The sequence below is a fragment of the Pungitius pungitius genome, chromosome 3 (assembly GCF_949316345.1).
Source record: "Pungitius pungitius chromosome 3, fPunPun2.1, whole genome shotgun sequence".
Classification (NCBI taxonomy): Eukaryota; Metazoa; Chordata; class Actinopteri; order Perciformes; family Gasterosteidae; genus Pungitius; species Pungitius pungitius.
In genome coordinates, this window is record NC_084902.1 from 25400729 (window position 1) to 25472817 (window position 72089).

The 72089-nt window shown below is 46.9% G+C and overlaps 1 protein-coding gene across 3 annotated transcripts; it reads left to right on the top strand.

The window, feature by feature from the left end:
* Window positions 1–7255: 7255 nt before the first annotated feature.
* Window positions 7256–44564, top strand: LOC119215704 (E3 ubiquitin-protein ligase Midline-1-like). 3 transcript variants are annotated; one of them, XM_037468099.2, is made up of 10 exons: window positions 7256–7402; window positions 26684–27471; window positions 34061–34156; window positions 36777–36884; window positions 38314–38462; window positions 38804–38931; window positions 39942–40085; window positions 42000–42161; window positions 42239–42446; window positions 42523–44564. In XM_037468099.2, the coding sequence occupies exons 2-10, from the start codon at window positions 26752–26754 to the stop codon at window positions 42869–42871; spliced, it is 2064 nt and encodes a 687-aa protein (XP_037323996.1). In that variant the 5' UTR covers window positions 7256–7402; window positions 26684–26751; the 3' UTR covers window positions 42872–44564. The 3 variants fall into 3 exon arrangements, with proteins under 3 accessions (XP_037323996.1, XP_037323987.1, XP_037324004.1); XM_037468090.2 differs by lacking the exon at window positions 7256–7402 and adding an exon at window positions 18210–18437; XM_037468107.2 differs by lacking the exon at window positions 7256–7402 and adding an exon at window positions 18638–18714.
* The last annotated feature ends 27525 nt before the right edge of the window (window positions 44565–72089 follow it).

Consider the following 72089-nt stretch of genomic DNA (forward strand, 5'->3'; position numbering starts at 1 on the left):
AAGTGTATGTAAACTTTTGACCACAACTGTATATCTTCAAGAACTATGGTGGGTTGGATCACTGGTGGGTGGTTTCATTCCGTAATGTTTTTTTACTTCTTCTTTACGTGACACAGATTGTGTGTTTGGCACGACGTGCTCCGTGCTGTGGGTCCACATGCTTCAGAGGAGAAGTGGGCCAATAGCGGGACAAACAGATGTTTTAGCCTCTTTACAAACTGATTTTAAAATCAGATCCATATTTAATAAAGTTGTGCATTTGCTTCCTGACCGGGAGCATGCACACATGCAGAAGTGCACTTGTGTGTGTGTGTTGGTATCTGTGTGCCGTCCTCATTAGAGGTGAAGGCAGCATATTGCACCGACATGCCTGGAGTGCAGCGTGTTTGGGTGAACCATCTGCAGAAAACATTTCTATATCGGGGGCAACATCACAAACTACAAGCAGAGGGGAGAGAAGTCATTTCGGGAAGGTTTGACTAAATTGCACTTTGAATGACCTGCCACACAAGGATTCAGGATCCCACAGCTCAAGGCTGAGGTTTCATTGTTTACCGACTTCAAGCTTTGGGGAAAAGCACCAAGGGTAATGGGCAGGAAAGGTTTGGTGTGTACTACTATTATAAGTATCCGTCTGTATATTACCTCGCTTTGTCTTCCCACAACAATCATGCTACTTCTTTACAAGTTGTGGTTTTCTTCATTTGGGGGGCAGCATTAACTTTAACAGGCCAAATGCCAAATTGCAGACCGTAAACAGCACAGGACCAAAGGAGATTAACCACCTCATAAAGTCCAACGAGTTGGAACAAAGTAGGTAAGGCGCCATACAACTGAACTTTATATTTCCAAGCACAGGAGTGAAGATAGGTGGAAAGTCTAGGCAGAGAATAATGTGACAGCGAGGCTCGCTTTATATCTCCGTAAGTGCAAGGTTTGCACATGAATAGACGTGGACCTCCATTTATTCGAAGTGCGGAGCAATGGGGAATGAAAAAAAAAAAAAAACATTTCTCCCAGGCATCAATGTGCAGAAAGTGAACTACAGTCTCTAACTTATTCATTGGACCGTTAACATTCACACTTTCTAAGCGACGGCATCTTCTTCCATCCAACACTAACTTCTATACGGTGTTCCCCCTTTTGACTGTAAACAGGGCGACGCCCCACGTTTCGCACCGCGGCTGATGTCAAATAAGCAACAAAACAGAATCGCTGTACGACATTTATGAGTTTGTTCAATGCTAGCGCCGCAAAGAAATAAATAAATAGAAGCTCCGAAAAAGTGTTTAAGTTTTCATGTGGCCTTTGAGAGCTTTTCATTCCCTCTCCACGCGTGACTTTTTTTTTTCTTTTTTTTCTTCTTCTTCTTCTTCTTCAGACAGCCGTTAATGCTTCCTGAGAGCTGCAGGCTACATTGTTTCCGAGGACATTGCTTGGCGAAAGTGAAAATATAGACTTATACAGATGTAGAAATACAGTACGAGAATCAGAGAACATGAAATATATATGACGGGGAGTGGATGCAGCGGTTGGCTTTTCATTCCAGAAGCTCTCAACATGATCTCAATTGGGAATTTAGAGGTGGACGATAAAGCAAATATAGAAATGCTATTTTGTGCTGCGGCAGAACAGAACACATTAAAGTTTTGTTGACTTCGAACAGAAACAAAGGGTTGAAGCTTGAGTACAGTCAAAACCATATGACATTTAACGACTGTTATATAATCAATAAATATCGTATGATAAATATTAAAGTTACTACTCTGTGAAGATCTTTGAGTTCTCTGTGGTCAAAAGCGGTAGTTTTTCCTGGTTCTTCTTCTCGCCGCGACCGACCAACGCGCTAGTATCAGGCCACAGTAGATACAACATGTGATGGTGCGCGATGGAAAAACAGATGTTGGTCTGCAGCGAGGTCGGGGAACCAGTAATCCTCTCGGTGTGTGTGTGTGTGTGTGTGTGTGTGAGAGTGAGAACAGGGACCACACGTGTGCCTCTGGAAACTCATGCAGGCCGGGAAAAAAAGATGATGAAATGTACAGCCATGAACCACAAGAGCAGAAATAAAATAGTGTGCGTTTGTGTTAATAACTGGCCGCACCTGAACAAAGCACCAAGCCGCCCACACACACACGCTCCTGCCGAGGGGAACCGTCCAGACGCCGACCTTGAAATGGTGACTGCTTGTCATTGTGTCTGCATTTTATATAGTCATGTTTTTAGTATAAAAAACATCACTTTCAACAAAGTCAGCAAAATATGCGGCCTTCAAAAAAACAAGTACTCTCGTTTTAAACAGTATATATAGTTCTAAAATGAACCAGTTCTGAATTACCCACACATTTCATACAGTATATCATGAGCAGTTTCCTTTAGTCTAGGTCGTGTTCTTGCTAATTAACCTCGTTACACTTTGAACTGTCCTATGGGACCCCAGAGCCATCCACGACGCAGGCAGCTAATCACCCTCAGCTTTCACAGACAAATCCCAAGGAGGAGCGGCCCTGTCGGGGAGGGACGCCGCGAGTCGAACGCTGACATTTGAGAAGCATGAGCAGACTCCCGGAGGACCGTTGTGCCCCACCAGCGCGTTTGTGGGGAAAACAAACGGGGTGTCTGTTCGCCGCCTCTTGCATAACAATTATTCTTACAGTGAATTCCTAGAAGAAGGCGTTTTGTCGGCGCTCCACTCATATTCCACGTCCCTCATGCTCTGTTTACTTTGTATTTAACGTTCATGAATAATTACAGGCGAGAAGCAAGATATGACTTTTCTAAATGCAAATCCGGTTGGGTGCCGTGAGGGGGATTGTGCCCAGCCACTCACAGTGAGGAAAACAAAGAGCAACAAAGGGCGGAGGACTCACCCGTTTTATTAATTGTCCTGGTCCTCCAGCCGTTGCCCTTTAGAAAAGCCGGTGGACTTAATTAAATGACCACGCACGCCCCGAGGAGCGAGCCCTCTAAAGCAGAAGTGTCCATTCCCTTATCCTGACGAGAATGGGAGCTGCGGGGGATGCTTGTAGGTCTTTAAGTGTCCTCTGAGTCCCACACTTACTATTATAATATCTGGATTTAGTCTCTCTTCTCCCCCCCCCCCCCCCCACAGGCTACCCGCCTCATGTGTGGGGGGGTGAGCGTCTGTGTCCCCGCGCATGGGACTCAGAAACAGCAGTGCGCGGTGACAGCCGGGGCTGATGGGAGCCATGCCGGCGCCCGATGCTTTCGGCCCTGCCACCAGCCAAACTATGCGAGTCTCGCCGGCTGCCTTTTAGCTGGGCTCTAGTGGGGCGGTCACAGGCGGGCCCGTGGGCCAGGGCACTCGGGGGCCTCAGAAGCCCGGCGCGGACCATTAAGCGGGGGTGACAGGCTCGCCCATCCCCCTACACGTGTTTGCGAAGCCCCGAGGCCTTCAAAACCCCTCGCAGTCCCGCAGGACCGCCTCCCGCATCCCGAGTGGAACGCCATGTGGTACCACACGGAGAAGCGGGCGGAGGAGAGCCAGAGTGCATCGGAACACCAGCAGAGAGCTACATGGACTCTCCTTGAATGAGCACACAACCCGGGGTTAGCTAGATAAGGGCATACACAATGAATGGGAAACAATTCAAAAACAGAGATGTTCTTTCATGTAGTCGGAAGAGCCAGGGCTGAAGCTTTGTGTAGAATATACTCAAACAAGCTGCTCCATGATGACTCTACGTGAGGCTTCAATATCAAAACCTGGATTTGATTGCATCTCAGTGATCCACACAGATCTGCACCAACTAACCAATGCTAACGACAAACGTGATGGGGTCTACTCCCTGGGACGGCTTTAAGGAGAAAGCGGGAAATTGTGAAGGATGATTTTTTAAAAAGGGACTAGTCTTAGTTATTACAAAATGTTATGGAAAGTAAAATAAACCTACTGCTCTAATGAGAGCAAATAGGTCACCCATGCATGGTTACACAGACTGCAGCCATTTAAATATCAGTCTGTCTCATTATTTCTATCATAATGTTATATTATGATGAGTCCCTGAGGACGTTGCGTCATCCCTCCGCTGCCATTCCCTACTGCTGCGGGTTTCTCAGGAGTTATTTAAGGAGACCCCTTGTGGGAACAGAGAGCGCGGGAGCCCGAGCTGTCGACCGTGGTCCACCTGCCTCTGTTGAAACGCGTTATGCAAAAAGGTCTTCTTCGTTTCCACGATTCTCTCAGAAAAGTACGTCGACAAAACGTTTCATTTCCTTTCGGACTTCCTTTGTGGCTCACGACGGGACTGTAGCCAACGCGCTCCGGGCTAGGACGCGTTTTCGGCTCAGCTGTATGTGAAATATTGATTGAAGGGCAGTGGCGCCATGCTCTCTCTCCATATTAAAATACATATTACAGGAACAAATCCGTATGTATTTTCCTTCATGCCCTGAAGATAGTAAAAGGAACACATCTCTCCAGTGTAGCGCTCATTGCTTTTATCTCGGCTGTAAGGAAGTGAACATCAGACGCAATCCTCTTAGTTATAAAAAGGGTGAAAACTATCATGGACGAAACTTTGTGTCTTTGCTACCGTACAGATGGGCTAAATGGGTCAACAGACGGCGGATGTGTGTCAGTGATTCCCTTCTGGTACGGGGGTAACCTCCGAGAAGAACGAAGCCGCTGACGCGCGCTCAACAGCGGCCTTGACCTGTTTGTTTCTCTTTCCGACTGTACACAGTGTGTGTGCGCACTGAAATAAACGACTCACTTGGGAACCCATTGATTCCCTTCATTATTCACTTTGATGTCCCAGGCCTTTGGAGGTTGTGGGCCAGACTCAGTTGCCTCGTGTGCATCCTTTCATTTATAGCCCATTTCATATTTGGCCATTCCGGTTCCTCTTCATACCTCTACATTAGCTGGAGGTTTTTCTTTCCTCGCCATTTCCACCGGTACTGGATGTGCGACCGTCCGACACAGCTGGCACCCTGGCCCGCTTCACCTCTTCGTCAGACGCAATGCGAGACACAGGGGTTTTCGTGATGGGTTCTGCCCCAAAAAAGCACGCGAGCATTGGAAAAAAGCTCCAAACGGTTGGCATGGGTCCTTGAGCTTTGGAGAGCAACAGAGACAGCTGCATCCCACACAAACCCTCTAGATCTTTGAAATGCCTTGGAACGTCTCATGAGACCTACGCTGTACTTTGTCTAATCCAACCAGAAGGCCATTTCTCCGGGTTCTCCATTCTGCAGAAAGACTCAAATGGATCGCACGTGCGTAACCCAACCGAGACGACACACACATGGCGAACCTCCTGGGTGGATTGTAAGTGTATCCTTCTTCATCCCACCACTTCCCTAGAAAGCCGGCACAGCTCGAGATTATCTCCCACATGGCCACATGGGCATGAGGGAGACAAGATACCGACATGAATATCTGCGTCCTCTGTAATCTTCATGGGGAATGAAATAGTTGTCTCTTAAAAGCATAGCGACTTCAATATTCACTTTAATCCCCCCCCCCACCCTTGAACTGAAGCAGATTATTAGGCATGCAAGGCCTCCTTTGGGAGGTCTTATGCTCCCCGGTGGAGGTCGACTGAGCTGCTGATCATGTAGTTAGGGACTGTTGGAGCAGCCCAGGTCATCCAGATCTAAGACTCAAGGACGAGGGGAGGGGGTACGGACACATGCATTCGTTTATCCAGACATGTTTGTGCCGGCTGTCTAACGACCGAGGGCACGTGTAGAGCCAAAAATAAAACATCTGCCTCAGACTGGAGAGAAATGTTTTGAAGCTTTGATTCCTACTAAAATAATCTGGATGCTGGGTGAAGCGGAGTCGGGGGAAGTGCCACAGTTGAGTGAGATAGTCTGAGACACCTGTCAATCAAACCAACATGCCCACACTTTGCTATTTGACCGTTGCTATGCAATTCACTGAATACACAATTTGACGAGAAGTTACATCCGTTGACAATATGTTATGTAGAGTGTTATGTATATTGTCTGGGGGCCCAAAATGAAAGATCAAAGACATGCAAACGCCAAAGACAATCGATAGTACACGGCAGGCAGGGGCTTCTGTCTCTACCCACTCAGTATACGACCACCTGTTACATGATGATGGCCACTCGCGTCAACGGATGAAAATGCGTCAGTAACTTATAAAAAGAAAAAAAACATTGTCAAGATCATGTGTCAAATTTACCATTTTGCATCTGTACAGGTGGGAAAAGAAAGTGATGTTGTAACACATATCTTGACCACAGGGGGCTGAAGTGCACAACTACCCGTGTTGTTATGAATACCACTTTGAGAATGTTTTCATTTACACAACTTGCTAACACACAAATCATTTAGAAACATTGTAAATGATATTTAATTATTCATCCAGAAATCATCTGCTTTGAAATGCTCAGCTAATTACAAGACTCAATGATGATTCGCAATCGTTTCATTTTCAGACTGATCATAATGAAGCACCAGCTTTTTGTAATGTAAACCGTAAATTGTTTTAATTTCAGCCCAAAATGTTCAAAGCCAACTTTGAGTATAAAAACCGCCTACTGATCCCCCTGCTGTGCTTCTATTCTCCACTAAAAGTTCAAATCAACTCAAGGCAGGACATTTTTTTTTTTTACAAACATTACTAAAAACGAAGGCGTTTTACATAAGCTCTCTGAGGAAGAGAAAAATATTGGTCCATGGAGTGCACCATTTTGTGTAATCAGCAAATGGTTGTACAGCAAGAGTCCTTCATTTCTTTGAACTGAGGCAATGTGATTGTGTCAGCAGTCCGGGACTCTCATTATCCTCTTAACTGAGATATGAAGTTGCAGCCAAAGGCTTTTGGAAACTGGACACAGGCCCCTGACATAGAGATCCATCTACATTTTTCCCCAGGAGACTTGTCTTACTTCTCGGGGAGGTGTGATAGACACGCCGAGATGCTGGCTATCGTCTACTGTCTCACCGTCCATCTGGTCTGGATCAAACTCGAGAAAAAGGGTCCAAGGAAGCTCAGTAATATAAGCATGAGCATTCCAAACCGCCGGACTAAGCACTCGCAGGCTTGTTCCCTTTAGCCCGCTTCCCGCTTGACTGAGCCTGAACACATGACAAGTAAAACCCGAAGGCAGAGGGGGGGGGGGGGAGATGTGGTTGAACAGGAGGAGGAGGAGGAGGAGGGGAAATGCAAGAAAAGAGCCAAAGTGTTTTGATTTGCGAGTACACTGGGTGTGTGGATGCACGTATCCGCGTCCCTCCCTCACCTTTCTTTTCCATCTCTCTGACTCTCCTGCCTTTCCCCCCCCCCCTTCACTTTCACCTCCTCGCTCTGTCTTCAAGGTTATCTACTATTGTTTTGTGAGCCTGGACCCACTGCACGCTTCTCTCCTTTTCTTTTCGGGAGGACCATGTGAGGCTCCTGAATGTAAGTGCCTCCTTTGTTGCTTAATTCACTTTCATTGGGACCATTCCTTTAGAAGCAATAGGTTTTTCGGGTCTCCTTTTTTTCCCTCTTCTTTTCTTCCTCGCAGCACATGCACAATGGAATGTCATACATCGGAGGGGTGGAGTGGGTCGGGACGGGGTGGGGGGGGGGGGGGGTTTGGGTGGGGCTGGATTGCTCCATGTGGTTTAGGCGTGGGAGTTGGATGCACGTGCCTGCTGCTGTCATTGTGTCAGCGCGGCTTCGTCTGGAGTTTTGTTCTTCATTGACTTTTGGCGAGCTTTATATTTGGTCCTCCGAGTGCATAATGAAAGGTCTACGAGGTTATATATGCAATTTTGAACAAATGAGAAGAGAACAAAAAACCAAAATCATTTTTCATACTTTAACCGTAAAAATACCAAAGCTTGCCTTTTAGTTATTACAAAAAGTCTAAAGTAAGAATTTTAATGTTTTTTTTTAATACCTTTATTTAAATGTGCACAATTTTGACTAAAATAAAACTCTTTGTCGACACACAATCCCCTGCAGGTTCAGTGGATGTAGTTGCTGGGTAGTTTTGGGGTCATATAATATTACTGCATGTATCATTGTTGCTTCAACAGTTACCCAATACTCTGTGTACATGAGCCGATTGAAACATTTGCTTGTTTTGACTCAGGACTCTGTTGTAGAAGCCAATCGTTCTCATTTGTAGCGGGTATAATAGACTTCGTTTGCAGGTTTTGTTAGTTATAAATGGTGAGGATGCAGCTTACATTTCAGTCAAAAGGAAACATAAGATACATGCACTTTATTTAAAGACTTCATTTCTGCAAATACCTAAAAGGACGCTTTGTTCTATAAGCTGTCAAAGATGCTAAATGATTTCAATGCATAAGTGTACTCAAATATTCTAAAAAGCAGGCGCTCGACTGACTGAGGGGTTTAACGCTCATTATATCGTACAACAGTGATTTTGTGTTTTTTTGCGGAGTTCCTCAGCTTCCAAGCGGAAATCTCCTCATTCAAGTTACGCCCTTTGCTTCGTACTGCTTGGTTTTACTGTGGACATATTTTTCGGACTGTAGCGATGTTTTCTTTGGTTTGTTAAAGGACGGCACACAAACACACGCAGCTATACATATTGAATGATGACATGAAAAGCACAATGTGCGGTGGCAGTCAGTGAGCTGTATTGTCTGGCTGATTGAGCAACATGAATCTTACTTAAGTGCAAGATAAATTAAACATAGCTTTGAGAACTAAAGATTAGCATGTAACAAAATGTATTGTACCCAGAAAGCCAGAAATACAGGCGTATATCTTAGAAAGGGGGTCTTTTTTTTTTTGTACGTTTAAATAGATTAGATGAGGTTTTCAGAGTCCCGTTTGATTTAAAGAGGAATAAATGATTCACATCTATCAGAGCAGCAATAACGGACGTACTCGCGATGCACAACTGGCCTCCATTCCCCATCGGGGGGGTTCCACGCACTCCATCGCCTTATCAGTGCTGACATGTGGAGAGCGAGGTGCTGCTGAATGCAGCAGGATGTGACAGTTGCGTACCTGGAGCCCCCCGGCGCTGAGCTAAAAATGAAGTGAGAACGGTGCATGCAGTATGGAGGAGACTTTCTGCTTGGTCCCAGTGAGAAGGGAAGGTTGTTGGAGAGGGCCAAAGCTGGCTGGCTGGACGGTAAATTAAAAGCACGAGTCCCAGTGTCGTTTAAGACGCATCAAGTACTGCTAAGGTTTGCTACCTGGTTATTTGCATTTCTATTTTCTTGCCAGAATGAATGAGAACAAACTACCTCCAGTTTGCCTGGAGATTATTTTCTCGCTGCCATTCTTGGAACCCAGCGGCGTCTCGAGGTAGGAGCTTGTTGGCGTCAGCGACGGCCAAACGCGTCCAATCTTTTTCATGCCCGGCCAAACCCCCCCCCCCACACATTCCAGCTCCAAAATCCCATCCCTCTGCTAAGGACCCGAGAGCTTGGCTTTCACTTTTCAACTGCTCGGCAGCAGAACTCTGGCTCCTCGCCGCCTCCTCGTCTTTTACCGAAGCTCAACCAGAAAACGGGTTTGAATCGAGAAGGAAGGACTCGGAGGAGGCTTCGGGGAGCCTTAAATACACAAAGGAGCATTACATTTGCCCCCTTTTTTCATCCGTCCTCGGCGGGGGGGGGGGACTGTGTGAATGGGCCGGTTTGTCCTCCGGGTGACCAAACACGGCACTTGAATGTTTATCTACACAATGGCAAAGCTTCAGAGAGCCAAATACACTTGGTGATGAGATGGACCGTGAATATAGTCAGGCGCCCACCCCGCTCTGTTGGGTCTGTGCTAAACACACAGCTCGGGCTCCGGCTGTGTGGGGGCGACTCAACTTGTCTTGATGCGCAGTGTGCTTGGGACAATGGTACAGTGTTAGTATTGTCAGACGTGCTGGGAACATCAGAAACAGATGACAAGCTTGAAAAGAACGAAATTTCTCACCCACGATGGGCACCGACGAGTGTATTAAATAGGTTGTGGTTGTACTAGATCGATTAATACCACCAGAGACAGGGTTCGTGTGATAAAGTGATCACCCAGGAGTGTGCACAAGCATGTCATGTTTGTTTTTTTGTTTTGCATTGCAAAATGGAAAAATGATTATCCCAGTGTAACTTTTTTTGTAGTTTTCTTTGTTGGAGCCTCCTGCATTGGCGCCAATGATGAGCCAACTCAACCAACACGAGTCAGATGATTCCAACCCCTCTGTGCCCTTGGTTTACGTGTCCCTGTCCTCAGAATCAACTTTCAGAGTGACTTAGTGTCCCACTGATCGACGCTGTGGCTCGCTTACGTTAATTGGCGCTCTGATTAGCTGAAGCTCAGAGTCTGGCCAATAAGCAGAATTTGATCGATCCGTGCTGGTTGAGGGTGGTTTCTAAAGGCGCGAGAGTCATGTTCTATGTTGAACATGACTCTCGCGTCTTTAGAAACCACCCTCAAAGATGCTCGAATGGGCCCTTTCATCTTTGGATCATATCTTAGATCTTAGATCATACACTGCCATGTTATTTCTGGAAAAGATGCTCCCTAATCACAAGGGGAGCAGCTCCTTCACACATCCAAAAAGTGTGACACACCCCCCCCCCGTAGTGATCCCAGTCAGTGTGTGTAATTGAAACCGAGGCAACCAATGTAGTGATGACAGCCGAAAGATTTTATAGTCCAAACACAAATCCTGTGTGGAGGCTTGTAAAATGTATGGACGGGCTGGTGTATTAAAAATAATCGGATTTGCGTGCTGTCTGAACAAAGCTCAGTGGTCCAAACGTCTGTTAACTGTGGGGTTGATCACTTTTCGTCCACCAGAGTGTTGACGGATAACCACAGAAGGAATGTGTCATGTCAACAGGATCACAGTCACTTGGGAACCGCACTGTTTTGGAAAACTTTTGTTTTGGAAAACAAGATCCAGTGCTCAGTATCTCGGAGGATAAATTCCACTATAACGTCACGGATCGTGTTGCATCGACCGATAGATTATTGTGTGTTGTAGATATACCTATTTACTTACAAAGTGTATTGAATACTTCTGGAATTGGGTTAAGGCACAAGTTTATAATTTACTTGAGCTCTAATGTATTTATACTTCCCATTTCTCTGGACTGCTGAGTATCTGCATACATCTGAAATTGCATTGCTATGAGCGCTCACAGAGCCGTAAAAATAAAATCTGCCGCCTGCCCAATAGCAACTTCAGCTGTCATGGCGTAACACCGGTATGAACGGTACGTAAGGAGATCTTACACAGGTACGCCGTGCAGCCCTAATTGAAAACATATGTCATTTAAGTAAATGTCACGTGGTTAGAAAAGAAAAGGAACCAATCCTGGGGCAACTTGCCTCCCCACTAAGGGCACCCTGGGGTGCCACGGTATCCACGCCCAACACCTCCCGGTGTTTGAGCCCCATTCATGCAGTGTTGGCCCCGACCACGTGCGTTAAAAAGGCCTTAAATGAGGGTCAAATACTTACTATTTATATTTTTTTGCCCCGTGGTTAATAATGGATTCCTTTGTGCAAACAGATGACGGGTAATGGGACGCGTGAAAATGTGTGCGCCATGGGAGGGCAACGCAATATCGCTAATGGTTTTATGGATCCCTGTTTGTTTGTTTGTTTGTTTGTGAGAGCAGTAACTAAACACGCACACACACACACACACACACACACGCACACAGTCCCTCAACGTCTCTTTCCAACTCTGGAAAAGTATTGATTGAACCTCTGAGGTCAGTGTGTGTATTTGCGTGTGTGTGTGTGTGTGTGTGAGAACTTGTCTGGCAGGACGGCTCCAGTCGCGCAGAGAGGGCGAGCAAACACGTCGGAGGCAAATGTCAGTCGCCTTTAAGAAGTCTTTGTCCCCTGGAAAGCACCTCCGGGGGGTGTAGGAGGGTGAAAAGGTGCCAACTCTATACGTCGACTGCAGTTTGATAAAAAAAAAAAGGTGAGACAAACACCTTTATTTGCACCTGGATCTCAGGGAGCAGGCACCGGCTCAAACAGGTGATTTAGTTGATTCATAGTTCACGGCATTAACGATCCAACTGAGAGCATCATTTATTCCATTTATAATTTATGACTATCTGTAGTCACACAGTATGTGGTCCTCTTAACTCCCCCCCCCCCTTTCATACAAAATGCATGTGCACTGATTAACGTTCCCTCTTTCGATTCCTCTCACTGGCTTTCTGCTTCATCTCGGATTCATTTTTTTCATTTTTCTTCATTACTTTCTACTAAACGCATGTTTGCGTACGTGCGCTCTCCCGGTTGCAGGTGCTGACAGGCTCGTATATATCAGAATATTCTGTCACTGCCAGCTGGATGAGAGTACAGCGTTGCATTAAAGCACACACACACACACACGCATGCTGTGAACACAGAGCTGCGCGACACTGCAGGGAGGAGAGCAGGGGAGGCCAGGAGAGCCTGGCTCTCACTTCTAACTTATTCATGCTTCACGCCGTCATTCAGCACACCTGGGGGAAAAAGTCAATCTTAATCACCGCGGGGAGGCTCATCGAAAACAGCGGTGGATGACTTTAGAATAACTTCCCGGCGGTAAGGGTTCGCTGTTTTCTCCTCTGCGGCTCCGAATGACTGAGTGGCACCAAGCGAAGAGCAGTAACCGTGTCACCCAGCAGCTTTTTGGCTCGGCGGATTGAATGAGTGGACCCTGGTGGGGAAGGGAGTGATCCCAAAAGTGGGGCTGATCGGTCACGTGGCTCATGAGGTTGTCCCCGTGGCCCGTCACATTTTAAAAAGCACATCAAAAAGAGGCTGCGCTCTGTGTGGACTGTAGATCAAAGCTGTACACATAATGCTGATATTCAAATTCTAATCCAACAGAACGCCGCACGTCCTTTCCTCTCGCTGTCTGTTCCTTCCGATTAAACAGTATCTGCGCAGAGTGCCAGTGTTTCCTGTGCACTGAGCCAGGGATGGGTACAAACAATGGATTTATTTTTCAGTGCACACACAGTACAGACGGCTAGCCAGAGCGCGAGGATGATTGTCGAGTTTAACAAATGTGTGTCGGATTAGAATCTGTGAGCTTTTGTTTCCAGTTGAGGCTTATGTCCTTCAGATGTTTAATATTAGGACCGTATTCATACTCAGAGGCTATTCTCCTCCACCAACCAACCACGTTTGCTGTCCTTTAAGAACTGACCACGTGCCGACCTCCATTTGTTTTTTTTTATACAAAATGAGTAGTTACACAACGTCCAGGGACAAATGGCGATTATTAATTGAGGGCAAAACACAAGCGGAGCATTGTGGCGAGACACGTCCGCGCACTAATTGGAAGGCTTCACGTTGGACATAATTAGGGCATGAATATGACTGAAATGTGTAGAATACGAGCTGAACATACCAGCCTTCTTCTCCTGTGAATTCCACGTCAACGGACTCTGCTTCGTCACACCCTTATTACATGACGGCGCCATACCGCACTTTACGCCGCGCGACAATTCCAACGGATAACGACACGACGGCGGAAGAAGCAAATTGGCTCCGAGACAAACTCGGCTGAGCGTGAGAGCCGGCTGAAGCCGCCCGCGCTGTGCGTGATATTTAGCGACCTATACGAGGATGTGGATGTGCCACCGACTTGCGCTAACCCTTCGAGAAGTCATTCCCGATGTTGATTAACTCGGATTTGTCATGGTTTAGCACGTCAGATGAGTGCCACGTCTTTCAAATGAGCTTTAATGAGAATGCGCGTCTCTTTGAGTCGGTAGAATCCTCGGTGATTCATTAAGACGGTCTCATCATGGCGCTTCAGTGTGCGTCTCAATCTGGTCACAACGTTTTTTAATCTCCGTCGGCCTCGATACGCGGCTTCGGGCGGTTGGATACATGATGGGGCAGCTGCGCGTTGTAAATAAATATAGGCAAACATTTGCATTCTCCTCTGTTGCTTTGCAATGGGTTTCCTTGGGGTGAGTACCCTTGAGCTGTTGCTCCTGGGGAATGTGTCAGATTTAGACAACAGATGTGTGTGTGTGTGTGTCTTAGTGCATGCATCCACCGGACTCTAAGTATATATCTGGAACCTGATGGGGATTGCCCTCTCTTTCTCTCTGCATTATCCTGAATGATGTTTTTAATCATCATTCAGGATAAGAGCCAGAAGACTCCAGATGTTCCAAACTAACCGCTGGTTCAGAGTTTGCCATTTCTCACTTGCCTGCACGTTGCATGTTACTCACAAAACGCCATTGGAAATAAAAAACAAAAAACAATTCCATCAATTGGCAGGTCTGGTCGACTCTCTGACTCACAAAAAAAAACATTTATAGTCATGCGTCTCCTCTCCTTAGATAATCCAATCCTGTGTCGTCGCTCTCGTCAGGTCCCCCAGGGGATGTTTGTCAGGTTTGACAGCTCACACACACACACACACACACACACACACACAGACGCTCTGTTGAGTGACCCAATGAGTGGTTTCTCAGGGAGCATTAAAGGGCTAGTTCACTGTGACAACATGATGGTGCACTCGGGTTCAATTGTCCTTTTCCCCTTTTTGATATTAAGATCCAGCACTTGCCAAACGACATCTATCTCAGAGGAAATTGTGCAGCTAGATGGTGCGTTTATCACCTAGACTTCTTTATCGCCCCGCGCATCCTTGCATATCTCCTAATCCGTCTGCCTCGCTCCCTCTCCTCCTCTCTAAAAACTTATTGGGGGGGAGGGGTGATATCTTTGTGGTAATTTATCTCTGATTAAAATCTGTTGCTTCTCCAAGACAACTTGACAGAGACGCAAAGCTCCGGGACACAAAACCCCAAAATTCGCACTAATCCAAAACTGTGCTGTCGGCTGGTACCAGCTGTGCACCCCCCCCAACTGATTGAAGCCAGGACTTCGCCGCCTGCATGTGAACTCACTTAGAATGCCAGAGGTCAGCTTGAGGTGAAATGTCTTTTGTCTCAGCTGTTACTACCTAAAAAGCTTTAAAAAAAAAGAAAGAAAGAAAGGTCACCAATGAGTCTTTCACGAGGCAGCAAAGGGCCGACACTCGGGCATGCATATCTACTTTAGAATCTAAGATAGTGATCGGTGACCATGGGGGGGGGGGGGGGGTTATGATGTGTATCCAAGTCATAAAGTATCCTGACAGGGCACACGTGTGTGTGTGTGTGTGTGTGTGCAGCATATGGGGCGGTTGAGATCAAAAGGACGCTGGCGATTTGTCCTTTCGCGTTTATTTCGAAGCCATTTGAAAGATTAGTGTTCAGTGGTCACGTGTCCATCTGCACATATGTGCGATGTAAATCCCACAAATCCCACACGGACTACCCACCGCGTTGGTGCCCTCCGGAAAGGTCTCGGTCGTAACCCCGGCGGCCTTTTATCCCTTTAATGGTCTCGACCCGAGAGAGGAGACAGCACCCGGCCACATTCCGCTCATTCCTGCTTGTTAAAAAATAAGACCTCTCTAAACTCAGTGCAAGCAAGCTTTCCTCATGCCTATTCTTTGGAGGGTTGGAAATTAAAAGACAGTCTGAGCTGAGTCTGAGCGAGAGCTTTAAAGAATTCCTTATATAATATATAATTGAATAGTGGTTTATCTTACTTTGCCCCCGCTCTGTTACGCCTCCTTGCTCTGAAGGAGAATCATCATTTTTTTATGTTGTACAAAAATCTTCAAAATGTACCCAATTAGGCTTAAACTCAATACCGTTCATCTCTGTTTGCACAATGTCATCTGGAGCACAATCAAAATATCACCAGGGGCATGACAGGAACGCACAGTTCAAGGTGAGAAATCGCAGCTACTGCATCTGCTGCTTTGGGACTCGAACGAACCAAGGTGCTTTTGTGTCTGTGTGACTTCATTCTCCAAAGGGAAAATAACTGGATCGGTCTCATTATCTCTATAAACCTCGTAGCTGTACTCTCCAAATCTATTCCCTTGCAGATAGGTCATTTTAGTTTTGTATTTAAGTTTCTAACTTGAATAGGTGGCACCCTTAGATGGTGATTGGCTCATTTAAAGTAACGACATTGGAGCTTTACGCAGGGACAGCATTCAGTTTCAACAGTTTCTGTGCCTCTCACAACCAGAGGAGGCAACATTTGGGTCTGCCTTTACACACCAACGGGCCAGCTGTGTGAAGCGCAGTGAGTCAGCAGGGTTTTAAGATGTCCTCATACCAGAGATTCAGTAGTCATTACCAGCGACTCTTGATACCCAATTCCATCCCATGATTAAAAACTAGAAGCCTTAAATCCTGCATACTTGGACAGACACTCCCTTACCGGCAGATGTATCACCCCAGATGATACGTTTCGGGGATAAATGTGCAGTTTGTTGCCAAAAACTAAATTGGACACGATAAGATATAATGTCGTTATTACTGAGCACCTCTTGAATGCATCATAATGCAAACTTCACACGCTAGCTTTAAGCTGAATTTTTATCCAATCATGAAAACTACCCATGGGGTTGGTTTTGTTAATTATTAATTAAATAGAATGAATCGTTTGAATCTTTTTTCTTTTTACTAAAATTGCAAGTGTCATTTTGCTGTAGCTATGAGACATGCTTTCCAAGTTACATGAATTAAAAAACGAGGAGAAAAATGCATTAAGGTCCATGCACCATGTGTGTGGACGCCTGTATTTTGTACTTATGGGACCAGCAGTGTGAGTTAGAAAGGTCTGTCTCTTGCCGGGAACTGACTCGAGATGGAAACTGTTTCCCTGTTCTTTGCCAGAAGAACATTCTTTGGCGCCCGCCTCACCCCGACTGATCCCACTCCAATCGCCAGAAAAGCCAGCCACAATTCTAACAGAAATACACACACACGTCTATCCAATGCCGTAAACAAGCTGTATAGTTAATGAAATGTGTCGTAGACAGTGGACACACACAATAGACCTTGGAACCACATAACCCACCTCTATGATTTTTCATCCTTCAGGGAATATTTATGAATTCACTAAACAAACTATTTGCGAAGTCCATCTGACCCTAACCCTTACAGGGAGTCGGTAACATTTCATGTAATTGGGAACAGTTGGGAACAGATGCTTGGCATTTCTGTGAAGCATTCACGCCTTCTGGAACGTACCAGACCCAAACAAACATCCAAAATTTCATTCCAATGGGCCATTACTGCCTCGGGGATCCTGCAGTCCAAGACGCAGGTTGGAAATAACCAATGGCTCTCTGCAAAGCAAAAAAAACAACACTCAACAATAGCACCCAGTCCCCCAGGCTAACGTGTTATGGATCATTTGGGTTCTAGTGACCAATGGGCAGCCAGATTACAAAGCCTCCACATTGCACGGACGGTCAATTTCACAACAGTGAATTCAGGCTGATTCGTTTTTTTTGGCTTCACGCTTTGCTTCCGTTATGCGCAATTGGCAAGACTAAGACTCCCACCCGAAGGGAGTCGAACATGACCGGGAGGCACTGTTCCCAACGAGGCAGCTGATGCCTGCTGAGGATTTCTGATGGTTTTTTTACTGCTATTTGTCCATTTCTACCAGTCACATCATATAACTGAACATAGAGTAACGATTGTGAGGTCGTGTTTTATTTTAAATTAACCACGTAAGCCAATTTTCCTGAAGGCAAAAACCCGTCGCGGTCTCTGAAGATGCCGACCCGAAAAGCACTAGCAGTCCACGTAACTGAAAACAGCCTGGCAGTGCGATGCTATGCGACAGCAGGGCAAAGTTCAACCAAAGGAGATTGCACCAAAAGCGGAAACAGGACACGCTTGAATGCGTCGGTCGGAGCGGTCTTCGTCTGAAGTGAATGGCAGACGCAGCAGATGCAGGGCGTAAAGCGTAATGCGGTGCGTCTGCACTTTAGACGGTCGTCATGTGTTCAAACAAACAGCTCATCAAACATGGGGTAAAAAAATTGTTTTAAAAGTGTGGAAGATCACAGTAACTTCCTGCGTAAGTACACGCCGGCGCACGTCCACATCGGTTGGCGTGCCAGCGAGATTAGAAGCGTGGACGGAGCGGCGCGTGGAAACAGACGGAATGTCTGCATGACGCATCCGACATGCACACGGACGGCCCAGGCTCCACCCCCACTGCTGCAGTGATTGGCCTACTTAGAAGCTGGGCAGCCCACTGGCAGATTTGAATACAGGGGGAAACAGAGAGGGAGGAATGGGGGGGGGGGGCGGAGCATTAGTTTCTCTCTGCTCTCTCTCTCTCTGTCTGCCGGGTCAGGATGGAAAGGCTTACACAGGCACAAGGGGGGGGGCGGGGGGTGGGAAACATGTCATGAGAGGTGATGACACAGCCACGGAGACATATCCACATCCTCACTGACTCCCAAGTTCACTGCCCGCCGCCGCTGCCTCTGCTGCTGCCGCTGCGTCCCAGAGAGGAGAGACAGCGAGAGCAAGAGACAGCCTCCATTCCCTGGCTGCCTCCATCTCTTCCTTTCTTTTTTTCCACTTTATGTGCGGATGATGGGATTTTAATCATGTGGAAGGTAAGAGAGAAGGTGAAAGAGGAGGAGTGAGGGGGCTTGTTTTGTTATGCCCACTGTATAATAAAATGGGGGGGGGGGGCTTGTAGGAGTTTGTGTTCCTCTTAGTTGACTTAAGTGTGCGAGGCCCTGGGGGATTCCAGCATGCTTCCCCCCTCCCCCCTCCCCACCAGCCCGGCTCTGATTGTGTTTTTCCGGGGGAAATGAGGAGTGGAGTGAAGTGTCGAGTGGCAGCATTGCTGGAATGGTAATGACAGAGCAGCGGCTTTCGGGACAGCCGGTGAGTTCTGTGGAGCCGTCTGCCTCGCGGCCCGGAGAGAAGCTGGAGTAGAAGCACTTGCTGAAATCGCCCTTTTGTGCCGCAGGAGTTTGTTCGTACCACGTGGTGAAATATGATTCGTGCCGTAAGTCTCGGTGTTCTGAGCAAAGTTTTACAAAAACTTAAAATGTTGTCTTTTTGCTGTGCCGACGTCAACCTTTGCTGGACAAAGTATTGACAGACACTTTTGAATACTGACCCAAATAACACATTCAATTCTGTGTGTGTGTGTGTGTGTGTGTGTGTGCAGTTAAGCTGCGAGTGAGGGTCTGTTTTCTTGTGACCCAAATTCAAAGAGCCACTGTGTTGTGGTGGTGGCTTGAAGCACCAGATATGTAAGGACAGGGGACGGCGCCTTGAGGGATGCTTAAAATATGGGTTTACTAGAGTGGTGAGTGGGTGTGTAAATAGGAAGTCTGAACAAATACATTTAACAGCCAACGTATTCATCCGTGTGGCGCCTGCTTCGTATGTATCACATCTTTACAATAATTACTGACCTCGCAGCATCCCCTGTGTGTGCTGAGGCGTGTTCAGTACGGTGCATACAGTATCTCTACATGCGTGTGCACGTCCCGTGGGCTCTGAAGCGTGTGAGCGACAGCTGGCCGCCACGGGCTCAGTGCTGCAACTGATCCGTCTCACCTGCTGCTAGGGTCACAGGGACCAAGGGAGACCCGGGTTCAGGGTTCAGAGTTTACGATGCGAGTTAAAGCAACGCCAAGGCGTGCAACTTTGACCCGAAGCAAAACAGAAGCATTGAATAGAAGCTTCCCTGGATGTTAGTCTGGGTAACGGAACAAGTGTGAGTTTAAAATGATCTTATTTGATCCACAGTGACTGAGTATTATGCTTTGTTTAAGAGTTTCACGTTTTCCCTGACAAAGAGTAGAAAAGACAAAAATGCCTTCGCCTCATGTTTGGTTTGTAGTTGTCGGGAGGAAGAGCCATTTAGCATTGTCGCTTTTCCTGTTTCCCCCGGCACCTTTCAGTGGCATTGTCAGCCAGGAAAGCATCTCAGCTATCAGGTGTGGTTTTTTTTTCTTTTCTCCCAGACCCGAAGAGTAACTGTGGGAACCGTGTAGACAAACATAGCAGAGGATGTATTGTCATCTCTCTTCCGGAATGGGGCACTTGGGGCAGCTGCTTTGTTTGGACCTGACGAGAGGGAAAGGTGCGCTCATGTTGTTGCTTTACGACACAAGGAGAGGACATAATTGCATCGGTCATCTAAAGGTCGCCACCCCCCCCCCCCTCCCTAAACATCCTGCTACTTCGCCTGTGAGTAGCTTGCATGATGCAAGGTGGAGGTATAACTCATGACTCTTATCTCTCCCTAAGTGGTTCATTTAGTCTTCAAAGCATCAGCAGCCTCCCAGATGACTGAGGGGCGGAACTCTAGTTGCGGAAATCTATTTGCTATCTAAACATGCAAAAAAATAAAGACTGGAATTATTTTATTTTTTTTATCTTTCACTCGTCCTCCCCCTATTTCCACTCCAGGCTGTTTTATTCACCCCAGTGCATTCTTTAATCACCAACCCGAATGAGAGGAGTGGCAGCAAAGTAGGATCAAATAATGATTTCTGGTTTCATGTGGGTTTGTGTATCTGGTTTGAGTGCTAAGTCAACGCATTATACAACCGGGTAAGCCTCCATTCCCGGAACTTTCTTGCACTTGATGTTCTGCAAAACCAAAGCTCACCTACTCTAGAAGGAAAAAAAAAAACACAATCATTGCCAGTTGAATCCTTCGGGAGCGAAATAATCAGATTCTTTGAGAGCGCCGCCCCGATAAACAACCTTTTTCCCCAGGTGTCAGATGCGCCTTGATTTTGATTATTTTCCTTTCAGGGGGTCGTGTGTTTGAAGATGTGCCGCGGGCCACTTGTTATGCGTGGATGGTTTTGGTCAACGTGCTGCATGCCGAAAGATCGCATCCTTTTTTGGAATATCTGCCACTCCAAGGACCTCTCACTTTTTTATTTCCCCTTCTTTTTGACATTCCTTCCCTTCGGAGTAGATGTAAACACAGATTGTGTCATCGCTCTGAAAATTCATCCTTCAGCTCAAAGAAATGCCCGGCCTCTGTAATTGTAAGCATATTCCACAGCTGTCCACATGTTGGGAGGTGTGAAGCAGGGTCATTGTAGGCATGCAGAAGTTAAATCAAAGTCACATGTGTAAAGAAACTTTTTTTTTTTCTTTTTGGGAGGGCGCGGGGGGGTGAACTCTAATCTAATTTCTTGATTACAATACAAACCAAATCATTTCCTCTCAAGTAATTGAGACTTAAAAGACTCTTTTGCTTCAAACACGTTACAACATCTGCCAATATTGCCTACTAATATTTGAAATATTATAGCTGCCCTGGGATATTTGATTTATTTAAATAACATTAATTTAATGATTAGGGCTATTTTTGCAGGGTACATTCCAAATTAGAAAATATGCCTTTCTTACACGACTCCCATTGCATTCTTGCTTTCCATTTCTCCCCCTAGCGATTGGTTTTATACATCAGTTTACATCATCTGCTAGCTCTCTGGGGCCCGCTTTAATGCTGAAAACATTTCAAATTGCCATGATAATTTAGCACTTTGGGGAACATGCACTCTTTAATCACTTTTATCTGCGCCGGGGGGGATCCTAAGCACATCTTTTACAGGCAAAATGAATGCGTTGTAGAATAATTGTGATCATGGAGGGAGGCATTAACTATATTTGTAGCGTCTTAAAAGAAAATAGAAGCTTATTAGTTAATACTCCATCATCCTATGCAGCACCCTATTCATAACGTAACTTCAAAACAAGACTTACACTAGAGGGGCATCTTGCTCTAAAGAAGTAACCTTAAGTGTGTCATGTTAAGTTCTTGACATCTGTCACTGTTTACTGTTGCAGTGCAGAGAATCCCACCACCACGCTAATTTAACCAAGCAAACACTGTGTGTCTGGGTTTCTGTGTGTGTGTGTTGTGGGTGCAGAGGTCATTCGCCCTGATCAAATGCGTCCTTGACAGCATTACCGGGCCGCTTTCCATCCTCTGCAATCTGTGGCCCCCAAACATCGCATCTCATTTCACTTGTGGCGCTGCACCCAATCTGGGTCACACAAGCACAAATACAGATGGACCCCGCCACACACACACACACACACACCATCACAAATGTCACCCTTAATCATAATCACTAATAGCCCCGGCATCCGGGACAATGCCACCGGCCAATCCGGTTAAGTGTGACTGACCGCTTCGAAACATGAAATACCAGGATTGGTCACAGCCAGTGTGGTAGGAAGGGGATTAGGGATCAACATGGCAGGGTGTCGGGAAGCAGACAAAGACAAAGTACGTGAGTGTGTGTGTGTGTGTGTGTAGGGGGGGGCAACAGTTAGCATTGTTGACATGCTAACAATTCAGACAATGTGCTGTATAGGGAGGAGGAGGAGGGATGCGAAGAGGAGAGAGATTCTAAAATCTAATGGTCCTTTTGAGTTTGACATCTGAAAAATCTGTTTTTCATCCACTGGTGGACATTGGATGTCTTTCGGGCGTTGTCACGTGACTAAAAGCATACTGTATCTTCCTCTGCACCGTCACCAGCGGGCCCAACATCACACGTGCATATACATACATATTTCTTTTCATATGTAAAGATTTGTAGAGGAAGTTTTCTCCGACCTCGGACAACAATGACGACTCCTCAAGGTCGGGTGTTATCCCGTCGCTGCTGTTACAAAAACAGATTACTTTTTGTTTTTCCGCCCCCCTTAATCTCAAATCTCATAAGCGGTTGAGCGAGGGGAAGGGGAACATGGACGGGGGGGCAAGGGGGTTAAATTCTTCGACAGTTTGAAGGTAAAAAAGGTGTTTAATTGTTTGAGGGATGGAGGCTTTTCTTTAAAAGGAAGAAATTAAACAAGCCAGAGGTTGTGTTGTATAATTCACAAAATAGGTCAATAATTCATGCAGTTTTTCCACAAAAATGTCAATAATTGAGCTGCTTCACTCCGCATCAGTAAGTGATGTTGGTGGAAAGTTACTCAGGCCGACAAAATACCTGCACACAGCCGTAGTGGTTGACTTTTTGCAGAAACATATTTCAGACCCGAGTTCTGGTCCGACAATGTGGCATCACGCTTACACTTCACATGGTTTTGCCCTCTTCTGTTTGGTTCCAGCATTTGTCTGCCCATGTGTGTGTGTGTGTGTGTGTGGGTTGTCCATTTTCTGCCGCCCGCGAGTTAAAAGAAAATTGGAACAGTCACACAGTGACACACACACACACACACACACAGTGTACGATGACTGTGTGAGGCAGGTCAATGGCGATGACCTACTCCTCGGGTTGTGCGCCGCGGACTGCCACAGCCGCTCACGTCAACGCGCCAAACGTACCTCCTCCACCCGACCAAATGTTTCCTGTGGAGTCGGGGAACGTCGGACGGGTTTTCAGCTGCTTGCGATAATTCTGTACATTTTCGATGTTGTTCACTGCGAGCGATCTGGCAAAGGAATCACTCACCGCTGTCACGGATGAGTCCAACTTCTTCTGCTCAATTTTGAGGCAACGGTTGTGTGTGGGGGGGGTTTTGTTCGCTGAAATGAGCTGCTTCGAGGAAGGGTCTGAATACATAGTATGAAAAAGAGGCTCTCTCTGTTAAATCACTGGAAAAAGAAATGACGTACGATTATTAGCTGTTATTAGCGGGACATCGTGGGCGAGCTGCAGGAAACGCTTGCATTCCTTCCCCGTTCCAAACACAGAACGTCTGCATCGTGTTCTTGTCCAATCGGTTCTTTTAAAACAAATAAAAAATGAAGAAAAAAAATGGATGGAGGAGCTCCTATGAAATTTTTAACAGCTTTAACTGAGTGGAAAGGGAACGCCGGGGCCTCCTCCGACCCACGCGACAAATGAAAGATTTAAATGGGGAGGTGGTGGGGGCGAGAGGAGTCTGCTCAAATATAATCAGCAACAGAGATGAAAAGCTGCTTTCTCAGGCGATTCATTAGTTGTTCTGGCGCTTGTTTGCTTTCCCGAGGAGCCAGCGGACATCCGGCGAAATATCAAAAGTGGGAGGAAAAAAAATGAATACAGAAAGTTGTGTTGCAAAAGGTCATTCGCTGACATTTATGGTCTAGAGAAGAGGTTTGTGTTTCAAAACAAATGAATAAAAAACACCATGCATCGAAGAGTAGCATCAGGGCACTGACATTCTCTCCCCCCCGCCCCCCCCCCTTAAATAAAGATGTGGGGAATTTCGGACTTCGAGGTTACGTGGCCCCGTAACGGGAGAGAGGCGCCAGGAATAGAAGACGGCGGTACAGGACTGTGATTCTTTTTGAGGAGGAGAATATACATATCTCCACAGACCCCTATAACGCCACAGACCCCCATAACGCACACCTGCACCAAGCATCTGGTGGTGTTATCTGTGGAGGGGGGGGGGGGTGGGGGGGGCGGAGCGGGAGGGAAGGAAACAGCTGTCTCATATGTACTTATTTGCCACATCCATGATGTTGATGATCTCTTTTCCGGTTGAGTAGGACACATGTGGGAATCGGACCGGGGAAGATTCGCCCCCCAGCTCACTGTGCTGTGTGTCCTCCCCCCCCCCCCCATTGAAGAGCGTCGGCGCTGACGTTTCAGTCATCAGGAAGAGGAAGGGATGGTTGGGGATGGATTTTCCTCCTGCCGTCTCGGTTCTCCACGCTCCTCTTTCCTCCTGGTCCCTCCGTCCCCCCCCCCCCCTGCATCCTCCGCTGTGTGCCGTCACCTCAACGCACGGTTCAACAGTGTCACCTATTGTGTGCTGAGGGGCATTTCACCCAGTCTCATCCTGCAGTTGGGATGTGGGTACCCTTGTGTGGCGGAATGAGGTTGATTTAATCTCTCTACCCTTTAGTGCCCCCAGGTTTCCCCACTGCTGTCGACAGTATCCATCAATGTCTAACTTTGCGCGGATTTGTCCGGAACATTTTATTTTGGGGTTGTTTTCTGCATTCGCTGTGCTTATGTGAAATGCTGTGTGCACACTGAAGGCCTGCAGGCATCTCAAATCTGCATTATTAATACGTCAGTGATCACGGTTTACAATGCTCAATGCACACACCCGAGGTATTACTGCATCCGACTTATCCACAGAGAATATAGAGAAATACAATATGTATGTCTCACAGGGTTGTTTATGGAGGATTATTTCCGCATTGAAACAGTTTCAATTTGATTCAGTTGTTGACTCAGTTTCAACAGTCCTCCGACTAACTTACCAAACCAGTGCTTGTGCCTTTTCTTTATTTTTATTATGAGTAAGCCTTCAACATGTCAACATTGACCCCTGTGGTACACAACTTTAAGTCCCACACTGTCCTCCTGCCCACTGGGTGGCGTAGCATCACTTTCATCTCTCCCACTCAATTTCTATCCTCTTCTCCGTCTATATACCTCCATGTTAACTTGATTCCTTATTTGCAAATAACAGATCAAAGTTGTTTGGCTCGTGCCAATTTCTTCCTCAAATCGTCCATCCAAAATCCGCTTTTTCTCCTTCCATCCATTCCCGGCCGCGCTGCAAATTACTGGCTTAGATATCCGCAGCACAGAGGATGAAAGAAAACCACGCAGAAAGATGATGAGGCAGCGAGTAGGAGGGATATTCAGAGGATGGTCGTCCTCCAGCTCGGTAAACAGTGACATCTGCTGAAAGTACCTTGTCTGGTACGAAAACACATGCAATTCATTCAGATCTCATCGCCCCTTGTGGAATGCCGTTCATGGCAGCATGATCCGTGCATGTCCACTTGATCATCTCCATTGGGTTTCTGCCAATGCATTCCTGGGAGAAAAACCTCAACAGCATCTTCATATACTCTCATTTCTGATCGTATATACGTGGCACGGATCTATTTGGTTCCCTGAAGGGCTTGAATAGGTTCCATCTAATCTTGAAACGTCTGTGCTGAATGTTTTTCAGCAGTGGTAGAAACCTCCTTTGGGTGCCACAAACTAACTGCAGTTATTACTGAGCCTCTGGCGGAGTTCACCAGAGAGGAGGCGACGGAAGAGAACAGAACTTGCAAAGCAGAGAGGAACTTTCAACTGCGAGACGGAGCCTCAAAGGGAACATTTGGACCGGAGGGATAAGAAATGATTGGTAGTGACGTTATCAAGATCCCCGCCACGCTCATTTATCGATTTCCTGCGCCGCTTATCATGAGCAAGGGAATTTCAGTTTTTTAATTAAACACACATTTGACTCAACAGCAGACCGCTTTTCCTTCAACATCGCCACGACTTCACGAGACACTCGGCTACGGCGTGTTGATTTAAGTAGAACTAAGCGTGGTTTCTCTCAAACTTTCTAATTAAAAAGAAACTCTGCACACATAAACAGAACCCGCCGATTTCACAGCACGCGGGGGACTCTCAGCACGCGGTGGTGGGAGGGGGGAATCATAACTCGGCTCTTCTGCGGGGGGGAGGGGGGGAATAAATGGCCATGTGCACACATTAAGCTTAAGGAGCTGCCACCGATTCGTTCAAACTACCACACCACTGCCACACCAGGCGGATCATCTCCTTGCTGGTGTACATTTTAGTTGGATTCCATAGAAACGGGCTAAAGGCAAGCGACTCAATGGATTTGATACCATTGGCAATGGTTTCAGTGGAATATGGGATTCCAAGCTACTTTTAAACACAATTATATACATCACTTTTCAACGATGTGTTTGTCTATCCGTTGGAGACGTCAATTATTTGCCCCTCCAAGATGACTTCACACTGCCGTTCTTCAAGTCCACTCGGGTGGTCTGCTCCATTGAGACAAAAGTCCTCCCAAGAAAGCAGTGTGAGGTAAGCCATTTCACACCATTTAATCTCTAATCCCTGGGCTTTCTTTCTCCTTTCATCTTCCCCACCTGCAGACGGCTGAGCGGCTCTTCTGGAATTCGCTGACCCTGCGCCTGGTCCCGCGTGGCCTCCTCTGAGCAGGATGGACACTCTGGAGTCAGAGCTGACCTGTCCAATCTGCCTGGAGCTTTTTGAAGACCCGCTACTGCTCCCCTGCGCTCACAGCTTGTGCTTCGGCTGCGCCCATCGCATCCTCATCTCCCACTGCGCCACCAACGAATCCGTCCAGAGCATCGGCGCCTTCCAGTGTCCCACCTGTAGATATGTCATTTCCCTGAGTCCGGAGCGCGGACTAGAAGGACTCAAGAGAAACGTGACCCTGCAGAACATTATCGATAGAGTTCAGCGGGCCTCATCTTCGGCCGGGGTGTCCCTGCCGCTGCCCGCGCCCCACAGCGGGCCCAACTCTCCCGGCGAGGAAGGGAGCGACCGGCTGGCGCTGGTCCCGTTCAGCGCCGCCATGTCCAGCCCGGTCATGCCTCCTGAGCCGGTCCAGTGCCAGTTCTGTGAGCAGGACCCGCCGCAGGACGCCGTCAAAACGTGCGTGACGTGCGAGGTGTCGTACTGCGAGGAGTGCCTCAGGGCCACGCACCCCAACAAGAAGCCGTTCACCGGCCACCGGCTCATCGAGCCCATGCCGGACTCCCACCTCAGGGGGCTTCAGTGCCTGGAGCACGACGAGGAGAAGGTCAACATGTACTGTGTCACGGACGATCAGCTCATCTGCTCGCTGTGCAAGCTGGTGGGGAGGCACAGGGACCACCAGGTGGCGGCCCTGAGCGACCGCTACGAGAAACTCAAGGTGAGATCGCGAGATGTTCGTTAAATTGCTTCGTATTACAATACCTCCATGGTGTGATGTAGCCTTCTTTTTTCTAAATGGGGTGCTCCAAGTACGGGAATGTTAGGGTCATAGATTCCCTTCATTCCATTTACCGTTAATGAATTTTAAGCTGTATTTTTATGCCGCTCGGCAGAAATCTCCAATTATCCTTACCCAGGTATCTAACTTGATTATCAAGTGAGATTTTCATCATCTCATGCTGAATTATTATCTCCGCCGAATAATTAAGCAATTAGCATAATCACTGCTCCATGCCAGCGTGCCGGGAGGGTATTCAGAGGCGTGCACAGACGGGGAGTATGGGAATGTGTCATTAGCGGCGAGGCATGGTGTCTCCAATAAGGTTGCAGGTTAACAAGTGCCAATTGCACGCCGGGTGTGGGTGTGCTTAATTGGGCATGGCTATCAGTGTGCTGCTAATGGCCAAGGAAGGCAGTAGTACTGTGTGCGCGCAGATCTTTGTGTTTGATATATCAGACTGAATTGTAGACCATTCAAATATAAGCACTATATTTCTACCACAGATCCATTTGTACCACTTTTCTCTTAGGCAACCCATATATTACAAGAGATGCAATTTATGGTGTCAAACATGACCATTTGGGGGAAGAGTCTAAACTTTATTAGTTCGTTCCAGCATTTAAAACCATTCTCGTTAATCCACCCAAGAACAAGTAACAGGATATAAATCTAACTTTTCCAAAGCGTCATTTACCCAGGGAAACATTTCCAGCAATTCCCTGCATGCATTCTCAGAAAGTGCTTCTTCAGCATATTTCCTTTTACTACACATGGTTTCACCAGAAGTTTGAAACACATGTTCAAGTGGGAAGTAGTTTGAATCATTACAGCTGATTTCAAGTTGTGGTATACACCATCGGAAAAGGTAGTGATTACTGAGACATCGCTGAGCACCATAGAGCGGTGGCTTTGTAATAACACTTTCACTTTGAAACATGGTGTTTCTTGAAAATGCCTTTATTGCTCAGAAAAGCAACAAAGAAGAACATAAATTCCAATTAAACTGTTATTTTGGGCCCTCTGGTTGGCAGCCTCTTTTTCTATTATTTATATTTCCATTCAGCATCCATGAAAGGGCTTCAGGTGCAGTCATCAAAGAGGGACAAACATGTAGCCGTACCTCCTCGTTTCCTCTGGGGTTTCAGCAAATTCAATCAGAGAGGAACAATTAGCAGGTGAGCCACGGGTCAGCGCGTCATCCAATGGCTCGGCTCCCTTCGTTCCTCCGCAGAGGAAACCTAGCAGAGCGACCCAGCAGTTATCATGCGGGATAATTATGCTGCTGTAACACACACACACACACACTCACATGTATGCGAAGGACACATACAACGACGAGGCCTCTAAGATGCCTTTGACACGCGTCACGGCCTTCTGGGACTCCCAGCTGGGTCGTTGTGATTCATCGTCATCACTCTGAGCCGTGTTTGATTCACTATATTTTTTACATTTAAATACATCGCAGACTAAGCCGCTGAAAATAGATATAATAAGTTGATCATTAAATAAAGCAAAACACCCACACACACAAACCCTGGAGACCGTCAATCAGCCTTCTACCCTCACAGCATGTGCTGCAGCTACTCTCCCACAGGAAACAAATGTTGGAAGTTAGAGGGCATCTGACCACCTGTTGGCCCCCAAAGGGCCTCAAGCTGGGTAAAGCCAGCTGGCCCTTGACTTGGGTTGAGCCCTCTCTGCCCGGAGCGGAAGGATCAAGGCCTCTTTCTTCAAATAACTCACTTGTTTGTCGCTGCATCTTCAATGAAACAGCGAGGCTTAAAATATACATCCGAGCCTCAGGCCAAATAGTCTTTCAGAGTGGAAGGTTCTGTTCATGTACGTTAGCTTAACCTCGACTCACAAGCAAACAACGCTCGACACACACGGTAATCTCATCTGCAATTATGAGACAAGTAATGTCTCATAAATGTTTTCAGACCTGCAGACAGAGAAAAATGTGGCAATTGAATTGTTACTTTTTTGTTATTTGTTTACCAGCTTCCGCTTGATCGAGGCTTCCAAGACACAAATGCTGAAGGTTCTGGAGACGCGACCGACTGCGGAATAAATTGAGGCTTCGGCCTGAGCTAATTAGCACGGGCAAAAAAAAAAAACAACCCGCCATGTAATATTCATGCCAAACAACGCGTTTGATTTTTAATTCATAGGGACAGGGAACTTTGGGGGAACTTCTGTAAAGAGGAGGAACAGAACAGGCACAAAAACCGCTGTCAGGCAACATAAACGATTGAAAGATGTAAAGCCCTCCCTCCCTCACACACAGATCTGGTGCCATTCTCTTTTATTTTGCAGTCTGACAAGTCAAAGCCATTTAGGTCGTTTTCCGGACCATTTCGTGCATATCCCTTTTTTCGAACTGATCCGCTGAAATTTGAGCGATCCAGCACTCTGCACCGGGGAAAAAAATGAACAACTGCAGACGATTGGAATGGTTTCCTTTTTTTCTAGCGGCAGTGGTGTGGTGCCTGATAAGAGCCGAGGGGGTTATTGAGGGAACACCCATCCATTTTGGGGAGATAAAATCCCCCCGTCGCAGGAAATTGACGAGAAGATGACAAGAAATAGCGTTCAAAGTCCTTGGCTGTGGGGGGGGGGGGGAGAAAAGTACCTTGAGGATAAAAGATGGGCCCTTCTGTGTGTTTCCCGGCTTTGGTTTCAAATGCTACATTTGTTGCGTTTTTATTTGGTAATCCATTCGGCTTAATCAGCAGCCCTTCAGTGTTCACCTTATTTTACAACCATGAAAAACCTTCCTCAAACACATTAGAGTGCAGCTAGAAGATCTTCCCCAGTGATGTGACTCCTCCCTCTGCCTTTGATCCCCGCCTCGCTCTGTAACCGTGCACCTCTGTTCCTTCTGTCTCCGTCTTCACTGGTGTGAGCGAGGTGTTTCTGATCCGCCCCTCTCGCTCTCTGACACATATGAAAACGAATGCCTGGTGGTTTGGGCTCCTGGAAACACACCCTTGTTCAGTGTCACGGCGAACCTTGAACAGGTGGAGCTCCCCTGGAGTTTTCATCTCACTTGTCTACCTGTCTCCATCACCTGTTGAGTGTGTGAGTGTGCGTCATCCCCTCGCTTACCACACTGCTGCACAGCTCACTCACAGCATGCCCCGCTTTTTGCTCACATGAACATTAACGACAACACCAAGAATCACACAGCTTTTCCCCGGTGACGGTGATGAAGAAATATGCAAAAGTTTTGCCTCCGCTTTCAAAAGAGCGGATCCTTGTCAAAGAGGCTGATCTGAGAGTGCTGCAGCAGAGAAGCTTGCCTGTGATCAGAAGCAGATGCTGTGGAAGGAAAACCAGCACTTCCTCTGAAGAACACAGCACTGGCTGAGTCTCTTGTCAGCTGACCAAACTTCAATAAACAAAATCATACGTTTAAACGTATCCTTCTGAATGCAATTTGCAATTTCCCCGCACGCCTCGTCTCCAACTGTTTAATCACAAGAGTTTTGACAGCTGCCAAGTGACCATGAGCACCACTGTGTGGAGTGGACCACTTTAAAAAGACACTGCAGGCTATGTTTCCATGTCCATATGTATTTAAAGTCAAAGTTAAACCAATTTAAACCACAAGCAGGGTTGGTGTCACAGGAGTACTGAGGTGTTCTGTAGTTCATGCATACATCACTGCAGCTAAGTGAGAGGACCACTGGAGGTCACTACACCCTTCCAGCATGGTGGTCATTTTTCCATTGAAGGGTCCGATCCTTTGCAAAATATCATATGAAACATTGATAAATAAAATGTATTTCTCATAAGTGGAGTACTGCCACAACTTGCCTTTAATTAGGGTTGCAAAATTTTGGGAATATTCAAAGTTGGAAACTTTCCACGGGAATTAACGGGTATATATGGGAAAAAACTGGAATAAAAATTACATTATTCACTTTGATATTTTGTGAGTAGAACTTTATTCTTCGAACAACAAAAACATTTTTTTGTATCATTTCATTTCTCTAAATGTTTTCTTCCTGGACCTCATCAACGTCCTCCTCACTGTCCACATCCTCAACATCTGACTCCCAAACAGTGTGTATTGCGTATTCGCGCCCGACGCCATTGTTTTTTCCTCGCCTCATACGTGACTCTGTACTTGTCATAGCAACTCTGTACGTGTTGTGGAAGTTCTACTCAGGTCGGATCAAACAGTGTTTTTGTACCAACTAGCATCCGTAGGCCCAGACAGCTCGGTGAATTTCACAGACTTGTACAACAACTGCGTCTGGATGACTGCCGCTTCCAGCGGTACATGGTGCTGGCCGTTTGATAGCTCGTTGGGTCAGACCTGGCACCGGACTTCACATCATAGTTCCATGGCGAGGGAACTGTCCGGTGGAGGGACACCGTATGCTCAAGAACAACCAAACGCCTCTTTTAAGAGCAGCACACTTTCTCATTGTGCAAACGTCCTTTATATTACTTAATATTTAGTATAGCAGTGTGTCGTTGAACAAAACGTCATCGGGTCTGTGCATGGACTTTGTATGTAATCCTGTGGCGCAAAACGCTGGCGACGCGTTCGGCGTGAGCACGCCATTACGCAAAAAAAAAGAATCCGAGCCGTGTTGGTTACTCCCCCATCGGCCATATTGTCCGAGCAACCCCCCCAGCCCTGCTGAAGTGTGGTCTCAATAGCCCTGCTGAAGTGTGATAAATTTCCCTACTCTCGCTTTTTGATGCACCCCGAAAACCGCAAAAGGCACTTTTAATTTTTTTCTTCAAAATTCGCCAAAATTCCCATTTCCGCCCCTTTGCAACCCTACCTTTAAAGGTCTCAAAAGTGCATTTTTGCTAATGGCCACCAGGGGGCAACTCCTCCAATTTCAAAAATGAGTCTCTAATGTATGAATGAGAAAATGACACGTTTTCGTTGGACTTGTTTACTCAGTAAACATTGCAAATACAAGTTGATGGGTCTTAATCACTACTTTCAAGTCTTGTCATGCATGCAAAGTCATTTAATTACTTTGCATCCGTACACACGCGCACACACAAAAGCATGAGGGCTGACAGCAGGATACTTTTTCTTTCAAACCCTTGTGGCCCTGTGTACACGTCACAAAGCATTTCTTGTCCTTTAGACTACGCGTGCTAACAATAGCTCGCGTGTAGACATCATTACATGTACGTTTTGCTCTTTGCACATACGCACGCATGAATTCTGCTGCACACAGCGACTCGCACATGACGCAGCTGCTGACAGATTGTTGTGGTCCCTGTCCTCATCATCATCATCATCATCATGGCCATGAAAGAGGTTTAGTTTATTTTTATCTCTGCGGATGATAATGGCGATAACGGTCTCTCTGAGGAGGCCTTTATGCCACTGTTGCTTTTGTGTGTCATCCGCGTATTAAGGCCACCCATTAAGCCCCCGTAGTGCCACTCCGGCTAACGCACACACACACAAACACACTTGCACATCCCAACGCCTTTGTTTTTACTGTTAGTTCAACATTCCCTGTGGGGGTTAATCATTTCAAATCAAATCATCCTTTTTAATCCTAGACTAAACATGGGAACCCGGCTTTGTTTACACAGTCTGCTTGGAAAAAGTTAAAGTGAATGAAGAATATCCAGCTAGTTCGTCCTTTTACAGTAAAGAAATTGCAGTTTTAACTGGAGCTAAGGATTTAACATTTAATTCAAGAATCCTTATAGAATATTTGGCCAAAAAAAACCACACCACTCCTCAAGTTAAAGCATAACTTCTTAAGGCCATTTTTTAAATGGGGCAGCGGAGACGTGGCATCCGAGCGGCTTAAGCGCGCTCCATTTGGCAATAACATGACGGCCCTGAAGTGAAGAAGACAGCTTGCGCCCGGGCGAATGAAAACTCAGCAAAAGAGGAAAAAGAAAAAGGGGGCGGCAAGAGAAAAGCGGGGGAGGAGCGTTCGGGGACGATGCTGACGGGCTGTCACCTGTTTACCGGTTTGCTAGCCGAGAGCGCCGTGGCGTGCTCTCACTGGGTAAAGGCTTTTGACGCCCAATTTGCCGCTCGGCCGGGTTGGCGCTCGGCTCGCTGCTCAGCGGAGCGGCTGTCCCAGTCGCGTCCTCTCCTGCAGCACAGCTCCCCGTTAGTTGGCGGCGCCGACAGGCGGGGCAGGATGAGGAGGCAGTACGGGGACGAGGGGTATCACCCGCACTCAGAGGTACGTCGGACGCTGAACTCTTCGATTGTGTGTGGGGGGGGGGTTTACCGGGCGACCTCTCGGGGTGCCCGGGAGGAAGAGGAGATGATGGGGAAACATTGCTTCTAGATCTGATGCTCCGAATACATGTACTTTAAAACATTTAGTCCTTTGGTCCTGTTATAACTATTTTTTGTTTTTTTGCAAGTCTAAGCAGATAATCCTGAGGAGGAAAAAGCTGTGGCATTTTTTTCCCCCTCCAACTTCCTCGGCTTCGTTGCGTTGGTGTCCCGTCCAGTTATTTTACTTGGTGACTCACTCTGTGTTTATTTTTTTTTTTTATTTGTTTGCTACAGCAAGCCCTGGACTCCAACCTCACCAACTTGATCAAGAGGAACAACGAGCTGGAGTCTCTTATGGGGAAAATGATCCAGACTTGTCAACATGTAGAGGTGAGTCCCAGTGGTCACAGCTTACTTATATAAATGTCTCGTCAATATAACATTTATGTAACTTGACTTATGAGATCAGTATCCCTTAGCTTGGCATGTAGCTAAGGTTAGCTGCTAAACCCCATAGTGGCAGTTTGATCTAATTATAAAACGTTGTTTTAGCGCTGAAGAGATTTGTGAATTAGACAATAAGACGTTTCTGACATAGTCGTTTTAGTGAATCAAATGTAAAATGATCTGGTTCAAATATGAACTATTCCTATTTTCCATTAGTTGTCAAATGGAAATGGCATATCTGTGGGTGTGGGAGTCATGATTGAAAGAACATAATCACCAATCACTCTTATGCTTTTTGTAATTTAGAAAGGAAATTGCTAGTTGCAGCCGTGCTGTATTATTTTAATGTCCCACTTTGCGGTGCTCCGTGCTTTCCCTTTCACTTCCTTTCCGTTTATTTGGGTCAAACATCTGGTTTTGTGCAATAAAGTGCCGGCATGATTGTGTGTTTACGGAGTGCAGTGCTGTGCTGAGCTCGTTCATGTCACACTGGCCCACTAAGGAGCTTTGAATAACACAACGCCACAGGGCTAAAAATCAGCGACATCTTGGCTTGTAAAGAATGGCGGAGCGCCTCCTCCCCCTGGAACTGCATGGACAGGGGATTGTTTTTGACTAAGTGCTGGGCTCATATGTTTTCAGTATGTTTTAGCGGGCCACAGTGTGAGTAAGCTTGAGGAATTTTACTCAAAGTGCAGGAAATAATGTCAACTAAATAAATGAAGCAGCTGCCGTTTGAAACATACTTTTTAAAAAGGTGGGTCACACAGAAAAAGCGCTTTCTGAATATTTCACACCAGATGAATCTATTCAACAGCTTCTCGGGAAAAGGCCCTGAGAGCCTCATGAATCTCTTAAAGGAGATGATGACTTATTTGAGCCGTGGTTTAACCTCGCCCGCTATTCAAAGCTCCTTGCACTGCATTGCGTCAAATAGCACCATTCTTCTGCAGACAGCCACATGTCAACTAATGGAGTCAAGATGCTTGGGGTCAATAGTTGGAGTGTTATGTCGCGCTGTTCTCTTGCCCTTTTTGAATGTCCAAAAGGAGGGATCACATGAAGCAGATGGCTTGGTTTGAGGAATTTGATAAGGTAAAAACTAATCAAAGCGAGGAAAAATGAATGCGTAGCAAAAGGCGCAAAATAAAACAATTTAGGAACCTCCCCCCAATGACAGTTGCCTTTCGGAATGTTTAAATATCCTCCAGGTCCAAGTTGTCTTTTGGGTGTGTGTGTGTGTGCTTGGTTCTGTGGCTTATGATTCACTTAATGTCCCTCCCAGAATGCAATCTGTCATACCGCTCGTCTGCTCCGAAGGGCTAAGCCCACAGTCATTAGATGTTAGCCATCTTTACATGTTGTGTGATGTCCTGTGTGTGTGTGCCAACGTTTTCTTACTGCAATGCTTGTGTGACGACGCGTGCGCCTCCTGCAGGCATTGTGGGCTGTCGCTCCGCTCAGAAGAGCAATTTTGGAGGACTTGGAGGCTCGGCTTTACTGTTGTCGAGCAGATGAGTCGGAAACAACTCGCCATGCAACAAAGTTGAACTTTTTGGTCCAATTCGGTGAATATCCCACCACATTCAGAGTAGGACAAAGTGCACTAATTGGTGCACAAAGGGTGCGTGTATACGAGCGTTTCACAGGGAGAGCAGTTTCCACCTGGAGCCGTCACGGTGAGGTGGAATGGACCATTTAGGGGCGTTAGTAAAGGCACGGAAGGGGGGGGGGGGGGTGTCCAGAACAGCACATGACTGCCGCTCAGGAGGATGCTATTGAGAAGGAGATGCGCGTGTGTTTGCAATAACCGGTTGGCAACGCTTACGGCGGGACTTCCCTTTCAGAGGCCCCGGTGCTGTCGCTTTACAAGGTGCTGAAAGCAGCACGGGGTGGGGGGGGGGGTGTGTCGACCTTATTGAAAGAGCACGCGTTACATTGCGACACGCCCTCTCAGAGTGGAGTTGAACCCTTTTTATGGGCTCCAAAAGGGTTCCAGGTGAGTGAAACACGTCGGCTGGGAGCCGTTTGCCGAGTCAACCGCGCCTTCCCAAACACCTTCCAGCTAAATTCTATTATTTTCCCTCGGTTTATTTGCCATCCGTGTTTGGCTCTGAGCTCCGAGGCAGACGTCTGAACCCAATGTTGAGTTTCCTGAATTGAAAAAGGCCACCGTGGACAGAGGGTCACTCATTGGCTGCTTACAAGGCCATGCCCGTGTTCACTCATTTCTCCATTTGAAATCAACACACTGAATTCTACCGAGGTCCTGATGTAAGACGCAGAGCGGGTGCTCAGCGCGCCGCTGAGTGTCGGGTATGCTGCAGCCGCAGAGCCCGCCGTCTTTTACTATTCCGCTCGACACTCGGAGTTAGCAGGAGGCAATATGGTAGATAACAATAAGTGTTGTTCTTCAGCACGGAGGGCCGGCTGATGGATGGAAATGACACGCTGTCCCTCAGCTGACATGATTTAAATACCCTTTCGCCCATAGCGCTCTGTGTATATCTATATATTGACACGCCCACCTTCCATCAATCTCTCTGTGTGACTCGGCCCACAGGTGAACGCGTCCCGCCAGGAGGGCAAGCTGCTGGAGGAGTGCGACGTGCTGATCGAGATCATCCAGCAGAGGAGGCAGATCATCGGCAACAAGATCAAGGAGGGGAAGGTGAGGCCAACGCTCAGCGGAGGGGGGGAGGGGGGCGAGTGTGACAGCAGATGCCGTTTATTTTCGTTTTGCCTTTTCCACCCCACATCCGCCGAGTGGCACTCAGGGAATGAACAGAGATGTTTTTTTGCTCCTCCACAAACAGCGTAGTGCTCTCTCCTTATTGCAGCGCGATGGCAAGATATTGTAGCTACTAATGGGTTGGAAAAAACTTGATTGCTGCATGCCTACAGTGTCCCCATGTCACTACCCTTACCCATCAATACGTAAAAACAGTGACAACACATCAAGCTAGAATTCTGTCCAATTAAATATTTGGTTAGAGCTACGTGATCTTTTATTTCGAGCAGACGTTGTGCAGCTGTCTCAAACGGAAACCCTCGTCAACAAATTTCGAACAGACGGAAAATTCCCTTTGACTGGCCAGGAGTAGATCCCAGAGCATATGGGAGCCCACGCGTACTCAACCCAGATCATTTTTTTTTTAAAGCTCTCTAATAAAACTTGGATCCCACCAGGGTTTTATTTTTTTTCTCACCGTGTTATGTACGCTTTTAGCTTTGAGGATTGTGTCAGAGAGGGCAGGAAAAAAAAAAAAGTTAAAGAGATGTTTGGTTTTGTGCTCGTTCTGAGAAAAAGTGTCCTTTAGCCCTCTTTATTTCTGAACAAAATGACGACTTTGCCAACTTTAATGGGCTTGGACAGATTTTTTTTATTTTCGATCTTTACCAGCCAGACTGCTCATGAAATGTTCTTTAACCTCAATCCAGTCACTGACCTCAATCTGTCTCCTAACATCTCTGCTCATAGAGAGCGGATGAAACTGTGGGGCAAACGAGGGGATATCAAATCCCAGATTTGCGTGCGGTAAAATTCGCTGAAATGCCTCAAGAATGTGGTGCTGGCAGGCACCACAGGGATAAGCCTCTCTCTTTCTTTCTCTCAAAATAATTAACTTTCAGTTCAGTAGCAGAATGACACCCGTGGTTTCTCTACGCCGTAGAGAGAGAGAGAGAGAGAGAGAAAGTTCACCTTGAAGAGTCGGGTTCATTCATCTTCACAGTAAAAAAAAAAAAAAAAAAACTCACAATGGCCACTGAACTAAACCGAGGAGGGAGGCCAAAACAGATCAGCTTCCAGTGACAGAAACTCAGAGCACAGACAGACACGCTCAGGCCCTTTGCTAGAATCCACAGTCCTGGGTGTTCATGCCAATTAAGAAAAGAATGAAGAAATACTCGACTATGTGCATCAGTGGCTGCCAGATTTGACCTTTTTACATGTCTGGCTAACTATAAATGTTAACATCCGTCTCCCTGCCATGTCTAATCCCCGAATGGTCGGCACCATTCCAACCTGGCTGCAGGTGGCTACATGCATTCTAGCGATGGTACGGTTCTCAGGCCTCTCTTTTCCCACCCGTTCCCAGGCGCAAAGGATCCGGAAGCTCGCCCAACAGATCTCCAACTGCAAGCAGTGCATCGAGAGGTCCTCCGCCCTCATCACGCAGGCCGATCAGACGCTCAAGGAAACCGACCACGCTCGCTTCCTGCAGACCGCAAAGAGCATCAACGAGAGGTCAGAATTTGCTCTCTTGTCGCGGGTTGGAGTTGTACAGTTTGGTCCAACGATGTCCAGGACCAAAGGAGGCCTCCATAGATGTTGGCTTTCTCCAACAGCAGACTTACTACTCAAGCTTTCTGAATTATTTGGAAATTTTGTGGAAAATCTGGTATTCCGATATATGCATAACCAGAAGGGTTTCCATCAGCTTCTCATTTGCAGTCTCACTATTTAATATGCCAAATTAACTTGTTCCAACAACTTGGAGTAGCTGGTTAATAATGACACAGATCCTCGGTTCTAATACAAAATAAAAGTATGACGGCCTGTTACCGTTTTGATTGCGAATCATCTAGGGTTTCCATGGCGAATGCATCCACCCAAGTGCTGATTCCTGAGATACACCTAACGGACACCTTTGACACGGTGGCCCTGGACTTCACCAGGGAGAAGAAGTTGCTGGAGAATCTGGATTACCTCACAGGTAAACCTTGTTGTTTTGGATTTAACACATATAATGTCTAAATCAGTAAGAGTTTCAATTTGCACGGAATGCTCAATGTTTATTGTCTTAAATGACAAAGCGTGTGTTGCCCTTCAGATCTTCACTGCCTTTGATTACAACTCTATTGCAGGTAGAATTTTACCTAATTTATCCCTTTGAACTCTCTGCTGTCTTCAAACCCTGTGTTTGGGAGAAGCAGTCCCCAGTACATTAACCCCAAAATACATTTTGAGCATTCCTTTTTCAATATCCCATTTGGATGGACCCGTCGTGCGAGCTGGGAGCGCGCAGGGGACCAAAACAAGGCATCATGTGTAGTGGATGCGAAGGCCTGTGAAAATGGCTGGCTCATATTTCCTCTGTGCGACGCATGAGGGCTCTGCTGCAGGGCCTTTCCACTAAGTGAATCAGTCTGAATCACTCCACTATGCACAGCCACTCGCGGGCACAACGGTTGGGGGGGGGGGGGGGGGGGGGGGGGGGGGCATGGGACGAGGCTTTTCAATCAAGCTATGCTGCATCTTTGTACCCTCGTTTTTTACCCCGGTCCGATCTCTTTCAACCAAGGGCTTTGTAAATTACAACAAAAAAAAAGAAAAAAAAGGCGGAGAACCATATCATAAAAGAGCATACACAAGTGTAAAAGCCAATCTGCCGTATCTGGTTACATAACAACTCACATTTGTTACTGCTAAAAGGGTAGCTGTGTTAACGTGAGCCGCTTTTCATGTGAGTATATTATTATTTCTCCTCGGCATTGCTTTTAATGCTCAACCTAATGGAAAGAACATCTTCATTTCTGTGTGTAATGAACCCTTTACTCATAAACAGAACCCAATGAACTAGTACGGGGTTAATTGGGGCTTCCCTTTGCTATAACAAATTGCATCTGTGTTATCATATTCAGAAATATCAATTTCATTCAGTCATTGTTACGGCTCGACTGGACCGTGTTGTATGACTTTTCCTTTTCCCGTGCCGCTCTGCAGCTCCAAGCGCTCCGTGCATAAGGGAGGAGCTGTGCACCGCGTCGTATGACACCATCTCTGTGCACTGGACGTCTGACGACGAGTTCACCGTGGTGTCCTATGAGCTCCAGTACGCCATCTTCACTGGGCAGTCTAACATTGCCAGTAAGTAGTAACTAAAGTGCTGCTGATTAGACAGGGAATAAATGCAATATCAGGTTTGTTTTATGCTGTTTTTTTAAATTGTGGCTTTTTAGTGGCTTTTCTCGGTGTTGTGGGGAAGATTCGAAACAGTGATTTCATCTTCCCGTGCCCCGACCAGAAAAATGGTGAAAGAAAAAATTACTATAAAAATAGCGTGCAAGAGATAAAGAAGAAGTAACTGATGCGGGCTGGATGGATGGATCAAGTAGCTGCTGAGAGAAAAAGAACCCCTCCCAGAAGTCTTTGGTTTGCATGTGCAAAATCTACTAATAGAAAAGGGTTCACTAAAAAAACATATTCAATACAACCAGGACATACCAACAAAGGGCACCAAGCACTCAAATCAAGGTTAAATTAGTTGATTTAGAAAAAAACCCTAGAACGTAAATGTCCCGAGACATTAAGATGGCCAAACGTCTTGAGAGCTTAGAAACCCGCTCAGGTACAATCGCGCTGCTCCACAGGTCGCCACCGGCTCCCCTTCGGCGGTCGGGAGCTGAAGTGCTTTTCTAAAAGCCAAGATAGTCGTTGGAAGTGTAACCTCCAAAGTGAAGCCTCTGGCCTTCATGCTACGATCGCTCTCGGAGGTTGTCGCAGCTCAAGGGACAGTAGCGTGTGACGGGTGAAGGGGGAACGGGACGCGGCAGAGAATTCACTTGGGGTCTCCACGTCAGCGGGGGCACCGAGCTCAGAAAAGGTGGCAACGACAGAGTCCGTATTCCTCTCCTTCTTGCCCGAATGACTTCAGAGCGCGTTCAGAGCAGACAGCCGTCGAGCTGATGTGACATTCATTTGCCCTCCTCCTTTCACACGGCTGTCCCCTCCTGTTCGCCGAGACGCCGGGATTTCTCTCACCTCCTGTTTTTCACATCCGATAATGACGGAGGTGTCGCTATTGGCAGCCGAGTCGCACGCTACAAAGTTCCCCCCCCCCGCAGTGCAACTTTGGATGAATCAAGAAGCAAAAGTGCACTGATGTTGATTCAATAAAAGACACGTGGAGAAAAACACGCTTGACGCAAGCGTACGTGTTACAGTCTTCTGAATCAGTAGGCCGTGAGTGCTTAAATGAGATATTCTCTGCTTCTGTGTGTTAGATTTTAATGGATTTACTTGAAGTGTATACAGGAAGCATTTCATAGTTTCATAGTTTCCAGTGAGCCCGTGATGATAATAAATGCACATTCAGAAGATGTTCATTAATCCCCACTCTTAGAGGTGTTTTTACTGGCGTCATTGAAGCAGAGCAAATAGCATGCCTCGTATTCGCCCTCCACGGTTACAAATATTGGATGCTTTCGTAAATTGTACTGCATAGGCTTCACTAGATGGACAAGCAATAGAAAATATCAAATTGTTGTTATTGTTGCTTCTTAAGCACAACAAGGTGGGGGCCGCGTATCCACGGGACACTATAACATTCAAAAGAGACCAGACGGCAATTGTTTCGAGAGATTAATTTCACTTCTGTGTGGCCGCGGAAGTACACACTTGCACGCCCCGGGAGTGTGAGGCTGCGGCACTGCAGTACGATTGAATAAACACACATGCCCGAGACGGAGCGCTGCGCCGCTATGAAGCCGTCGAGGTGTGAATGGCTTCTTCTCGGGCCTTTTCACACTCCCCTGTCCCCGCCGCCGCAGGATCACACACGACCGACGCTTTCGGACGCTATCCGTTCGCGCGGCTGTGCCGGACTTCACTCCTCTCCAGGAAACCGTCAACTCGACCATTTTTCTTCTATGAGGGGGTTTTACTTGTGACTTATCCAGACGATTCAAATTAATTATATCTGGTATGAATGCATTCATTGTACAATAAACCAATAAACCGGCAAAAACAGCATTTCTCATTGCATTGACCCTCCCCCTTTAGGTTTGTGCAACTCACTGGAGAGCTGGATGATTGTCCCCAACATCAAGCAGAACCACTACACGGTGCACGGCCTGCAGAGCGGCACAAAGTACATCTTTGTCGTCAAGGCCATCAACCAAGCGGGAAGCCGGAGCAGCGAACCGGGGACGCTGAAGACCAACAGTGAGCACCAAGCCCAATTATTTTTGATGGTTTTAACAACCAGCCACGTTGTAAAGAGTGTCTTCTCGTCCAACCAGGCCAGCCCTTCAAGTTGGACCCCAAATCGGCCCACAAGAAGCTGAAGGTGTCCCACGACAATCTGACGGTGGAGCGGGACGAGACCACATCCAAGAAAGGCCACAGCCAGGAGCGCTTCACCAGCCAGAGCAGCTACGGCGTGGTGGGGAACGTCTACATCGACAGCGGCCGTCACTACTGGGAGGCTCTGATCGGAGGGAGCACGTGGTGAGTGTCGCCGCCCCCCCCCCACACACAAATGCTGAGTCGCGGGGTGTCCAAACGTCTCCGCTCCTCCCGCCAGGTACGCCGTGGGCATAGCCTACAAGTCGGCCCCCAAGCACGAGTGGATCGGCAAGAACGCGGCCTCCTGGGTGCTCTGCCGCTGCAACAACTCCTGGGTGGCCCGCCACAACAGCAAGGAGCTGGCCATCGAGCCCTCGCCCCACCTGCGGCGCGTCGGCGTCCTGCTCGACTACGACGCCGGCGACGTGACCTTCTACGACGCCGTGAGCTCGCAGCACCTGCACACCTTCCACGTGGCCTTCGCCCAGCCCGTGTGTCCCGTGTTCAACGTGTGGAACAAGTGTCTGACGATCCTCACCGGGCTGCCCATCCCCGACCACCTGGAGGGGCTGGAGCCCGAAAACTGAGAAGCGGGCGGACGGACGGGGATCGATCGGCATGAACTGGTCTTAATTATCTTAAAGCTGCACTGGGGCACGTTTGGGATCATCTGTCAGCATCCCATCCTTTTGAATGTGTTCAAATCCGCTCCTTTTGCCTAAATTCTGGACATTCTTTGCTTAATTAGTACAAAAATATAAACAGCAGCTTGCGACTCAAACGTGTCTAAATATTTGCGACCATTGTTGCGAAATTACCTAATGCAGCTTTTTAAAGAAAAATAAGATGTTGGGTGTGTCTAAAAATGTTTTGAAGACGACGTGGCGCTGGTTCATGTCGTCTTCGACGGCGAGTGACAGACCTTTTTCAAGGTGGTTGACAGGAAGCCGGTCCATCCAGAAGAAACCACCACGAACGGACAGATGTGAGGCACAAGTTGATACTCTCATGCACTTTGGGCAATGACGGGCGCATTGGCACCACGGTAACAGGAAAACAAGCCACAAAGCAATTTCTAATTTTCTTCTTTTTTTTTGTTGATACTAACTTAATAGCACTTTGAAAACCCCTGAAAGTACACACATACACCTAACACTGCACACACACACCCCCCCACCCACCCACCACCAGTGTGAACCAACTGTTTGGACTGAGCAGAATGATGTATATTTCGTAAATTCATCACAGACCTCCCCCTTATCTTTCCCTCATTCGTTAAAAAGGAACCAAAGTAGCTGTTGCTGTCTGTTCAGATGTCTTTAAATAAATGCGGAATTATTTTTTAAAAACCTGATGACAGAGGATATAGAATCATGTGGTTATTAAATGCAGGATCCCCTTAAATGTAGACCTTGTTTTGGTACATTGCTCACGTTATTCATGCTTTTTGTAGCTTCAAATGTATTGTGGTGAAATTAACATACAAAGTGCTGTGTTCTGTTTGACTTATTTGTCAAACTCACCTTTATCTTTTTGCCAGCCATTAGGATTGTGTGTCATACATTCTATACGAGTTGAATTACAGTCGTTTGTTTTATTAAGGGATGAAATGCACAATAGAGTATGATTCCTTCTTAGCGGGACATATTTGTGATGGTGTGCCAATACTAAATTGATTTGCATCCAACAAAGAGTGTCTTCCCTTTATTAAAACATGTCACGTCATGTTTACTCGGAGGGCTTGTGAAAATCAAACCCACACGCAGCATCACCTTCTGGAAGACCAGTTGCACATTAATGATGTCAGTACATCACTCTTCACTCATTGGCTCGCCATTTAAAAGGGAAAAATAAGGGACAAAAGGCACTCCAAAAAGGTCACGCCCATATCAACAAAACCTCCCAAAGGGATATTGTCAGTAATAAATAGTATAGTTCAATATTGTTCTATAGTTGATATTGTTCAACAGTGTGAATGCAAACATCTGGTTGGTAAAGTTCGTTTCAGTACCTGGTACACTTCAAAAAGTACGACGTCAAATTCTGTCTTTCCTTGGCCGTTCATTGAACTGTACGTTTTCATTGTACCCGATAAATATATACTGCCTAATTTAATGTTTCCATTTGAGCTTGATGACGTGGTGTTATTTGTGCCGTCTCTGTGGACACTTTGATGGAAAGTGGGACGCGGGCGCTTGCATCACCGCGGTCCGAGAGGAGTCATTGAAAAGGTCAAAAATAAACGTCTGCTCCCTTTTCACGTCAAAGTGTGCAATTCTTTATCTAGCGAGGCGAAACAGTGGCGTGAGAGTGACGAGGGTAGAAAAACAGGTCCTACTTCTCCATTGACCAACAAGTTGGTTACAATAACAACGGATCACAAGACAAAAAAAAATATATATATATATCGGTAATTATCATCCAACTTTAGGGATTGAGAATATAACTAGCCAGTTCATTTGAGAATATATGTCAAAGGACGTGACTTCAACTCGTGGCGCTCTTGTGCCCTCAAGGTCTTTTCAGCCTTCAGGATTTACTGTAGTTCATTGCCACATGCTTATCTTGTCATTGTTCAGGATTCTGCGATCGATCAGACACGCCGGGCATCATCCAGGCGGCCGGGGGGGGGGGGGGCTGAGGCTCGGTGTGTGTGAGTGTGGGTTATTGCCGCGGTTCACTGGTCTGAGCTCGGTTAAGCCAGCTTTCCACTGAGCAAACAATGAAAAGAACACAAAGGCAGCTTACGGGTCAGCATCTGCAGATAATGGAGGTGATGATGTGCTGAAGATGGTTTGGCAAGATGTGTGATATTGAAGTCAAAAGCACTGATACTGTCGTTAGTGCTGCTCTCTTGGACCTGCTGCTGTAAGACCCAATGCATTTACCATTGTTAATAACTTTTGTTCCGTAGCACATCCAAACAAACTACAAATTGTGGAGGGTTTCATGGGAAGCGGTTGCACAGCCTTAGATCCACAAGACAATTAAACTCATTGCATGCGCACCGTCTCAAACCCAGAGTCATAATATTAAGCCATCTGTTCTGTAAAAGGGAGTCAGCCGAGCATGAATCGTGTCATTTCTTGATACGCGGATGTCCACAGAGAGCAATTATCTTCTGAACACTTCGCCTCAGAGTCAACTTTCCGTATTCACGAAATAATGAATTCCTTGTTGGCCTGCTGTAAAAGGGAGGGCTGCCTTCCGGTTGTCAAACAAACCGCACATACTTAAATTACAATGAAAAATGAAAATCACCCGGACCTAAATCATACCCTTTTTCCATTAAACGTAATCCAATTTTTTGCCAAGTTCAGTAGCTAAGTGTGCTCACTGCTCACGCAGCGGCGTACTACTACTACTACTACTATATATTCACACATTAGAACTGGGAGGCTCTTGCAGCGTAGAGACCCCAGGCCCCATGTATACTCGAGCAAGACGCCTTCCTTCACAAGACCACTTCACTCTCCCTTCGGGGAGCATTGTCCTGCTTTTGCGTTGCTACCACTGCAACCGCACTGGTGTGGGCAGTCTGGAGGCTCTGTCGTCCCCAGAGGACACAATATAGCCACGGCATAGAGGGAGGGAGAGAGGGAGACTCCAAAAAAAAGAAAAACTCCCTGCGGGGGGGGGCTGTGCCTGTCGGCTGGAGGCCCTCGCGGTCTTGATGTGCAGTGTGCGTGGGTGGAGGACAAACTTGCGGATGCATCTGAAGCTAACTGGGGACAACGTGGCATTTCAGCAGGAGCAGCAGCAATGCTACGGTCTCCCTCGGGAGGGGATGTGGGAAATGGAACTGACTTTTGGAAACAAAGAAAAGACTCAATAAAGATGCCCAACTGTTGGGTTACTGGGTCCAACGAGTACGTTCTGAAAATGAAATTCTGATAGACCATTTCGAGGAATGGAATGACAATTGGAAATTAATGTAAAAAGTAGGTCAGTCAATATTTTCTCGAGTAAAAGAGAAACTTTAACTTAAATGTTGTCATTTAACTAGAGGAACAACGTCCCACCACTGAGGGCCAAACCAACAACAAAATACCCTTTCTACCGACAGAAACCTGCAGCCAGCGCATGCAATTGAGAAACAAAAATACAATGAATGAGCCAGAGACAGAGACACCACATGGAACCAACAGCAAAATACAGCTTCAGCAAAGCACATGTGACACTGGACTCACCTGCAGGGTGTAAAACAAAAACCTTGAGGTTCCAAAGTACGTTGGATGAAACCTTGACCTTACATTAGGGGCCCAACACAGCAGCTTGGGTCACGTGCAGCCGGTGCGTACCACCGCTTTCCTCTAGAAGCACCACGACCACAATGACACACACACCGAACAGCGCTGAAGGAGAGGGGAGGCGCTCGCTCTCACACCGTCACCAGGTCCGGTGCGAGAGGGTCACTCACCGGTCTGTAGCGCCTGCTCGGCCTCCGCCGCGCTCCCCGGGGAAGGCGTCAAACGGTTGGAGCTCAGCGAGGACGATGGGGCCTCAAACAGCGGGAAGTCCTCACACGCAGCTCACTGGGGAGATTAAAGGGGGTTTTTGTGTCACCAGGTGGCAGCCCCGAGTCAGTGATTGGGCCTAATTAGATGAATCTATTGTTTCCACACCCAGACTATTTAAACTAATTAATCAACAGGTAATATAGTTATGTTGTGGTAGGATAACATATTTGCGTGCTCATGCATACATTTGCTAAGCCATTACAAGCTCGTTTCTCATCAACTCTTCATGCATCTTTCTGGCTGGATGTGCAAACTCATTCCTAAATACGGCCAGCAGATGCCACTGTTAGGTCTTAGGAAAAAAAACACCCTATAGAAATGTCATTGATGTTATGGACTACTGAACTTCTGTTTGCTTACACGTGGTATGTGCTTGTTTAAAAGAACAAAATATTTCAAGGAGACGTACCAATTTGTTATAATCGCTCGCTTTGCCGTATTTTAATACTTCTGTGGCCTCTTGTCTGGCTTTAGGAAGCCCAAGAAATACATTATGTCCATTTATTACATTGTACCTCTCACTTCTAGTTCCTTTTCAACTTTAAAATCAAAATAATAATCAAAATAATAAAATAAAGGAAATGTTGGCAGTTGTTATGCGCTAATGTCAGGACTTCCATAGAGCAATCTCCAAATTAAAGTTCGCCATCTACTAATTTTATCAATGTACAAGCCACTGCAGTAGTCGTGTCCATGAATCGGCCGTGAAAATGTTGCAGAACACGTTGCGATGCTCAACTGCAGCCATTGTGCTTTGGAAAGATCAATATACAATCAAGCTGTGGGTGTTTTTGTCTCTTATATTTATTTTCATTCCTAAAGGGCTGTTTTCTAAGAAAGCAGCACACATTTGTGAGCGTGGCGTTTGTGCATTATATCAAATCAGAGCATTCTTCCCTGCTGACATGTCTGGGATTTAGACGACATTTATCCCAATCATAGTACAACCCAACGTCGCATACCTAATGGCCACGATAAGACGTTACATAGCTTACGCTTTTATCCAAAGCCACTGACATTGCATTATAACCCATGCGTTACATTTTGAACCTCCAACCTTGCGGCTCCCAGGGCTCCACACTACTACATGCACAATGTAGCTTCTTGCAAGAAAAACCAACAAACAACAGTCGTGGCTTATCCTTCCTCCCACACGAGCCGAGACTCATATGGGCTCCTTAATGAGTACGGGGTCTGGCTCAGCTCCTTATCAGGACTCCCCTGGCCTCGCGCCGCCTCCCGACACTTCTTCTTGAGACCCCCTCATTTTGTCTTTTTATTGCCTTTTAGGTCAATCAGTCACTTGTTACGTATGCTCCAGACTCGCATTCTAATCTTTTGCTAGCAACAAGGCACCAGAGGGTTTAGTGAAGAACAATTTGGTTTATTGATCAGGCACTATTAAAACCCAAAGGCACGGGCAATCACTCTCCTAATGATGTCGTTCTTGGAAAGTTTTGGCGTGTGCACCTGTAGTTTTCTGTCTCCCACTTTCTTCTCTCACATTCTGGATTTTTCCCCCTTCTCTCAGGTGTATCATTTTTTTTTTTTAAAACACTGCATTTTCTCTCCACCTTTGCAATCCTTCTTTGATAGTCGAGCAATTTTATCCAGACAGCCAGTCAGGAATCCAATTAGTTTGCACCTCTCAATCATAAAATCTTCCGTCGGTTTGAAACAAACTTGGGACGGCCATGCTTTCACTGCCTCGCTGCCTCATTAAGAGACGGTAATTCTTTGCACTCCAAATGGGCAAGAGCTTTTGTGCACTCAAGTAATTGGAAAAAAATATATATAAGGGAGACAAGAGAGGGGAGCAACCAAGCGACGAGAAGCGATAAAGGGAAAAATTAAAAGGTAGCACACGCGGGCAAGGTGTTGGTTAGGTGTTTCAGCATTTCTGCTCATTTCTCCCTTGGCTTAGTCCAAACTAAGAGTATAGGAGCAAAAGGAGGTGCTAGTGGGGCAGAGTGCAAGGCAGCTCTTTTTTTATTCACTTGGACCAGCAATACAGCGGTTTTCACTTTCATGAGCAAAGTGAGCCTCTCTGACCCAACAAGGTGGAAGAACAAACACGCCTGTACGTCTTTGAATGGATGCGTTAGAGTGTTCTTGGGACTTTTGTACTTGTCAGAATCGAGTTTTAGTCTTTTGGTGTGACAGCATATCTGAGACGTGGGCAGATTTAGTTTGGTTCTCTATTACTATTTCCGATTACAGTTAACAAGAATAAAAAAATGATTACAATATATCTTAAGGCTGGCAGTTTTGAATTGTTATTCCGCCAATCAGCGCCAATAATTGGAGAGAATCAAATTACAGGGTTGGGTATAAACCTCTAAAATCCGTGCAGTGCCCCTTTAATTGGACAAAGAATGAATGAATGTAGTCGGCAGACGGACATGAATAGGACATTACTCCTACACCACGCAAGTGCATGTGTGAAGGACAGCAGGTGAGGACGAGGGGGCGAGACGAATGTGAGAAGAGAGAAAAACACAAATTCGGTGCGCTTGTGTGAGTAAGGAGAGCAAAGAGAGCACGTGCGAGAGTAGGTGTAGTTGCGGGTGAGTCGGAGAAGAGGGAGGCGGGAAAAGGTGAGAGGAAGATACACATTTGTATAAGGATTTGCACATGCGCGTGTGTGTGTGTGTGTGTGTGTGTGTGTGTCAGGCGGCGTTTGTTCTTGCCTGAGTGCATTTGCACAGAGGAGAACGGATATGACAGGCCTGTCTGTTGTCTCCCTAGAATAATTGCTTATGGATTACCTGAGGCGAGTCCCACTGGAGATACTTAGAAAATGACACTCCCGGGTGACTCCTTGAGTCGTGTTCATATCCGGTCCGAGCGAGGGGGGGCTTTCATTTTGCTTTGCCTGATGTGCGCGTATCCTTGAAAAGCCTCCCTGTACTCACGTACGTACGTACTTGTGTGTGTGTGTGTGTGTGTCCAGATCCAAGGTGATACGCTGTGTTCTTCATCTTGCCGACTTGCCAAAGACGTCACGGCAGTTTATTACATGCGCCGATGGCGAGTGCGCAGACGCACAACACAAACACGTCCTCCATCCCAAATCCCTCGCTTGAGAGTCAGCGGAAAAATAAAATTCAAACGTGCCTGACAGACTTATTACTGGAACATTTTCTGTGATAATTGTGGTCGGAGAGGCGTTGTTCCTGCTCAGAGAGGCTTTCAAGCAGTCAACAAGTACAAGTGTAGCATCCAGTTCCTAATTCTGAAAACCTCGGGACATCATTAGAAAGGGGCGAAGAAAAAAAAAAAAAAAAAACCTAAAAGAGCCCTGTGATTATTTCTGGTTTCATAGATGTTGTTGTCGCGGCGCCCGGAGCTTCCTTCTCCTTGTTCAAGCCGCTCGAGCGCGAGTGTGTAACGCTCGTCTGTGTGCTTTTGCTTGCCAGACAAAAAAAAAAAAAACGCACAAAGGAGCTATTTTGTGTACCATTAAAACTTCACAAAAGCCAAACGATGGACATTAGTTTGTGCAAAATTCTGGCTGGGCCTAAAGAAAAAGGAGCAGTGCCAACATGGGCTACTCAGCCTCAGTAGCAGCAGGTGTGCTATTTATGCCAGGAATAAATAACACGGCCGATCAGACACAGCTCTTTGTTTAGGCTACTTCATCTCCCCTACAGGCCACTTTTCCCCTCCGACCACCGACGGTGGCCTTGCACACAACTCATTCTTCATGACGCGATCCCGCTAAGCCCGTTGAAAATCTGTAACTCGCACGTCTTGAAATTCCACTCAAAGTGCGGAATATTAGCGCGTCGCGCCCCGAAAGTCCAAATCCGGCTCACACTTCACTGCGCAAGCTGTTGCTTTGCGATCGCTGCTGTTATTTATGAGCGGTGCTGGGGGAAATATGGCCACGACATCAAAATAAAAGGCTCATTCAGAGTGAAATGCTTCTCCTTTGCAGGAATGAAAAAAGACAAATATAGAAGAAAAGGTATTTTTGCTGGAATATATATGGATTTGATGATAAATATGTTCTTTCTCTAAATACTGTCCTTATAATTGACTAGATTTAACTCAACTGCAGGGAGAGAATCCAGGACATTGTGCAACAAATGCCGTTGTCACATAAAACGGAGAGGTTCTTTGGAGCAACCCTTTCAATCGGCGCAACGTGACAGAAAGAAAATTGTGAGCAGGTAAAAGGTCACATGTCGGAAAAGTAAAGAATTTGGATCCCTCAATCTTTTCTATTAAGCGCACAGTAGTTTTCATGATCCAGTTTCCAGGAAAATGATTGAGGTCAAGTGACCTTTGTTAAACCTAATATCCAGAAGGCCGATCACGTTAAATAAACCAACTGTCTAGATGTCACTAAAAAAAGAATGATCCTGATATCTTTCAAATTGGATGCCGTTAGACCCGGGGCGGCTGTTTGCGAGTGTGGTGTTTGATGGAGTCTCTTCTGCAGAAGGGATCCCAGCGAGACTCAAAGGTACGGGTAACATTCAATTACATACCCCTCTACACACTGTATGTGTTGAACCGTGGCCGGCCTGAAGTAGATGAGGGGTGACAGGGATACGCTCAAAACCCAGTGGTCCTTGTATTTTATTTACGAGCACAGTGTGATTGTGTGGTTGACTCACCGGTCCACGCCAAGAGTACGGCCTCACCTTACATTACACGTGTGAGGGAGGCCTAAAACTTTGACATTGTCTGCTCGAGTTTGGTGAATTCAAAATGACGTTTAGAACACTCGATGCCAAGATCTTCTTGTAATGTGAATAAACCATGATTAATCTGTTAGGTATCTTATTGATTCTTCTTGGAACCCTAGAACTCCCCAATTGGAGGGTTTTCATGTTGGATTTAATTTCTCATTATTCAGGGTCCTTCAGACGTTAAATGTAAATAGTATGGTAACAAGAGCAAAATTTCTTTTTGACAAGAATTTAAACGCTTTCCTGACACAAAAGTGAGCTTGCACATCTCATGACGTCCTTACTTCACTTAAAAAAATCATCTTTAGGACACCCAGCCCTACGTTGTGGTTCATGTAAGGTCTATGAAACGTCGACAACGTTAACTGACAGTACTGACAACAAATAGGCCCAGATGTGTTATGCTGAGATTGAGAATTAGACAAGTCCATTAATGGAGCCCCGCGCAGGTGCAGTTCACACAGTCAGCCAGCAGAGGGTGACACACACACACATACACACACTGTGATGGAGCCTCTCCAGACTCTCCAACCCTCTGCAACATAGATGAGCGAAATCTGTGAGTGTGTGAGTGTACATGTGTGGATCGGTAATAGCACCCAGCTTTAACCCTCGCCGGGCACAATGGGCGCCGCCGCCTGACATTTACAAACAATGGCCACGCAAGACAATGCTTAAAAAGATCCCTGGGATCCTTCCCCCCCTCCCCGTCTCCACTGTGCAACAGCTTGCAAAGCTCCCTCCTCCTCCACCTCCTTCTTTCCTTACTTGGACGTAATGCATCGCCCGGGGTGTAGATTCATGTAACCGCGGGGAACCCTTGAACCAAATCCTCCCCTGTTTGAGGCGCACGCCTTGCCATCTCGCCGCCGCATCCGACACAGCCACTTTTTGCCCATTGCGAGAGCGCCCCCACCCCCTCCCTCTTTTCTCTCTCTTTTTTTCCCCCCGGGAAAAGGCCCCGAAGTCACTGGAGAAGCCGACTGGGTTTCGCCGGCGCGGCGTAAACATCCCCGGGGTGTTGTTTGGACTCAAACATCCGTTGGGCCTCGTAAATCGTACGGGTCGACTGCAACGCCGGAGGAAGGGCGCGGGTACTCTGACGCCTCACACCTCGTATGGTAATGCGACACGCCTGAGCCCCAGTCTGCTTGGGTCGAGTCCATGTATGTGTTTTGATATTCGTAGTCCTATCAGCAGTAGCAGGATAGTAGGCGTAGGACATGGGCCGCCCCGCTGGAGTTTCGATTCCATTGGCCCAGTCACCAAGGGTGAAGGAAATCAGCCGCATGTGGCTGTTTTTTGCCGTGCTCTTCTTCCACCCTGACCCACGACGAGTTAACGCAGTCGCCCCTCACTTTCAAAACAAACCGGTGACGCAAAAACAAGACAAAACAACACCTGACGCACCGGCGCGTCTGTAAATAGCTGTGGCTTTTAACAGCACCCCTGCTATCACGGCGCTGCTTTCTTTTCGCTGCTCACACACGGCGCCGTTTTCTTTCTTTCTTGTTTTTTTCCCCGCCTTCACAGCGTTGCGACTTTATCTTCAGCTGCAAAATAATTTGTTGTGTCCAAGAGCCTCCGATCAATAGCGACAGCGGCGATTCCTCACTCTATAAGTCCTTAGTTGGAATCCCACCTGGCAGGGTCCGGGCCAATTACGCGGGAAAGAGACAACGCGTTGAAGCCCAATTCAAGCCACATGCTCAAGTTCGGCATATCTTCTGAGGCACAGCTTTTAATCATTCGGAGCAGGACCAATAATTAAAAGGCCAGAACTCCGATGGCACTTTTTCCTCCAGGTGTGCGCGTCCGAGCGCGAGGGTGAGTGCCTGTCGGCGGAGACGAATGCTGCGGAAGTAATGCAGGCGGAAGGCACATTTCAGTCAGGTGAGCCGGTGCGTTTTGAGGCAGAATCGATGCCCTTATGCGCCACGCTCTGTATAGTAATGGAATTATTGCCCCCCCCCCCCCGACGGATGGCAGCTCGCAGCGCCATGAAAGTGCATTTTCGAAAGTAGAGATTCAGGGTTTTTTGGAGCATTTCATGGAACAGTCATCTGTGTAATGACAGTAATATTATTTACGGGGGGGCTAAATTATAGCGAGGCCCACTCAGAGTAAAAACTCAAACCAGACGATCAGTGTATATTTTCCAAGAGTTAAGAGCTAATTAAAAGTAATTTTCAGGCCATTCAGGAAGTTTCTTAAGTTGAAATCAAATGCCCACAGTGGGATTATTGTCATGATTGGTACCATAATGCACTGCAGGTTCCCGCCGCCTTTCTAATGAATTCAGTGCACGTACTGTTGCCCGCAGGGACAAACACACAGACGCTTATTGGGGATTAAGCTTCAAGGAAGTATTTGGCGGGCAAAGAGGTGTAAGAGCGTGTCCACATGTGTCTTATACATACATCGGGGTCTATCTGCACTGGAAATTAAACCGGAAAAAAAAGAACACTGAGGAAAAAGGATCAGTTTTGCTTCTTCTCGAGGAAGCTTGGATCTTTTGATATGAGCGGAAAGCTTCTTCATGCTTTTTATTATGCTGTGCTATGCTGGGGTGGGGGGCGGCGTTACAACACATGACAACGAACAGGATCAATAAGCTGATCAGAAAGGCTGGTTCAGCGATTGGCCTTTCCCCGTACTCACTAGACGTCACTATGCAAAACGAGAACAAGGGCCAAGTTAAAAACAACCATTTCTTTTGAAGGCCGTGTCTTTTAATGGACTCGGCAGCTCATTCAGTGAGCGACTCAGGAGGCATAAGTGTTCTAATGAACCACTCGGAAGGTCTTTTATTCCAGCACCCGTTTGATTTTTTTTAATGAACATCCTTCTGATGTTGGTCATGTTTTATAAGGCACCCTTTGGGTTTTGTTAGTTCCTTGTAATGTGTTTTCTCGTCGCTTGTGCTGTGCAGACTCCGTCTACTGTTGTCTGTACACATTTTTTGGTGGCAAATGAGTTTCCCCACTGGGGATTGATAAAGTTTTCTGATCTAATGTGTGTGAGGCAATGCACCTGAGCATTTGGCCGGATGTGCCACTCCCCCTTTCCCTGGCTGGACATCGTTCTCCGGCTGGCGAGGCCCTGGGTGAGGCCCTCCAAGGTGCTGTGAGAGAAAAGTCACACACACAGAGAGAGAGAGGGTGAAACAGTGGGAGTCGGCTCGTATTCTCCAATCGACCAGGCGGATGGGGAGCTGCCGCTGGTGAACCCTGCTGTATTCCACATGGCAGGGCAGAAGAAATGGAATCCTAATGGATACCTTGCAGCTGGTAAAAACCCGCTAGACTTTGCAACCTTTTGAAGACACATGAAGCAAGATAAGTACACAATGAGGCAGTTTGGGGAATATGAGCGTGGCCCAGCTTTGGGTCGATTTACCACCTTTCTCCATGCTTTCATGCCCTTTTAGGAGAAGCACATAGCCACTGCTGTTGGTTATCCTCCAAAACACAGACTGCTGTGAGTTCAAAAGCCTTGGAACAAGTTTGGAAATCTACTCATCATCTGGTCTGATAATATTTAAAAAAAAATAATATCCGAACATTGAATGAGCAAAATATACAATGAATAATGATATAGGCTTTACATTTCTTTGAAGCCTCCTCTTAAAGCATTTCTTCTGTAGAGAGAATCTCTGCAGCGTGGTGAATCATCACTCTGTACACTGCATGTTGCCGGCATTAAAAGACAAACACTTAAAGCATTCAAATAAAATGCAACTAATTTGACAACCGAGATGTGTGTAGCATTGAAAACGAGCACCTGAGCCGCCGGCCTCACGCTTCGTCTTGTATTGATTGGCTTTCTTGTGTTTCCCCACAAGAAAGCAAGCACCTATCCACGCCACCGTGGACCGTACACTCAAAATGGAGCAGGTGGATAATCCCTTTCATCCCCTCTAATGATCAGATCAATGTGTGAGCCATTAGCCAGCCTTTCTGCCAAAACCCTGTCAACAGTCATGTTGGAGGCACCCGCATATTAGGCTTTCAATTCATGTGGTTGGATTGGCTGCACACTCTAATAACACAGAATCTGCGTGTGTGTGTGTGTGTGTGAGAGTGGGTGGGTGGGATGTGCTATCAACGTTTATTGTCTTACCATGGCCAAACGGCACAGCATTAAACGCTAACAGGGATAAGATGAGAGGAGGAAGGTCATTTTCTCATAGACCTCTATACAATCTGACTTTTGGCAGGAGTCTGAGGTTTGCTTCACTTCTCAGACCGAGAGATGTCTGTAAACTATAAATAGAGAGCACCACAAATACTCATCCTTCAGATGATTGTGAAACTCTGGATGAGAAAGTAAGAACCAGTTAGAAAACATATTCATATACATTACAGCGAGTTTCATTGATTTCCATTGAAACACTGCACAAGGCCCAGCAGGTTATCCGACTCACTCGCACGTCAAAGATCTCGGGTTTGCACTACTTCTTTATATCCAGCGTCCTTCTATGTGGCGTCTAATCAAATCCTGTGGCCTTATGGCTCCGGCCTCGTTGCCATAACCACTCCCATTCCTGCTGGATCAGGGAGTGTCGTCTACCCTTTGCTCAACCACCGAACACGACTTTCAGATTACCACCAATACCTGCATGCAGATGTTTTTCAGCCAGTTTTTCGGCTTATCAATTTCTCGATTGCGACGTCAATCGTTGTGGATGGTCACATTTTCGGTCTGAGAGGAAATAGATTTTGCCGTCCGCCATTTAGCTCAACTTCCCCATGTTGGGGGACTAAATCCGAACAGGATCGTCCCAATTGAGACTTTTCCCGTGTTGTTTTCAATCAGACTCCCCTGATGCAGTTGCCAGCGCCTCATATTAACCCTCCATGTCCTCCTGACCCTTGCTCCCTCCCCTCCCACCCACTCATCTCGCTCTCAACACTGCTTCTCTCCTGAGGGATCAATTGTACAACAAATTCAATGAATTCATTGGCAGGGAATTGTATTTCCTCCGAGAGCCCTGAAAGAGTGTGGGGTAGGGGGGAGAAACCAGGCGAGGGAGGGAGGCGATGGGCTGACGGGCAGGGGTGTGGGATGAGCGCCTTTTGAGGTTGCTCCGTATTTAGCGGCGCACTTTTGACGAGGCCTGGCAGAGAGCGGTCCAAATGAAAGGCGCCGAGACGGAAATGAAAGCGGGCGACGGATAAGATCAGGAAATACAATAAGGAGCTGTCTTGTAAACACACCTCCGATGCCAAGAACAGATAATGAAAGGAAGCGGCTGATGAAGCAGTGTTTTTATTCTGCCTGACAGAGGGGTGTGTGCAGGTCATTATCTTTCAGGGCGGGGCCTACGAGCCTTTCAAAGCGTTACGTTGACAGCAACTTTATTTTTAAGAGGAACTAAATAACTCTTTGTAGTTTGCAGTATTACCTCCCTTTCTCTTCTTTTTTCCTCCTTGCACAAGGTTTTACTGTAAAATAAATAAATAAATAAAGAATTGAAAATACCTCACAATACAATCAGAGTACTTGGTATTCAGTGCTGTGCTGAAAGATCCCTGAGGAAAAAAATGTAGCAGCTCCCAACGTTCACATTGCATACGAACAGAATATGTAAGTAAAGATTTAGCATTATTATTGATTTTATTCATACATTCCGTAAAAGGCCATCATTGCAGTTAATTAACTCTGGTTGGCATAATACATTATGCATATTTCTCCAATATAGAACAAAAGAATGGACGGTATTTCAAGTATAGGCCTCCAAATGCTTAACAGGGGTGCGAAGGCTAATTATATGGGCTCATGTGTGAGCCCCGTGCTTTCAAAACGATGACGCGCGTGAACTTTCCTTCCCGCGCGGCGACTACCAAAATGGCAGGGCTCGGCGAGGGGGCGCTGCACGTCGCGCCCACCAACGGGGTGTTCCAGCAGACTAACGAGCTGAGCGACGGCCGTGTCCCGTGACACCGGATCAGAAGATCCTTCTGGTTTCATCCTGTGGCGTGTGCTCCCATGTTCACGCATTACACTCACGATGCCCGCCGGCGGCCATGGGCCGCTCTGAATTTCATGCCATTAACGTGCTGTAAGGCAACTTCAACAGCCGTGCCGAGACACATGCCCCTGCGTGGCGTTAGCAATATGCTAGCAGTTAGCGCCCGTCCCCAATCCCAACCTTTGTTTTGATGACCCTTTTTTCTTCTTTTCAAACTGCTCCCCTTCATTTCCTTATGGGTGCAATTTCTTCACATCAAAAGTTATTAAGCTCAATGATGGGATATAATGAAATATGCAAGAGGGACTCCACCAAAATAGGTTCCTCATTTGTGTACTATAATGGACAGAAACAAAAACAAAAGGATGAAGTAAACTATAAATTCTGCCACTGGGACTCGTTGATATTACACAAGCGGACTCAAGTAACAACATTCAGAGCCAATGTAAGCAATTTACTGTGCAAATTTGTAATTTTGAGGGAAAATAGATTCCTCCATCCCTCCTAATCTTTACACAAAATGAGCAACACTCCTCAGTCCATGGCACACCGCTTTGTTCCCTTGCTTCACCTCACGGAATCATCTCGCCCCGTCGACAGCTGCGGCGTCGCATTTTGACAGATGGCTCCGTCGGTGTGTGTAAATAGGAACTTTATGGCGAGGAGAAGATTAGACGATGGTCAGCGCGGGCTGCGGCGAGGGGCTCGCCCACGCTCGCCGAGGAGCGTTCACGAGGACAGAAACGTTGTTATCTAACATCTTCTAATAATACCGGCACCGTGGACGGAGCTTCAAGAGAGGGAAGGGATCTTATTGCCGTGTGACGTTTGCAAGCAAATGTTGTGTGAAAAAAAACAGATTTCTTTTCTACTGAGCGGCCAAATAAATCACAGAGACGGTGTTCACGAGAAAAGACTGCACTGACTCTTAAGAAAAAAATGGAGCTTGTTTAGTTACTTCTGTTCTTTGAGGTGAATGTATGGCAAGAACAGAGATCTGAGAATTAAAGAGCTTATTGCTTATTGATACAGAAAAAAAGGACATCGTGCTGCATGTTATACATTATAAAAGATGGTTGGCAAAACTCTGGGTGGATCCACACACGGGAACGACTGAAGCAGGTGGAACATTTGCTCTGAACACACAGGATACAGATGATTGCAATTCATGTAACCCGATAAAAGTCAGGTTTTATTTGATTCTTTCCGGGAGGGATCGATTTATACTTCCATAGAGCCGGTGTTCAAAGAGAACCGTCCAGGAGGCACAATGTGGACACGGGGGTACCTCAACACATGTAGAGATGTTACAGAATCGGAATCAGAACTGATTTGGGTGTAAAAACCGAAGACGGAGTGAAAACTTCTGAAAGTCGATCGACACAGAAAGTGTTGCTGCGAACGCTGACGTCACACCGGAACCACGGGGCGGTGACAAATGAAGCGCGCCCCGCGCTCAGCCAAACTGCCGGGCGTGATACATGAACCTCATTGTGCACTACAGGCAACCGCATTCATCGCCGATTTAATGGTGTGTTTGATTAGCTTTTAATCATATTCAGATTCCGCCTGTTTCACTTGCCCGAGTTCATTAACTTGAAGACAGATGTCCCGTCGCCTCGGGCGACATTCTCCGGACCTCAGGTAAATCTAACCTCTCGTTCGGAGCAGTCGGGGAAAAAAAAAAAAAAGAGAAAATGACAAGCCAGATCGGGCTGCATATTCTTCAGGTGAGATATCGACCCGTCGGGCAGACACACAGGCCGCCACCGCCAGCTGCATTCCCCCACTTGCTGCTCGCCGCCTGCTGTGCACCACCTCCGGTAGGTGGCGGACCAGCATGCATTTCAAACGCGCCTTGTCCTGGGGCGTTTCAATGCCGACGAGGTGTCGAAAACAAGCTAAACGTCAAGCTCCAGAGGTAATTGCAAATTCTCTTTCCAAGTCTAGGTCATTCCTCGCCCGCGCCCCCCCCCCCCCCACCCACCTTGAAAACTGTCATAGAGGAGGGAAAAAAGCAACAAAATGTATATAAATAAAACATCTTTTCTTAACTTGGGCTCAGACTTTCCTTTGTGAGAGTGCTTGTTAACTCCCCAAAGTCACTTTCCCTGTCTTTCTTAAGAACGGAGTTAGCCGAATCGTTTCCGCCTCATTTCCCAGGCAACCTCTGAAACTGACTCCTGTGTCAGGGCCAACCTGCGCTGACAACTGCCCCCCTCCCCCACTGGAACGCACACACATGCACGCATGTTGCCTGCGATCGCTCTGAAATTTCGACATGGCGTCTTGGATCTTCTCCCCCTCTCTTCTCACATGTTGATTGACTACAGCTCCTGCTGCCAGCCCGCCAACCCTCCAGGGTCATTTGCGTTGGGGGGGGGGGGGGGAGAAGGCGAAAAACCGACAGATCAGAAGGAAAAGCACCATGAGGGGAATGAATAGCAGAGGTGAAAGAAAAGAAGAGCTTTGAAAGGCTGAAAAAACCTTGTCTTTTCGTCCTCCTGATTTTACATTTATTTCAGGAAGCTGCCTCTGGGATGTTGTCATCAATTTATTTCCGAGGGCGAAGTTGGGACTACAGCTGGGAAAAAGACGCACAACCTTGGAGCCAGGGTCCACACAGGAGACGCTTTATACGAAGATTATTGCGGGTGATATCAAGGACAGATATCTAATTGGCTAAATCATTGCCGCAGATAATCTTTTCCAGCCCTTTGTGCTCTTGAACACAACACCCAAAGTCACGCTGTAGTTGATACCGGCTCTCGTGTCGGAGCATCCCTGCAGCGTGACGTGGAAGGGGCCACTCGACATTCAGCGAGTATTCCTCCGAGCCACTCCAGCTGCGACCTGGCTTTGTGCTCGAGGTAATTGTTGTGCTAAAAGGTGAACCTTCATCCCAGCCTGAAGGCTTTGGGGCACTCTCAAACGGGTTTTCTTCAAGGACCCTTCACAATTGGGTTTGGTGTCACTGGCTCGGGTTCGTCAGACCCTCGGCACAAAATATTCAGTCAAGAAAACCTCCATGGCAATGAACTACAATTGAATGTAAAGATTAGAGCATGACACTCTGGTAGCAGCTAACGTGGCCTCGAGCAACTAGCCTGGAGCAAGTGATGAGAAGCGAGCTGTGGAGGTCTAGTTTCGGTCACTTCTTTTTGACTCACAACTCTTGGGACTCTTCAGCCCTGCAGACGCTGCGCTCATCACTAGTCAGTTTATTAGAGGCTGGACGCAGCTTGTTTCAGAAGGCCCGTAAACATGGCTTGATGTGGATAATCGGGGAAGTCAATTGGGCCTAGAAGCACACGGTAAAACGTTGTGCCAGTTCTCTCGGTGGCTGATTTACAAGCTTCAGGTGAGTGCTCTCCGCCCTGCGCTACGAGTCTTTCCAATTTGGTCACTGTACCATAAATCCCTGATTCATGGGGAGCTGGAGGGATGAGTTTCCTTCTTGCAGACGCTCTGTCTGCAAAGGTGCTTCTTCGAGGTGGCCGTTTTGATCTCTGATCGCCTCCCCAGTTTAAACCTTTTTCAGCCTCCACCCTTTAACAACAGAGCCTGTCTCGTGAGAGTTTTTAGCAAATTCTTGCAAATAGCAGATTACTACGTGACCCTCCTTCGCCGTGGTCATAACTGCTACAGCAACTAGAGGTCGGCCTTGTCTGCTTATGTTCAGATCAACATTTGTAGGAATAGATGGTAAGACGAAGGCGACGCAACAATGGCAGCAAGGCAACCTTGTGAACAAAAGCAAAACAAAAGTTCAACATTGAAGAGGAAGGAGGAAGGTCAGAAACTGAGGAAGGATATTCGGCTTTCAATGCCACCATGGAAGATGGCGGTCAAAGATTTTGTATTGCAATTTGAGAAAAAGTCAGCCCCGTTTAACCCAGTGGGGGGGACAAAGTGAAATGGCTACGGCACTGATTTTGGTGACGATGCAATGGATCCGTCAGCGAGACAGCATGGAAAATCTAAAATTCTGTGCCAAGGATATTAGGGGCCATTTACAGGGTGTCTTGCTGAGAAATTCTGCTGAGAATATGGGCCATTTTACCTCAGTCCCTCTGTAGTACAAAGTATACTACATGCCGGTGTACACGACCAACACATGCCTGAGAAAAGTTTGGATTACAAGCTGTTAAAACTTTAGAACTTAATACTTACTCATCGGCTCTCCCTTTAATTTCCTCTCTTCCCCTTTCATCGTGCCATGCCGGCTGAATGTTCACGCATTGAAATCCCCTCCCAAAAAATAACAAAGACAATCAAAAGAGGCAAGGAAGACAAGTCTCGGCTGACGCACACTTTGGTAAAGACACACACACACACACATACCCCAACGTGGACGATGTCTCACAGGCTTATTAACACACACACACAACTGCTCAGGGAGGATTCGTTTACTCGTGACGATACACACACACACACACACACGCAGCTCACACCACCCCAAATATTCATGACCACAGCCCCGCGTGGATCTGTTTTGGAGGGCCGTGCGTACTTTTAAGTCGTCACGCGGATCTAAATTCCACCTGTTCTTCTCTCGTTGTGGACAAAATGCGACCGGCCTGTCGGAATATAACGCGCTTGCTCTGTTTAAGCGGCGAGACTAACACAGGGTGCGTATTTGCTGGATTAAGAGCATTCTCCTGCTTCATAGGTATTCCCGGACGTGCTTTATACCCTCCGAAAATGATTTTGGCTCCTCAGAGTCAAACGGGCCGCGGGGCTGAACGGAGTGCGGAAGAACGATAGCGAGTCTCCCTCGGCTGCTTAAAATTGTAACATGAATTCTCATTAGCGGCTGGAAGGAGCCGTCGCAGAAGGAGTAATCCTTGGCAGAAGCGAGCGTGTTAATATTTCCAAAAAGCATTATGGGTGTGTGTGGTCTGGCGGCTTGGGAGGAGGACGCGCTCGGAGGGGAGGCGGCCGCATAAACACTCATTGCGCCGATGTGACACACACACACACACACACACACACACACACACACACGCACACGCACACGCACACGCACCTGGAGCCGAATCGGGCGGAAAAAGAAAAATGCCGGCGCCGTTGAGCCGCAACAGCCCGCGCGTTTTGTTCATGCAAATTCGGGCCCAATCACACCCACGCTGACTTTGTTTTTGGAGAGAAAGGTGAAAGGAGAGGGCGGCGGGAGGGAAGGGATCAAAGCACCGACGTACGGAGGAGACGGCCTGAAGTTAAATAGGAGAGGAGGGGGAGCGAGATCTTATTTGCAATTAGAAAACAGCTAACCACGGGGGGAAAAAAGAGAGGAGGGACGGACAAGGGGAAGAGAGGCAGAAGTAAGTCATCGAGCCTTCAACACAACTGCAGGACCAGAGGGAGGTGGCCCGGGGTCAGTGCAACGCCTGGGGAACACAGGACTAATCCTCTATCGTTACAGTTACACTTTAAACACAAGCAGGAGTCATCAGTTACGTGTAATCTCTCGTACTGAAATGCTCATTTCTGTAAAAAAAATAAAATAAATGATACCCATGCACTTTTCCCAAACTGTATTAACTGCTGATGTATTTGTGCTCTGGGTGCTTTTCTGACCTTAGTGTAGTGCTTGGTGTGGCACAGGGCCAGGTCTCTGTGGTCCTGGGGGAACGCTGCTAAGCCGGCCACTGGGGAGACCAGTATACAGGAGCTACCGTGGACCCAGGTAGCAGATAAGTCTACTTCACACATTTTAATTTTGATTGAAAACACTGATATGGTGCTACAGTGCCTGCTGCTGCTCCCTGGGCCAACACCTGATGGAGATATACCCCCAGTATGTATGCTGTTGGGCTTTCAGGTGACCACAGCAAATGCCTATGCTGGGTCGCCCTTATCGGTGTCCCTGATGGAAATGTAAAGTATGGTTTACAAATCCTCCGTTTAAATGCTGATACAACATGGTTGTGAGTCCAGATGGGGTCACCCTGAAGCCATGTGTTTTATGTTTCAGTTTGAGGGAAAAGCGGTTTATGTCAAAAGTTGAACTCTTGGCTGAAAAAAGGATGTTTAGTTTCATCCAACAATAAAACAAGGTTAAAAGGCATCGCAACCCCACCCACACCATTTAAGAGACGGTGGTGGTTGCAAAGTGTGGTGCACAAATACGATGTGACTCCACCAGATGAGTCTACATACTAAACTTTCTTTTTCTCTGCTTGAATTAGATTGATTCTTGATCTACTTTACATATTCATTTACATTTACATTTAACAATAATACCCCTGTCCCATTGCACACAGCATGACTAACAGAGGATGCAGCTCCCCATTCAACTCCCACCCTCGATGCCCATTAGGCCTAAAAGCTATTGATTGATAAGACGTTGCTCGGTTATGATCCTTAATCGCCGCGCTTAGATTTCCGCCCGCCGGCGTACTCCGGCCGCCCTAAACCTGCGTCAGTATGGGAGACTGATTGCGGGCGAAAGCGTGGCTGGGAAAAAGTATCTGAGCTCACGGTCTCGCATATCTCCACCCATTCCGTGCAATTTGTCATTCCAGACACTTAAACAGCTTCAAAAACAAGACGTGTCAAGGCGGGATGGAGACGAAAAACACATTCTTCAAGTTTGTTCACCCGTGCATTCAGAACGCACTCCACCACTATTTCCTCACACTCAAAAATCTACTGCGCACTGTAATTGCACGGGGAAGGGCGTCGCGAGGGTCGTCGCGGGAACACACCGATTGGTTTGCCGGTGTTTAACACGACAGAAAAAAAGTGGCGGCCATCTTTCCTCCGCTTCTCCTTGTCCCTCAAAATCTTCCGACGTTCCTCTCTCACCCGTTTCTATCCGCTTCAACTGCTGATCCCTGTTGTTGTTGCCGCCGCCGCCCCCCCCCCCTCCCCCTCCTCCTCCACTTTCCCGCCCTCCACTCCGCTCTTTGTCTCTCTCAGTGTGCAGTCCTCTGTAGAATGCTAAAAGCCTCCCACACGGTGATGTTCCTCGCCGTCCCGAGAGCGGAGGCTGAGCCGGAATGCCAAATGGGCAGCGGCACAGTCCGCCGACGCTCGCCACCGCCGGGGCGCAGTGTCGGTGGACGCACAACCAGTGGGGGCCGCGCCGGGGCGCGTGCAAGGTAAAAAGCGCTATGGATTAAACAGTTATACCTGTGGCCGAGGCCGCAGGTGGCAACGTGTTGGGTTACAAATGCCTTTCTTGAGTACAAATGACGAGCTCTCGCTCCACCAGCGGCGGTGGGCTGTGACTCGATGAGTCCACGTGAGCGCGTGCAGTACAGATATCAGCAGGGTGCCCTTTGCACTGAGAGCAGATTTGTCGTCTTCGTTTCCCCTTAATGCACCGACATGAAGCCACTTTTTTTCCCCCCCGGGCAAACAACAGGTGTTTGAAATCAAAGATCACGTTGCAGAAATAATTTGAGTGTTTTGACTTATTTTATACATTTTCATTTAGTTTTTCCCCGCCTGGGGTCAAATATAAAAGCAAATTTACTTTCAACCTCAGCTCGATGTCTGATGTGACAGAACATTAAACCGGAAAATTAAAAAAAGTGTCTTGGGGATGGATTCCATAATCATCAGTGTGTCTATTTGACTCACTTTCAGCAAGACGTGTCAATGCAGAAGCACCATGTGTGTTTGAATTCATAAATACGTTGTTTTAATAACAGGGAATACTACGTTTCCTGCATGGTGTACTTTCAGTACATTTAAAACGTGGATATTTTGGGTCCTACCGTTTTATATTATCACATGTGTATATATAAATATATAGGTCTTACAAGGGTGTTTATATTATTACATACAAAGCATATATATATATATATATATATACACACTTCATGCCTGGTAAAAGCCTCCATCATTGCAGCTCCTTGCTTCCAGTTTGTAAAAAGCATTTCTCAGATTTGACAAAGCTTCTCCAGAGCCACAAAAGACACCATAAATACATTATACTCCTCTTTTTGACAGGATGTAAAGTACTCCCACTGAATGGTAAATGGACTTGGACATACACAATCAGTGGAGTGCTCCTTTCGATTAAAGTCAGCAAGTCACAGTCAGCAACAACTAAAGGCTGACAGGTTATTAACGCATATAATCATAATTTATTATGGGCAGGAAAGAAAAAGGCCTGTTATTAATAGTTTGACTTCACAGGCCAACTCAAATTCCTAAATAATAAATGGAGCATCAGCGCAGGGCTGTGGCAAAGATAAACCAAAACTAATGGGTTTCTGGAAAGCAGCCCCCCGTCATGTAAAATCTTAATTTGACCCCGGTCAAGAGAGAGACGCATAGTGTAAGATCTTGACTAAATATGATGAGTTTTTCAAATGCAACACCTTGGACCCGTGGACACAGACTGGTAGCAAAGAGCAAAGACTTTTTAAGGCAGCATGTTTTAGTGGCAGATGAACCACAGCAAATAAGATCTTTGCGGATTAAAGCGCATTTTCACCTGGGCGAGCACGACCGCCTTCATGCACGTTGACACAAACTTTATGGCATACACACACACACCTAAACGAACAGCTGCTGTGTGTCGTATTATCTAAATAGAATCAGGAGGCGCTCACCATCGGCACCATTTGCATCCCTCTCGCCCTGTCTCGGCATCTCGCCATGGCTCGTCAGCACTTTAGTAAAAGGGCTTTTCACGCACAAACACAATAAAGCCTCCAACAGGCGTCTCAGGTGGGTAGCAAAGCTGTAAGCCTCTTTCCATCTAAGCACCTTTTTACTTTAGGTGGAGGGGAGAGGGAAAGAGAGAGAGGGGGGGGGGGGGGGAGCGGGGAGCCATAATTTGTCACCCTTTTCCTTCCCTCAGCTGCAGGACTATTTGCATAGCGTATACACAAGGTGCAAGGATTGATTTAATTGGCGATCTTGTCTTCTTCACTACGAAATGACGCTGCGGGAAAGAACACACACAAAATCAGGTTATGTGGTGCATTTGAGAGAGAGCGATAAAGATTTCCAGCCATTTTGATGAATGTGCCTCTCTACCTGTCTGTTTGTTCCCTGCGTGCGCGTACGTGCAGGTGTGTGTGTGTGTGTCTGTCTGTCTGTCTGCACGAGTGTATTTCGCCCGTGGAGGGAAATACATGAGCGTCTCTCTGACCTGAGCGGGGGGGGGGGGGGGGGGTGTTAGAAAAAGAGGGTTCTCTCGAATGAAGCAGCAAGGCCCGAGTCGGGGAGAACATGGAGACTTTAGCTGAGAACACAGGCCTCATTTAGGTTAGCGCGGGATTATCTGAGGCGAGCACAGGAATTAAGATGCAAATGAGGACCAGGATTGCACGAGAGGAGTGCAACAAGACGAGGATCGAGCAGCAAGGATGGATGCAGCGTGTGCCGTGCGGGTATTCATCATATTTTTGCTGGTTATAATTGCCACCGATGTGGAGATATAGAAATAGCTGGAGCCGATCGATATGTGTTTTACACAAACAGGATTTGAGGTATTGAGCATTGCGCTTTTTCTTTAAAAGAATATAATGCCAATTAAAGTGGCTGTTTTAAAAAAAGGAGTCTTAAGGAAAAAAGGTGCATTGCAGGTAATTTCAGTTTTGCTGCGGTTTGAATGCAAGAATCCGGAAAGCCAATAAATTGCTAATAATGATGAAACATGTGAAAGAAAGAAAGGAGTGAATATGTAATTGTTCCTTCGCAGAATTCCAGGTTGTTCTACTAAGCCAAACAAAATGACCAGTGATGATGTCACAGCGATGTTGTCAAGGTCCCTTCTCAGACTCAGGCTTTAATACAACACAACTGAAAACGTCCATAGTAAACGTGTTTGTAAGAGCCCATCAATTCGGGAGAGTCAAATTAATCTGATGCATTATGGGAAATCCAGCGTGTTTGGATATTAAGGACTAAAAGTCAGGATACCTTCTATATGTGTAGGTCTGAAGCCCCAATGTTATTGAAGCGCATCAAGCGATCACTGGAATATCAAATATAAAGGGGGCAGCGATTCATCATATACTGTATCACATTTATATTCATAACCTCCCTAAATGTCAGTCCAGAAGAAACACAGAAGGAACTTCTCATTGCAATTCAGATAATGCAGATTCTTGAGGTTTTCCAATACCCCTTATTGATGAAAATTAAATATCAACGGTGTCATGTTGTCATGCAAAGCTCAGTGCTGCTTACACCCCAATCCACTGAGCACTTTCATTTGAAGTACGAGGAGTCTTTTGCCTTCTTCTTATAGATAAGATACGGTTTTCCTCCAGTCGGTTGCTATGAAAAGCATTAACAAACCATCAGAGTATGTCATTGGAAGGGAAATAACTAAGTACAACGACCTCACAAAATGTTTTTATTTTCAACTGCATGTGTTTTCTGATTAAAGCCCTTCTAGATTAGGCATTATAGAAGAGGCGCTCTCTATCACAGGCTTGACATTGAGAAGGGTACGCAGAACTCAGGCAATTATAAGTTTTCACTGCTCGCATCTGCCCTCCAGCTAAAAACACAGTGGCAAATTAATCATCTTAAAATGGCCAAAACTAAAAGGTTAGCTATAATCCACATCATTGTCCATATGCGACATAAGCGCACACACATGAGCTCCTTTCCTCCTTGTCTCCTCTTGTGTCCTCTGAGTGGACATAATGAAAGTTAATGAATAAATCCATAACTTATTTTTCATAAAAATGGGACACGCAGCGCAGACAGTAAAGGACGTTTCTCTCAATATGTGCATGGATTTTGAAGAACAGCTATGGGAAGGTTTTTTAGGGGGGTAGGGGGGTCAACCAAAACAGAGGCCAAGAGGAGGGCTTAAAGCTGCTGAAGGGGCGGAGATGATGACAATAGTCCTTTGGTTGTGACAGTGGCGAGGGTTTGATTATTTGGGCTTCAGAAAGCCAGGCCAGCAGCCGTCTTCCAGGGTTTTTCTTCTTCTACCGGGAATGCATTGGAGCAGGATCGTCTGTTCTTGTGAGAGCCAAATATCCCAGAATGCATTTCACTTCAGCAACAGGCAAAAACAACAGAGAAAAATAAACACAACTGTAAGTCGAGGTTTATAAATACTATATTTAAGTCACAGAATGTACATTTAGGACTTTATCAGACAAGTTAGTTAAAGCAACTTTTCTGAGCCTTCGGAACAATTTGCTCCGTCGATGTTGGAGATGTGAGGTGTAGTTAACGGGACCGTCAGACCCTCCAGCACCGGGCGGTCAGCTCATCGCAGCCCGCAGAGTGCCAGCAAGTCTTCTGTGAATTGCTCCGCTGGTACTCACGTCTTCGTAGCGTTTATATAGGAGATATAACTATACTATAACTAGGCTGTCTCCATAACTTTTAATGTGGTGACTAATGTCGTTCACCTGTAACATTACGTCTGTTGGAGTGCAGGGTTTAGATTCATAACTTTATATTTAAATGTCTTTAATTTCTTGTATCCACAGTGTGCAGCTTGTTATTGTCTATCATTGTGCATTAAAACTAATGATGTTTTAATTAAAGGACAAGAGGAGACCGTTATTGAGACTCTAAACCGGCAGCAGGACTTCAGCTTCAAAGAAACTCTGAAGCTCTGAATTGTAATAATACATTTAAAAAAAATCAACATATGACTTATTGTATATTTCTCTATAAGATATTTAATGTCTGGTCAGCCACTTGCATATGCTTGAAAATGTTTCTATTTATTTCATTCTTTGAAAATGTAAATATAACTGTAGCACCATAGATCCCTGAATCATAGATATTAACTATGTTAATCACTAATGATGTCACCTATCTAATTGTAGCCTCCATGATTACTGCATAATAGATATTGAATACTATGACGTTATTCACTAATGATCATGCCATCCATCTTACGGTATGTAGCCTCATTGATCACCATATCATATACATACAATACTATGAGGTTAATTACTATTAATGTAGAGACACAGAAGAGGTTCAGGTACATTGCCAATTTAATTAATTGTGATTTTGTGCATTTAACTGTACGAGGACCACTACACTGATTATCAGCCTCTTGATGTTTGAGTAACAAGACAAACGGTAGGTGTGTGTGGAATGTGTTACTATCCAGTAAAACATTTAGTGTTGTTGTTACTGTACCCAACGTCCCCTTTATGAAACCATTATAAAGCTAATGTGATGTAATTCAACAGCCCTGAATTAATCGTTGATAATAGAAAAATACTTAACAGTCAGAACTATATTAAAATGTATTATCAAGACTAGCTGACGTGGTGACGTCATCAATTCAGCTGCTGTTCCAATTGCGGAAATGACAGACCTCCGTTCTTCCGTACGTCAGGACTACAGAGTCTCTTCTCGTGGGAACGAGAGTCCGTTCTCGCCGTCTTAGGTATTGAGAAAGGGCCTGTGAGTCTCTTGTGTCTTCTCTCCATTGCAGTATGTGTTGCTCGTGTGATGAGGCAGATGTGACAGATGTGCAGCATCTACAGTCCATTATGTTTTCTGCACATTGCAGCAGTAAGTTCCCTCCGCCATATGTTTGTCAGAGCGTTGACCCATTACATAATGATGGGAATGTCATCCTGCTTGTGTCAACGCAAGGGAGAGGAGGGGGGGGGGGGCAGGCAGTCATTGTGTGTAGCCCCCCTAAACCAGTACAGAGCTGTGGAGGAAACACAATATGACACACGGGCGGCCTGGTTGTGGAAGTCTTGCTGTTCTGCTAAATGGTAATCCCCTGAGCCTCGGCTCCACTTTGTGTTTGGTGCTTTTTCGCCAACGGTCGCGTGCAGCGGACGGCGTCGCGCGGACCTGAGCTTGGGAGCACGCTGACCTTCTGCTGCTATTTGTAATTAGGAATGGGTATATCAAAAACAGTATGGAAGATAGGATTAACGGGTTGGGCCGATTTTTGTTTGCGTAGTTATATTTGTCATTGAGGGAAGAAAAAATTATCTTGCGGAAGAAAGACCAAAGCAAAGAAAATAATACAAACGTGTTTTTACGGTTATACAGAGTCAAGAGCAATTGACAAAAGCAGTTGTCAAAATCGTGGTCTGTATTCAACGCGGCCCCGCGGGATCGAAGCACGCCGGCGTGAGCAGAGGTTTACGGCGTGTGTGTGTGTGTGTCGCTCCCCGGCCGAACGCATCGGCTCGCTGAAGAATGGGAGCCTGTCAGAAAGAACGACACTCAGACGGACTTCTCTCAAGAAGGCGTCCTTGTCAAATCGCAGTCGCACAGTCAGGCATTTGCGCACACACACACACACATTATTTTCCCAGCAAGGGGTCACATACCCAATCAGTGGCACGCCAACATACACACACACACACACACACACACACACACGGCGGTGTGCTAGTTTGATATGGTGCTCGGAGTGTGATGACAGTATCAGGTCTTTGTGTGATTGAGGTGACAGAGGCAGAGACAGGATGGGGGCTGTCATCAGCTGTGAGTGACAGGAAGCTGCAAGGGGGGGTGTGACAGCTGAGTTCATGGCAGGCAGTCTAACCCTTGGTTTGTCTATATGTTTGTGTCACCTCTCCCCCCCTCGCTCTCTCTCTCTCTATCTATCCATCCGTCTCTTTCTTATGCCTGCCAGTCTGTTCCAACCTTTCCGTCTTCTTTGTCCAGTCAGTCCATATATACACATATATATATTATTGTGGTGGTGGGGTGTGATTAGCTCAGCTGCAGGGGGGGAGAGCTTGGAGGAGGGGTGCAGGGAACGGTGCCGGCAGGTAATAAGCGCAGCTGGGAGGCATTTGACTAATTGTCTCCCTGTGCTTAAGAACAGTGAGCAGGTCTGGAGAGGGAGGCTGAACCCGGCACACAGAGCTCGGAACGCAGGAGCGAGCGCGGGTGGAGCGAGAGCGACGGCGTGCAACCCAAAAGAAATAACGAAATAACAAAATAAGGAAATAAAGAAATATTGAACTGAGCTGCCTGGTGTCCGCGTGTCACTCCCTCGGGATCTCTGCTACAGTGGCACCCAACTAAGGAATGGAACCCGGCGATCACCACGCGGAGGGGATGGCGCAGCCGGCGGTCACGCTCGGGCGGATGCTGGGCGAGATCGCCGCAATGCAGCGTGAGCAGGCCGAGTCTAACCGGCACTTTCTGGGGGCGCTCCAAGCCCAGACGGATCGGCAGACCCGGGTGTTAGAGCAATTGGTGGCCCGGCCAATCGCGGCAGCACCGCCGACGGGTCCCCCGGCGTACGCGGGGGTGGTGCTGCACAAGATGACGCCGGCGGACGAGGTGCAGTCGTACTTGGAGATGTTCGAGGCGATGGCGGGGGCGTGCGGGTGGCCGGCGGACGAATGGGCGATCCGCCTGCTGCCACTGCTGACCGGGGAGGCGCAGACGGCAGCCCTGGGTCTGCCACCCGGGGCGAGGCATGACTACGCCGGGGTGAAGAAGGCCATCATGGACCGGCTGGGGCTCTCCCCCGAGGACCACAGGAGGCGTTTCCGGGAGGCGAGGCTGGGGCCGGAGGACCGTCCATTCGCCTTCGCTCAGCGGCTACGAGACGCGGCCAACAGGTGGCTGCAGCCGGGGGGCGCGGGCGGAGCACCGGCGGTGGTGGAGAAAGTGGTGGTGGAGCAGTTTCTGCAAGGGCTGCCGCCGCGGACCTCGTCGTGGGTCC

Bases quoted from the DNA above. Each gene is read 5' to 3' on its own strand.
- LOC119215704 (XM_037468099.2), top strand. From the start codon at position 26,752: ATGGACACTCTGGAGTCAGAGCTGACCTGTCCAATCTGCCTGGAGCTT. The intron at 34,157-36,776 runs GTGAGTCCCAGT...CTCGGCCCACAG, and splicing joins AGACTTGTCAACATGTAGAG to GTGAACGCGTCCCGCCAGGA. The intron at 42,162-42,238 runs GTGAGCACCAAG...TCGTCCAACCAG, and splicing joins GGGGACGCTGAAGACCAACA to GCCAGCCCTTCAAGTTGGAC.